General features: G+C 44.1%; 1 pseudogene; it reads left to right on the forward strand.

The window, feature by feature from the left end:
• Positions 1-19905: 19905 nt before the first annotated feature.
• Positions 19906-20017, forward strand: LOC138288646 (small nucleolar RNA SNORA17; annotated as a pseudogene).
• Positions 20018-72089: the final 52072 nt, after the last annotated feature.

Below are 72089 nucleotides of genomic sequence, written 5' to 3' on the forward strand. Positions count from 1 at the left end.
CAATCCAGGATCTGTGTGCCCAGTTGGAGCCGGACCTGATGTCAGCCATCTGCCATCCCACAGGAATCCCCCTTCTAGTGCAGGTCCTGTATGTACTCCATTTCATGGCCAGTGGGTCTTTTCAAACAACAGTGGCCATGGCATCAGGGATGTCCCAGCCAATGTTCTCTAACATGTTGTCCAGAGTGTTGTCTGCCATGCTGAAACACATGCGCAGCTACATCGTTTTCCCTCAGGTGGAGGATTTGCCCACAGTGAAAGGTGACTTCTATGCCCTGGGACATATCCCCAACATCATTGGTGCCATTGATGGTACACATGTGGCCTTTGTACCCCCCGCAGAAATGAACAGGTGTACAGAAACCGGAAGAGCTACCATTCTATGAATGTGCAGATGGTGTGTTTGGCAGACCAGTACATCTCCCATATGAATGCCAATTATCCTGGCTCTGTGCATGACGCTTACATTTTGAGGAATAGCAGCATCCCTTATGTGATGGGCCAAATCCAGAGGCACCTTGTGTGGCTAATAGGTGAGGCCAAGGTCCCAATACAGTTGACATAGGTGTCTGGGTAAGGGTCTGTCCCTAAGGGTTAGTGTGTGTCTAACAGTTGTCCTTCGACATTTGCAGGTGACTCTGGTTACCCAAACCTGTCATGGCTACTAACCCCAGTGAGAAATCCCAGGACAAGGGCAGAGAAACGCTACAATGAACCACATAGGCGAACTAGGAGGGTGATCGAACGCACCTTCCGCCTCCTGAAGGCCAGATTCCGGTGCCTCCATCTGACAGGTGGCTCCCTATACTACTCACCGAAGAAGGTTTGCCAGATAATCGTGGCTGCTGTATGCTGCACAACCTGGCTTTGCGACGCCAGGTGCCTTTTCTGTAGGAGGATGGGCCAGATATTGGTCTTGTGGCAGCTGTGGAGCCTGTGGACAGTAAAGAAGAGGAGGCAGAAGAAGAGTATATCAACAACCGAAACAACATCATCATGCAATACTTCCAGTGAGACACCGGTAAGAAGATGCCAAAGCTTCCCACGTCTCATTCTATTGTTGGAACTAGCATAAGTGTGTAATTTTCATTTAGTGTATGGACCCTGACTTGTCACTTTGACTTTCCATTTCACAGATCTGGGTCCCACTTTGTGCCCTCTGCTATGTTTACTACTGGCCTACAGCTGTGTTACATTGGTTTGTGAACAAGTAAATTGACATTGCTATATTCCATAGTTATTGCAATTACACATTTGTGAAAGCACAGTCTGACTCCAGATTGTTTTGTGATTGAAGTGTGTTTATTCCTGTGCTAATAAGTGGGGGGGGTTGTAAAATGGGATGGGGGGATGGTGGATGAATGTCCATTGCAGAGTCCAGTCTATTTGTTTCACAGGTGCATTGTCCAAAGGGGCATTGGAAGTGGAGCAATGTCAGTTTAAGGATGGGTAGGGTGACATAGTGGGACAGAAGGGTGACAGTCAGGAAGGGTCTCATTTCCTGGTGGGGGTCTTGGCAATGTTCTCTGTCTTGTTCCTGGATCTCAGGGACCGTTTGTGGGGTGGTTCTCCATCTGCAGTGGGTGGGGTGCTGGTGTCCTGTTGTTCCTGTGGCGGTGCCTCCTGTCCACTAGCGCCGGTAGAGGTGGAGGGCTGTTCATCATCCAGGCTAGTGTTAGGTGCCCCTTGTTGTGCCACTGTGTCCCTCCTGGTGTTGACAAGGTCTGCCAGCACCCCTGCAATGGTGACCAGGGTGGTGTTAATGGACTTCAAGCCCTCCCTGATCCCAGGGTAGTGTTCCTCCTGCAGCCACTGGGTCTCCTGAAACTAGGCCAGTACAGTTGCCATTGTTTCCTGGGAATGATGGTAAGCTCCCATGATGTTGGAGAGTGCCTCGTGGAGAGTAGGTTCCCTGGGCCTGTCCTCCCCCTGTAGCACAGCTGTCCCCCCAGTTTCCCTGTTATCCTGTGCCTCTATCCCCTGAACCGTGTGCCCATTGCCACTGCCCCCAGCTCCCTGATTTTCTTGGGTTGGTGGGTTTTCCTGGGTTCCCTGTAGTGGTGGACACTCTGCTGATTGACATGTCCTGGGGACAGAGGGATGGGCCCACTGGGTGGGTGCCGTGCTGGTGTTTGCTGAGGGGGGAGGCTCTGTGGTGGCTTGTGACAGTGTCAGGGGAACCGACTGTCCTGAGGTCCCAGATGGGCCGGGCTGGTCATCTTGATCCAGTTGTACAGAGCTGCTGTCATCACTGTGGGCCTCTTCTGTGGGGGGACTGGATATGTCTAGCACCTCCTGTCCGGTGACGTTGGGTAGGGGTCCTGTTGGGGTGTAAATGCATAATTATTGTATCTGTGTGTGCCATTGTGTGCAATGGGTGGTTGACCCTCTACTCCAGTGCTTGCATTATTGGCTTGGTCCTTGTGTGATTGTGGGGCATGAGTGAGTCTCTATAGTGGACATGCTTTGGTGATTGGTGTCCATGCATTGGTGTTACATGCAGGGCTTGGTTTTGGGATGTGTGGGTTGTGTTGGTGGGGTATCTGTGGGTTGTTGGGGTGATGGGTGTGAGGGTGAGGGTGGGAGTATGTGATGGCATGCAGGTGGGGTTGGGGGATAAGGTAGTAAAGATTTGCCTTACCAGAGTCCAGTCCTCCTGCTACTCCTGCGAGGCCCTCAGGATGCAGTATTGCCAAGACTTGCTCCTCCCATGTTGTTAGTTGTGGGGGAGGAGGTGGGGGTCCACTGCCAGTCCTCTGTACAGCAATCTGGTGTCTGGAGACCATGGAACGCACCTTCCCCCGCAGGTCATTCCACCCCTTTCTGATGTCATCCCTAGTTCTTGGATGCTGTCCCACTGCGTTGACCCTGTTGACAATTCTGCGCCATAGCTCCATCAACCTTGCAATGGATGTCTGCTGCACCTGTGATCCAAATAGCTGTGACCCTACCCAGATGATTTCCTCCACCATGACCCTGAGCTCCTCCTCAGAAAACCTGGGGTGTCGTTGAGGTGCCACGATGTGGTGTCGGTGATGTGTGTGGTGGTGTCTGTTGTGATGTGTGTTGGTGTGTGTTGTTTGAGGTGCGTGGATGTTGTGTAAGTGATGTTGTTGTTTGTCTGTGGATGCTGGTGTTGTTTTAGGTAGTGTCTCTCTCTGGTGTGCTTTCAAAATTCTGGTAGTAAGGGTTTGTGGGTGATGTGGGTGTGTGCTTTATATTGGATTGGGTGTGTGGGTGTGGTGTCTGTATGTGTATCAGGTGTGTGTATTTCGAATTGTTCAATGTGGTTGTGTTTTGTATAGGTGTGTGTATTTTGAGCGCGGCCATGTGTACCGCCAATGAATTACTGCAGTTGAAGTCCGCCGCATTGATTCGTGGGTCGTGATACTGTGGGCGTATTCCTGTTGCCGTGACGGTGTCAGTTTTGTTATCACCAGTTTATCACTGACCTTTGGTGTGGCGGACTTGTGTGGGTGTCTGTATTGTGTCGGATTCCGGGCTGTGGGTCGTAATACCTGTAGCGGAATTCCATGGCAGCAGCGGTATGTTGGCGGTCTTCTGCACGGCGGTAAGAGGGATTTACCACCATGGTTGTAATGAGGGCCTATATGTGGTGATTATACAGTGCTCACGTTCCTTGCCTCGTGTCGCCTGTACAGTGATCTTTGGCCCATTAATAGTCTTCAGTAAAGAAATATCCTAACACAAACCCACATATCACCACCTCCTGCCTCCCTGCAGCTGGAGAAAATAGTCTGGTCCAGGTATTCAGATCCTGGTATTCAGCCTGCTATTACCCCCTTGTCTTACAGGATAGTAATCAGGATTTTGGAGAAAACAGAGTGTTGTGCTTGAACTGCCACTACATCATGTGCGGTGGTACCGCACTTTCCCCCCCAGATTTAGGCCCATATTTATACCTTTTCAGCGCCTCATTTGCTCCATTTCTTGACGCAAAAGAGGCGCAAACTTACAAAATACAAATACAATGTTTCGCTTTTGCATCAAAAAAATTACACAAGTGCAGTGCTAAAAAAGTATGAATATGGGCCTTAATTTGTGCAAGAAAAATGATGCACGTTCCGAGTTTTGCAACTCACATTGAGTTGAAACATGCAGTGTTTACCCCTTGCCCTCCGTTCTGAACGCAGAAGCAATATTGCAAAGGTAAAAACTGCACTCAATGTTATCAGTATTTATTTGTCATACATAATACCTCCAGAAATACCAACCACTGGTAATGAAGACCTCAAAGTTCAAAACAAACAAGACGCGAGTCGTAGCCCCCTACGATACGCCTACAAGCACCTCCCAATCAATGCAACAATACCACACAGAGGCATGTCAGAGTGGAAGAATTTAATTGTGAATACACTATTTTGGAAAGGTTTGGATAATGAGTGAGAATTTGCATACGTAATATTTGGTTTTCTTCTGATCTTGTAAACTGGACTTTGAAAAAAAATACTTTAAAAGGAGAAACAGAATTGTAGATGATTAATTCTAAGCTACTGGAAGATTTATTGATTGAAGTTTCGCCAAGCAACAAAAAATTCCAGTACTGTGTATATTGACCGCAGGAGAAATGTGACCAATTGAAAGAGTGGATTAGATTTGAGTTTAAATTTTGGCTAAGGACAGCGGGATAGGTCGTGCAGAGGTGCTCAACTGCAAGTCTGCACTCGCACAAGCTGTACCAACCTGTGCTGATACAAAGTGCGGGCCTGCACATTTTGCATCCAGAGCAGCATGCAGGCGCCCCACTAGCCTCATTAATTGTAATCCATTGGTCAGAGGAATAAAACTCTGAATTCAACTTTCTGTCTTTGACAGTATTTTTTATTAAAAGGAATCATATTCAGTTTGAGCCCACTTCCTGCAGATAGATGAGGTGTGGATGCATATACATTTAAAAAAATATATATTTATTGAGTTTTAGATATAAACAACTATTAATAAAGAAAAGATAATATTTTGGGGTTAACCTAAAGTAAGATCGCTAAGTCTTTGGTTCCGGTGTTTAGTTCATGGGAAACGAGGAAAGGCCAGGCTCGAAAGCACAAACACCATCATCATCATTTCTCCTCAAGGGAAAAAAAAACAAGTGACACCAAAAAAATAGGGGGGGGGGTCACCGCTGGTACTTCTCACATTGGACATCCCTCACTAGGCAGTGAGTATTTTGATCATACAAGTAATATCCCTTATGCATTGCATGCCCTAATAAAGAGGTGAAGAGTTGAACACCGGGGTGGGGAGAGTTCATCTACAGCCTCCCAGGTTTGGGCTCTCTGTGGCTGCCACAACGGATGGCTGGCACTGGTGCTCACACCATCTACTTGTCAGGTTCCTCAGTGGACAGACTTCTATTCGCAGTGTTGGAATCATGGGAAAATCCATTAGTCCAGGTTTTCACTGTCCTTGTCTGACACAGGTAGGGGCAAACCCTTCTGGTAGGCACGATGCCACTGACAATGTAACATCTAAGCAGATGGTGCCCTCCAGAAGGAGCCCCAAGAGGAAATAAAGACCGGTGTGGTGATCGGAGACTCCTGGGAGGCTCATGAGAAGTGGTACAGATGGTAAAAGACCAGGACTGCAGCAAGGCTCAGAAGACACAGATAAGGCTAGTGGAAATGCCAGAACCAGACTAGAAAGGTTCAGAAGGGAAGCAGCAAGAGCAAGCATCACCAGCAGGAGCAAGGAGATACCAGCAGGAGTGATGATACACCAGCAGGAGCGAGGAGACACCAGCAGGAGTGAGGATACACCAGCAGGAGCAATGAGTATTGCAACGCAAAGGAGAAGACAGTTCTCCTTGTATACCCAAAAACAGGAACTGACATACAGGAAAAAGTGAGGCCGCCATGATGGATTGTGAAATGCTGGCAGGAAAACATGATAGAGCCTCTATGATCGATTAGTTAAATAAGAACCCTTCTTCCGGAATTCTGGGAAGAAAAAACTATAGAGAGCAAGAATATGGCCCCTAAGGAGAGGAATGCCTGCAGCCCAGCCAACAAGTGAGGCAAAAATGTCCCTTTGAGCCCCCTTGCAGGACTCTCCAGGCAAGTGTTTAAGGGGTCCCGCTGTATAATGCGTGATGCCAGTGAGGCAATAGAGCGAGCTGCAGGTCATGCTGCGATCCATGATGTGACACTACTGAGGATTCCCAAAAGAATGTCAGACAGTCTTCTTATCTCTTGGTATGTTTGTGTTTTTCCAATCCTTTGTGGTTATGCCAATGAAGTGACTTTATTTCAATCTCTGCCTAAAGGTTTGCTTAATACCTTTCCATTGTTGCATGCAGGGGCCTCTTGGGGATTTCCAGTTTGTGACTACGCTCCTTTTCACTAGCGTGAGGTTTAGGTTGATCAATCTGTTTCCCATTTTGCCATTTTTAGGGCAGAGGAACTGCTCTATTAGGCATCTCGTGGGGTTAAATAGGTGTAAGGCCTGTAGTTTCTCAAGGTGGGATGTTACTTCTTCCCAGAAGGGCACTGCCTTGTCACAAGTCCAGACCCTGTCATGGAAGCCTGCATTTACTGCACCACATCTAGGGTATGTGGTGTTGTATGATGGTGGATTAAACCTAGCCTCCTGGGTGTGAGGTAAACTCTAAGTAGGAAATGGGATGGCTGGAGTCTGAATCTGGTGTTTCAGGAGGTTCAAGTGTGGTATTTTAATGCTGAGGCCCTTTCATATCAGTGATGTCTTGTCCTGTGTGTATTTGTCTCTAAGGGTGTGAAGATACCCATAAAGATCCTTGTGGAGGGCCCTATACAGTAAAATAACTGCTTTCTACCCGTTGCCCAGTGTTAATAATGTTGTCAATGTGAAGCTGGTTGGAGGTTCAGCGGTTGCTATTGGACCAGTTTTCCATATGCCAGGAAGAGTCCAGGGAGAGGTGGGAGTTTCCATATGTTTCCATGACATCCCCATACAATTACAGTTTTATTTATTGAGTTTTATTGAGGTTCCCTACTGTTGTTAGTCCATATTGTTCCCAGACTGTCTGACAGGAGAATGGACTCATGAGCAGGACAGGAGGGGGATTCTCAGTGAGTATCCCTGGAGGATGCGTCATCCCTGGCAACTCTCCCCCCAGCCAAAATGAATAGCTACTTGGAATGGTAAGTCCTTTTGTTTGTGGAGCACCAGAAATAGTAAAAGTTTATCGAGCAGTCTGGGCACCTGTTCAGCCATGCATTCTTCATCTTTTCCTGGGATATAACTGTCAGCCACATGATGGCTCACTGCAAATGAGCCACTGAGGTGTACTAGGAAACTTTAGGAATCCCCAGTCTCCTCCATGGTGGTAGGAAGCTGCAGCATGCACAGGGAGACTCTCCTTCTGCCAGAGTGCCATATCAGTGAGGTTACTAGAGAATTAAGTTCCTGAAAGTGTTTGATGGGTATTTGCATGGTAGGTTTGCATACTTATGTAGCAGTCTGGAGAGGGCTACCATCTTTATGATGGCTATACTGCAAATTACACCCAGTAGTAAGTTCTTCACAAACACCATACTGTTCTTGAGTGACCTCATTGATTTCCCAAAATGGACTTAATACCATCCTGTGGCTCGTGAAGAACCTGACTGCCTGAGAATTTGAAAGAGGAGGGTTCCCAACAGAGTTTTCCGTCTCAGAGATCAGGCAGAATGATCATGTAATCTGGTCTGATTAGAAATAAACATGATCTCATCCAGTTGACCTGAAGTCCTGACATGCACGCACGAGGCAAACTCCAGGTCAAGTTCCCACAGTAAATCAGGATGTTGTCCGCATACAGCGACATTGTGTGGTAAGTCCCCCTTCCGGTATGCCCAAGCTGCTGCCCTTATCACAGAATCTAAATGCCAAAGGTTTGATTCCTAAAGCATATAATAGAGGGTGTGGATCTGCTCAAAGAAAGTCAACCTTGTCTAGTGTATACGATTTGTGTTACTCTGAATGCAGAATCAGTGAGTCTAATTTTTCTTATCACTACAAACTGGTAAATCTACTTAAAAGTGTCATAGGCAGTGCTTAATTTGAGCCGGTGGTTTCCGGTGCGGGCACCAGCACTTATTTTTGAGGGCCGGTCCTTATTTTTATGCATCAGGCATTTACTGTGAACAAAAGACACATATGGGAAAGACGGAAGAAGAGAAAAACAAAAGAGCATCACAAAGGGAAAAAGTAGACAGCTGCAAGAGTGAGTTGAAGGGGCAGGGAGTGGCTGTAAATGGAATAAAGAGGCCCAAGATGGCTTTATGATTTCTCTGACTCAGTTTTCTGCGCTCGCACATTTAATTGGAGTAGCTTGGGCACCAGCACGTTTCTAGTTGCAAATTAAGCATTGGTCAAAGGCCTTGTGAAGGTTTGTGGATAATATTGCAGGGCTGGAATTCTCATCCACGTTCGAATGCAGAATGTGAAAGAGACACTGATATAAGAGATTTCCTGTGGCCCGGCACAAAGCTTCTTTGGTTTGGATGGACTAGGTCTGGAAGTACCTCTAGGATGCTGTTGGCAATGGCTTCGAAAATGATTTTGCAATTGACATTCAATAATGATATGGGTCGACAGTCTCCAGCCTCACCTGTGCATTGGCTTAGTTTGGGGAGCGGACCCATTAGTGTCTCTCTTAGTGAGGTTGGTAGCTGCCCCAAAATGAAATGCCTCAGAATCTAGGTCCAGTAGCCTAAAGGGCGAGCCTCATTAACTATACCGTATAGATTTCAGCATGCAGCCCGCCTTAACCTGTGGTCTTGCTCATAGATAAGAATGTTATCTCTGTGCTGAGATATTCGTCAACAGCTTCAGGAGATGGGTTCAGAGCGCAGGCATTTATAAGTTCATAATAGCAATGGAAGGCTTTTGTTATCCTGAGCTGGGTGAGGGTGAAGAGTCCCCCAGCATTCCTGAGTAATGTCATGGGGGTACCCTTCTGGTCACTGCGAATGAGCCAAGCGAGGAGCCTTCCAGACTTGTCTCCTTCTACATGATGTGTGACCAAATAGGTTTTGTAATTATGCCATTGTAGTTAATGAGTGAGTTTGGAGGTCTGTAGGCATATAAGACGCTGTACTTCGAACCATCTAGATGTCAAATAAGGGTAGCCTGGGGTAGCAGAACAGGTGCATAAAGTTACAACATTTTTATCTGTCAAGCTTCACGTACTTTTTGTGAATACTATGATTACTTTGTATAGTTCACAAAGTTTTCTGCATGGAGATTTGCTCTTTAAAACAGACCTTCTGTGCACTCAGTATGTGGTTTTGTGAAAATGTTGAAGATGAAAAGCTGAAGCTGTGGGATTCCGTAGAGAGTTCAAGGTACATGCAACAGGGTATGGTGGAGGGAGAGGGATTCTGAGAGTGTAAGTTTAAAGTTCTTCAGAACACATTTAAGGCTTCTGATGTCAAAGGTGGAACACAAGGCTTATCATGAGATGCTATCTGGCATAAGAGGGTAGGTGAAGATCACTTTTGCTACCGCTGACATTTTGGCAAATAGATGATCATTCCACTGACAGCTAAAGGGTGAACACTGTTTTTCCAAAAATGTACTAAATTGTGAGTTATCCTGTAGAAGATATACTGAATTGGAGAAACATCTGATGCCATATTTGTAATGGAGTATGAAGTCCATATTTATGCTGGATCTTTGGAATATTAAACTAAATTGATGATTTCCGGTTTGGCTAATACAGATGACATAACGTTTTGCATGACATGACCTATAAAATAAATAAATATTTATAATATTCTACACAGTAATTGCGCATATTTCTCAAGGAGAGCACCCCTTAATTCTCACCATTCCATATTATACCATTGTGACTGGTAGGTACGAATCCCTTTATGAAAGAGCTTTCTTAAAACAAACCCTTTCCAGTGTTGTCAGCCCACCTGGTTGGACATCACTTTCTACTAGATAGACACAGGCCGGAAAATTCCTTTTCAAAATACATTCCTCCTTTATCGCTCCTGTTGGTATTCCCTCGAACACAACTATAGACATTCATCGGGCCATCCTTGCACACACTCCAAAACACAGCACAGAAATAAACGAACTCTATTCCTTAAATAATAGAAATATGAACGAGACTCCATGATGCATAGAACTTGATGTCATGCATCAACTAAACCAACTACACCTTTTGGGCATGAATGTTAAACAGAAGCGAAAAATATGACTGCTAAGTCTGTGGATGTGCAGCAAGTAGCAGACCACCATCCATGCTAAGCAGCCCTGCCCATGTCCCCCCCATAAAGGGCTGTTCGTTCTCACTTTCTCTCCCTTTTGTGTTACTTGTTGACCACCCAAACAACTAAATAGTGACACTATTTCAGCTGTATGTGTGCGAAATCGTACTTTTTTTAAAAAAAAAGTTGCAAATGTTGATGTGAAATTGCACAGAATTTCACAAAATATATTTCCCTGCAGCTTGTGTGAACATAAAAAGGAAGGAAAATACTTTGCATTCGAAAATTGAAGGAAACGCTGACCAGAAACCGGTTCGAATCATTAGCTGCTTGAAGTGTGAGCAAAATGTGTGCGAACTTTCACACCCTCGAAATGTGGCAAAATATATGAATTATGCGTGTGTTTTATACATTTTGCAAAAGCCTAACCGTAACTCACTCTTCACTCTTTCTATTCAACAAGTGAATTTCAATTCCTGGTGATGTGACTAATCACTGTAGGCTAGGGCAAAAATTGGGGTCTGGACGTGGGTGGACAGAGCTCATCTTATCTGTTTTTAGAGACTTTACCATTGACCAAGGCAGATGGAGGTTGAAAGGTGCTTGTTGTGTCAACGTGTGCCCCACCAGTTCATCTATTGTCATTTAGCATAACAGAGCCTGTTTATTTTTTGATGCGCCCCTTGCTGTGCCTTCTTTATATGTGGAAATGGCCTAGAAGGGGATCGTGTATGTAATGGCCAGTGGTCATCATTACCACCTCAATCCTTAACAAGTTGCTAATTAATAAAATGAAAGCATTAACAGCAAAAGATAAACTTTTTTTAATGCAGCAAGCTACACTACATTTGTACCATTTTTAGAAATGCAACTACAGCCTTCCACAAATCTGTTATAAAATGTTCTCATTTTGAGACATTTCCAAGTTCAACTACAAATTGGCATGTGGAAATCATTGACCTGACTGACATCGAAAAATATTCTATTCGCATTTCTGTGTGACTCCCACAATTCGTTAGATGGTCACTTGCTGATAAAACATGCTCCTATCAAAAACCTGATGCATCCCTTCAGAAACCTTAGTGATTCGTAACCTTCATACTTCTATGGACTCCCATGTAGACATTACTGGGATAAGGGGACCCCTATTGAATGATTATTGGAATCCAGGGCCCCACCCATTCATTAATGATAGCAGAGGACCTGGATTCCGCAATTTCAGTTATATGAACCTCGAAACATTACACAGAAATACAGAAACAAACATTCATTAAACAATTACATAAATGATGAAATATTTTATTTAGTACACACACATATATGCAAAAAACAAATTTACATTTTAATTGAAAGGTTGGAGCTTTATAAATTCGACCGAGGCCACTCATCCTCAATACTATGGGCCCAATTTATATTGGGGGGTCACAATATGCTTACCGCCAAGATAATGATCCACCTGCTCAATTTAGATGTATACAGATCATAGGCGCATCATGACAGAGACTGCTCCGTGATTTAACCCCTCCGATGGCCCTGTGGAGTGAGGGCAGTCAGAGGCAGAGTGGTAATTCTGTCCACCTGAATTAGACGGGTGGGATTAGAGGACAGTTTTCACTGCTTGTCACTGTCAGAAAAACACTGGTGCTGAGGGCCAGTGAAAACATTGCCTTTTTTACTCTCAAAAAGAAAATCCTATTTGGGGACTTTAAATCCGGTTTTGTAATTTTCTTTTTAAAAATAAAAAAATCAAAAGGTTTAGTGTAAGGCTCCCTCATTTTGACAGAGCCCTGCACCAAACAGTGAAATGCATTGCCATGATCCATTGTAATAGCAGTTCCTGGCAATTCTTTGATAAATGACTGCCAGATTGGCTGTCATTTATAAATCTGGCAGGCGGTCCCTTTACTAGGGCAATGGAGTAATTTATTTCATTGCCCAGCTGGAACTTCTGCCCGTTTGCCAAAAACATAAATTGGGCTCTACATTCTGTTTAATGCCCCTGGCCTGCCCCCACAAATCAATCTGCATTCACCAACTTATTTTTTAGCCACCAGATTAATTTTTAGCCTCCAATTCCACATTCTTTCACATGTACAGAACGTTTCAAAATTTCAATTTTACATTTTGCTTCTTTATTTAAAAACAACTTATTAATCTGTTGATATCATTTAATTTTCTAAGTAGTCTCACTGTTAAGAACCACTGCTGTACACCATGTAACATGTTTAATGTATCATAAATAATTGCTTTTCACTTCAAAAGCCAACTCGGATACTACTTTCCTGATGCCAACTTCATTATTTTCAAATATAAACGATAATGTTTAGAGCATAGAGTTTTTATAATATTTGCATTCATCAGTGTTATGTTTAATAACATATCAGGGAAGTACACTTGTCCTATATGTATATATTAAAATGAGTTAATGTTTGTAATTGCTTGGTTTATGCTTAAATGTAGACTAGCTTATTGTCTAAAGCAGGTGTCTCCAACAAGTAGCTCATGAGCTACCAGTAGCTCTCCAGCTACTAAGAGAAGCCCTCCTGTGTGCAGGCCAGCCTATTAATATAAAAACGTTTGCTTGGTTGAATTATTACATGTATACCAACATTAAAAAACGTATACATTACAAAAACAACAAGTTGTGGCTGTGTAAGAGTGGTGCGCACTTCCAGGATGTAAGCTAAAGGTTGTATCCAAAGTATTAATCCGTCAAGTCTCAATTGAATGCTGAAGAAGAGTGCCCAAGCGGTTTTAGCACCCAGCCACAGGGTGCATGATCTGTTGCCTCGAAAGGTCCACAGTTAATTGCAGAAAGAAGAAAAACCACAGCACATCGCAGATTCTTAGAAGTATCAATTTATTCTTCTGTGGTATGTCAGAGAAGACGTACACCCTAGAGTTGACCCAGTATAACAACTGGGAAAGGAGTCAACAGGCCAATACAATTCCCATGTTCAGATAAAACAACAGCCTCTTTGACATGTGTTTCGTCAGTAATTACTTTTTCAAGGCTGTGAACATATTGATATGAAGATGGAATGTATCAATCACTTGTATTGCATTGATTTTTGTACAATATAGTGCCTGATGTGAAAGGAAATAAATATTAAGTTGTGTGTGAAAGGAGAGGCCCATATCCGATAGATATGTGTGCCATGTTCCAGACCACGAACATAAAAGTGCCCAATCCAAGACAAAACTAAAATTAATAAGGGAACAATGAATGACACAAGGGTCTGTGACATCAGTGTACAGGTGCCAACGTATAAGATGTGTAGTGGCATGCATAGGGCAATGGTAATGTAACCAAGGTTCTGGTGTAGATGGCAATATGAGCAGCATGCCAGAGAAACCCCCAAAATTCAAAATTAAATTAAATCAAAATTAAAAGTCGTAAGGTAAAGAAGTAACAAGGAAAGCGCATAAACAAATAAATAGAGGAGTCAGACATACCTCCAATGTGTAGAAATATTAATCTATGCTATCAAGCTCCAATATAAAATTGTCAAGTAGAGTACATGGAAAAAAGGGTCCAAAGACCATGATAAGCCTAAAAAAAAAAAAGAGATAAGAAAATGAGCTCTAATGAGGGATGTTAAAATGTTGCAAAATGTGTGTGCTCAAATGAGACATAATCTACGAGCAAAGGTCAAAAAGATGAATCATGTCGATTTAATTCTCAGGTGTGGCATTCTGCCTGACACCCGTGAAAAATAGATAGGGCTACAACAATAGAAATGGATATCATATAAGTTAAGTGAAAGAGTACGGAGTCATAAGTAAAAAGTAAATTGTCCCCGATGATTGAGCAAGAAACTGAATCAAGCATGCTTGGGATAAAGTAGCATACGGAAGACCAATAAAACATATATCTGCACAACTGTACTGAAACAGGGAGCCGCCGTGTGAGGACATTAATAGGTAAATTTTAAACGGCCCACTCGTAAACGCAGAGACCAGGTAAGAAAAAAAGGGGAGACCCGTCATGAAGGCATGTCCCCGAAAAGGTATAACCGGTAGTCAAAGATAATGTGAAGTAAATAAATCTTACCTCCGGATATAAGGATATTTTCTTTTTTAAGTTCTATCGGCGTCGCATGGTATGTAACGGCTTATTGCCTGACGGAGGACTACTATTTATATGCTCAGAAAAGAAATGAAATGGAAAGCGGACTCTCGGAAAAGGCACTGTATGTCTGCCATATTGGAAAGAAACGTACCAACCTTGTGTGTTGGAAAAAGAGAAATAGTACATGCAGCAAGATTGAGAAAAGTTAGAAACTAGAGACAGCTCAAGAGACAGAGGGGGTCATTCTGACCGCCGGGGCCAGGATCGGCGGGAGCACCGCCAACAGGCTGGCGGTGCTCCGCAGGGCATTCTGACCGCGGCGGTATGGCCGCGGTCAGAACAGGAAAACCGGCGGTCTCCCGCCGGTTTTCCGCTGCCCTGCAGAATCCTCCATGGCGGCGCAGCTTGCTGCGCCGCAATGGGGATTCCGACACCCCATACCGCCATCCTGTTCCTGGCGGTTTCGCCCGCCAGGAACAGGATGGCGGTATGGGGTGTCGTGGGGCCCCTGGGGGCCCCTGCAGTGCCCATGCCAATGGCATGGGCACTGCAGGGGCCCCCGTAAGAGGGCCCCACAAAGAATTTCAGTGTCTGCTTAGCAGACACTGAAATTCGCGACGGGTGCAAATGCACCCGTCGCACCTTACCCACTCCGCCGGCTCCATTCGGAGCCGGCTTCCTCGTGGGAAGGGGTTTCCCGCTGGGCTGGCGGGCGGCCTTCTGGCGGTCGCCCGCCAGCCCAGCGGGAAAGCCAGAATGGCCTCCGCGGTCTTTCGACCGCAGAGCGGCCATATGGCGATCCCCGCCAGGCGGGCGGCGACCGCCGCCCGCCGGCCTCGGAATGAGGCCCAGAGTGACACAAATAAGGCACAAGTTTACAGGCTTCAGTGTATGATTCAATTATGCCATTGGTGTATAACGTGAGGACATGGTTACACATGATAATACACAAATCAGACATGAGAAAATTAGTTCCACAAAAAATTATTTTACAATGGCATACAGAGATTAACAATAAGCAAAATTTGACTTGTACATAGAGGGAGAAAACCATCTGCCCATAATCAGTAAGACAATTCTGTTGGTTGATGTCACTAAAAAGCAATAGACTATAGAAAAACATGCAGGTAGTTGTTTTATCTGAACATGAGAATTGTATTGGCCTGTTGACACCTTTCCCAGTTGTTATACTGGGTCAACTTTAGGGTGTACGTCTTCTCTGACATACCAGAAAAGAATAAATTGATACTTCTACGAATCTGCGATGTGCCATGGCTATTCTTCTTTCTGCATTTAAAAAACGTATGTTCGAGATCAAAATGTGTGTATGTTCAGAACTCAATCTGATGTTTGGAGAAAAATTGGTGAATTTTCAAAATGTATTTAAAGCTATGATTGGGTTGGAGAGGTGTATTATTCATATCACCAGGGGATTGAAGCTCTGGCTTTTGAGTATTCCAAATTGATAAAGCATCGTTTTTTTTTTTTTTTTTTTTACATTAGTGCTGGAATCCCTGCCTTACGCACTGGTGTGATCACTGCTGATAATCTTGGGTGGGGTGGTCACTATTACAACAATAATATTAGTAGCTCAGGGTGATTTTCACTTGAACATAAGTAGTTCTTAATATAGAAAAGGTTGGAGACCTCCTGTTTTTAAACAGTCACTGCTTTCAGTTCACTGACAATCAGTAGAGGTACATGTGTGTTTGGCTTACTTAATGATACACTCACTGTATTCATACTTTGGCAGTTGTGTACCATGCAAAGACTGTATCTCTGATTTGACTCCAACATAGACGTGTTCCATGTAGCATGATAGATAATACATAAGTGTGACATCACTCCCCGTGACATCATTGCACGAATTACTATTGATTATGAATTAGGGCTAGTGACCTGCTGTGCACACAATTGACGTCTAAATACACCAAGGGATGCAGGACTCTGGATTAAATCATTGTGATTTATTAAAAAGATGTTATGAGTCGTCACACCTCGAGATAGTGCACGCAGATATTTTTCAAAGTAGCTCGGTTGGTTTGCCAAAAGATTCTTCCTACACCTGGCTTGTTACCTCGTTGATACAATTTGCATATTAAGGCCTTACGAGCAATTTTGATTGTTTTGCCTTCTACTTTATACGTTTATTTTTTTCAAGACTTTGCAACATTTTAACTTTTATTAAGTTCACACAGATGTAGAAATCATACATACAGAACCGGAGTTCAGTCTTTTCAGGCCAGCTCCAATCACAACCAATCTGTTGTCAAATTCGTTGATGAACCTCTTTGTTGGTGCAAGGGTTTTTGATGCCCTATGTGAGGTACCATTTTGTAGTCCCGACCCTCATTAGACATAGAGGTCACGTAAAGTGGCAAAGTGTCTACTATTGCTACAAGTGCCCTAAGCAGCTGCCTGGTATTGCCTTGTCCTAGCCCCAGCCATTCCTGGGTTCTCTCTGCTCCCAACCTGCAAACCTGACTGAGCAGTATTCCCCTTCCTTTGTACTGTGTGTGAATTTTAACAATCCGCCCACACCAAGTACATGGACATTTTGAGGTTTACAGCATGCTCTCGAGTGCCCGTGTTGATTTATAGCCTTCTCAAATCACTCCCTGTTCCGCATGCCGCTGGCATTGGCTCGTCTGCGGCCAGCATCTGAATCCCAAACGCACATGAAATATTAGTATTAGCGTCAGCCTCCTTGATGGCAAAAGGACGCGAAGTGTAATAATCGCAAACATTGAAATAATTTTCATTTTAATCTTTTGCTAAGGAGATACAATTAGGGAGTTTGAAAGGCGCCGTCACACTCACATAACCTTGTTATCGACAGCGGAACAAGAAGCAAAGGACTGCCCTTTAGGGAATTGATGGCATCCTTGCGCTTCAAAGAGAAAAAAAACACAAGAGAAAGGGGGTGTCGGGAACACGGTGGACTTCAAGAAGAGGATGTTCGTTTAATCTGCGGAAAGATAAAGGGCGCTGCTGCCCCTGCAGTGTGGGATGTCGCAGTGCGAAATTAATCTCGGCGCCAAAAATAAATGTTTTTCGCCTCCGAGACATTTGCCTCACATCGGTCCCCAAAGGCACTGGTGAGTTTGCACGGAGCTAGAGAGCTCGCTACCCATTTCCCGTTCTCTCAGTGAATTACGTTGAATCCTTCAGCCGAGTGTGTAGGTGTTCCAAGAGTAGAGGACGTTTATATATTTCTGCGAAGCAAATTAAATAGGGCTTGGATTTGAATAATTAGTGTTACACCTTTCCAAGACAATAGTACCATCAGTCCGGCTTAGCTGGTACACTAATGGATTGAATGTATGTTTGCACAGGAATTTCTGGAAATGTGTAATTAGGAGTCACACCTGCAGCTTTAAATAACAAGACTCGTGGTCGTTGGTTAATGCCTGTGCAATAATGGATAACCTACTTTCTGGTTGTTGGGTTATAGTCAATCAGTTTCAAGAGATTTATATTTTGTTGATTGGATTGTGCTGTGGCTTATACTGTCAGCAGCCAATGAGGTGAGACGTTCAGCTAGCAACATCAGTTACTAGAGGCCAGGATGACACACCATTATTTGTGTCAGAAAGGAAGGCTCAAAATTTGACAAATAACACGTCATAATGATTTTGGGGGCAAAAATGGACTGCAATTGCAATTTTCAATTATCCTCTGTGCACTTTACTTTCTCTTTTAATATGGATCCTAGGAGTTACTGGTCCTGGCACTTTCTGGTCCAGTCCAGTCTTCAAAGACTGTAACTAGAACTAGTATGTCACTGGCATTTGGGAAAAATCTGCCAGTTCAAAATTCAATAGACTGACAAATGCAAGGTCCTATATGAACTCACCTGCTTCTCCATCTTAAGAAGTAGTTTGAAACAATCAGAAACAGCCTCCATAACTATAAAGAAGCCCAAAAGCGCTAGAACTGTGATAGTGTGAAATAGGCCAAATATAAGCCTATCCTTAACGAAAACGTAAAATGTGTCTTACCTTTTAAGGCTTTTCCCAGATTCCTGTATAGGAATTTAAAGGAGCATCCTTCTCAGAAGCGACTGAGGTATGCAAATTAACAAATAATCCACTCTCAAGGATTCTCCGAGCTATGGTATGAAACAGTGCTTAATTTGAGCAGGTGGTTTCTGGTGCTGGGCACCAGCACTTATTTTTGAGGGCCGGCCCATATTGTTCTGCCTCAATCATTTACTGTGAGCAAAAGACACACATGGGAAAGATGGAGGAATCGAAAAATGAAAAAGCGTCACAAAGGGAGAAAGGTGCAAGAGTGAGCTGAGAGGGCAGGGAGTGGCTGTAAATGGATTAAAGAGGTCCCACATGGCTTCAAGATTACACTGCCTCAGTATTCTGTGCTCGCACATTTGATTGCAGCAGCCGCAGTTTTCAGAGGAGAGCTTTGGGCACGGGCACATTTTTATTTACAAAGTAAGCACTGGTATGAAATCTACAAAAGATTATTTTTGCAGAACCCAGTATCCTTTTTTGTCAGGCTTCTCTCATCCTCTGCAGAAAATGTTGTAAATTACATGATGAAGTGGAAGTCCAGTAATCTTACGGACATGGTGTAGGAATTAGATTACTGATCTTGACCATCAAATGGTATCATGGTACTCAATCTGTGGCACAGACCAGGAGATGTGTTGAAAAATGGCCATTGACCGTGTGGTTAGGCACACTCAATCAGGCGATCCCATTATCTATAGGTGAGACGTGATTTCCATCTCCTTCATAAGGTGTAATCTAGGTCATTCCTTAACAGACAGTCAACAGGCATGGCCGGACTCACAGCTACCTTTAAGGAACCTGGGAATCCCCCATTCAACGAGAAATAGAGCCACTGCATAGTAGCTCACCTGGTTGTCTGCTTTCACATCCCATTGGACTACATCAGGGACTACATACTGTGAGTACACTAGATGACATGTAACAGAACTCCTACTGGCTTCTGTGTCCCTCAGGGCCTCCACCCTCTACCCGTTGATGGTGACCCATTGCCTATACTTTTTGGTATTGTCAGGCATGTGAGCCTTTGGCACCAACCCCTTGACACCCAGGCACACCAGGGTAGCCTCTGCACTACCCAAAAAACTAACCGAGCCAACCTCCTCCCTGAGCACTGCATGAGACATTCTTGGGGAGTGCTGGTTCCTTCACTGACATATGGGAACTCCCCCCCCTATTAACCTGTAGGGTGTCCTGGTCAAGCTGGTCTTGCCCTTGGGAACGGTCGCTGTGTGTCGGGGATGAGACCAGCTCCTCCTGCACCCAGCCCACAGGGAGAGCGCTAGCACTCCCCCCATGAGCCTAATGGCAGGGATGGGAGGGGAATCACTTTCCCTTCCACCGTCGACCCCTCCAGTGATGTCAGATGACATCAGCTCTCAAATCGAGCACTGACATGCAAAAACATTTCTCTTCCTACCAGGAGGTAGGGTGGGAGAGGCATCAAAGGAAAGGACTTTCCTTTCTTTTGATGTCTCTCTCAGCATTTCTGTTTGCGATCAGGCAGCAGAAATGCCCACTAGACACCATTTTTTAAAAATATGAATAAGGGGAGTGGCCCCTTGGGCAAGGGTCGCTCCCTGCGGGGACAATTTTTTAAAATGCCTTTTCTGCCCCCCAAGAGTGCAGATCAGCCTACTGTGATTAGGCCGATCTGCCCCTGGGGGAGGCAGAAACTAATAGGCACCAGGGATTTTTATTTTTTTACCTGGGCCTGTCCTCCCCGTCGCACAGCAGCCCTCCCAGTTCCCCTGTTTTCCTGGGCTCTGTCCCCTGAACCGTGTGCCCACTACCACTGCCCCAGGTCCCTGTTGTTGTTGGGTTGGTGGGTTAGCCTGGGTTTCCTGTAGTGGTGGACACACTGCTGCTTGACGTGTCCTGGGGACAGATGTATGGGCCCGCTGGGTGGGTGCTGTGCTGGTGTTTTTTCAGAGGGGGAAAGCTCTGTAGTGGCCTGTGCTAGTGTGAGGGGAACCGACTGTCCCAAGGTCCCAGATGGGCCGAGCTGGTCATCTTGATCCAGTTGGACAGAGCTGCTGTCATCACTGTGGGCCTCTTCTGTGGGTGGAGTGGGCATGTCTGGACCCTCCTGTCCGGTGACGTTGGGTAGGGGTCATGCAGGGGTGTAAAAGCATGATTATTGCATCTGTGTGTGGCATGGTGTGCAATGGGTGGGTGACCCTGTACCCCAGGGCTTGCATTCTTGAGTGGGAACTTGTGTGATAATGGTTTAGGGGTTTGTATGGGTATGTGCAAAGGACATGCTTTGGTGATGGGTGTCCATGCTTTGGTGTTACATGCAGGGCTTGGGTTTGGGATGTGTGGTTTGTGATAATGGGACATATGTGAGGAGTTGGAGTGATGGGGTGATGGCGAGGGTGGGGGTATGTGATAGCATGCAGGTGGGTGGGGGATGAAGTAGTGAAAGATTTGACTTACCAGAGTCCATTCCTCCAGCTACTCCTGTGAGGCCCTCAGGATGCAGTATAGCCAAGACCTACTTCTCCCATGTTGTGAATTCTGGGGGAGGAGGTGGTGGTCCGCCGCCAGTCCTCTGAACCGCAATCTGGTGTCTTGAGACCACGGAACGCACCTTCCCCCGTAGGTCGTTCCACCTCTTCCTGATGTCATCCCTAGTTCTTGGGTGTTGTCCCACTGCGTTGACCCTGTCCACGATTCTTCGCCATAGCTCCATCTTCCTAGCTATGGTGGTGTGCTGCACCTGTGATCCGAATAGCTGTGGCTCTACCCGGATGATTTCCTCCACTATGACCCTGAGCTCCTCCTCAGAAAACCTGGGGTGTCTTTGCGGTGCCATGGAGTGGTGTGGGTGATGTGTGGAGTAGTGTGTGTTGTGTTGTGTGGGGTGATATTTAGAGGTGTGTTGTGTGAGGTGTGTGGATGTTGTGTGAGTGATGGTGTTGAGTGCCTGAGGATGCTATTGTTCTTTCTGGTGGTGTCTCTGTCTGGCCTTCTGTCATAATTGTTGTCGTAAGGGTTTGTGGGTGATGTGGGTGTGTGTTTTATATTGTATTGGATGTGTGTGAGTGGTGTGTGTATGTGTATCAGGTGTGTGACAGTCAGTCAGTCAAAGAACTTTATTCGGCAATTGCCATAAAAGTACAAATTAAAATCAATTTCCAAATGAACAAGCAGAGAGAAGAAAAGTAAAACACATCTTACATATGTTACCAAAAAAAGAGGGCAGAATAATCTAATCCAAGTTCCTCTTTCACAGATATTCCAATGTTCTTATCAAAACGATTACTAGTTTCATACAATACAATACTAAAAACTGTTTAAATACCCTAAAGTATGATAAAAACCTTTCTTCCTCTGGAATAAAACTACCCTAAACCACATATATAAGGTATCACATTTTGAACATAAAAATAAGATTTAAAAATCAGCATAAATGGGATTAATAAATTACAGCATATTAATACTGGTTCCTAATAGCAATAGATGATCTAATAAAATGTAAAACCTGAAAACAAATTTTGTCATTTAGTAATTTTTGAAAATATATCAAAGCTTCCTTATAGTGGATCGGTCTTAATGTGCGTAAAATAGGTAAAATGAAAGGATTTCTAGGGGAGGCATAAAGAGAGCAAAAGAGAAAAAAAAGAGAAGTGCTTTGCTTTGAGCTGGCATCACAAGGGCAGGATGGTAAATATTTTTGCCAGATACACTGCTTGGGAAAGGCCACCTTAAAATGAATCAAATTTAGTCTAAAAAAAGTTAAAAGAGAATATATTTTTGGGCATGAAAACCAAGTCAAATAAGGTTCAATATGTAAGGCCGTAGTAATCTGGGTATAAGAATCTAAAAATTTCAAGTTAAAACAGCTATGAAGTCTTATGTGCAAAGTATGCTCAGAGTGACGTGCTTTCATCAGGGGCCTTGCAGTTGTAGTTAGCAGTTGTGGTTCTTCATACATATGCCTAAACCCCAGCTTAACAAAGGATGATCGCAAGTACGAAAGCCAGGGGACCCTGTTCGAGTTAGCCAACTGTGTGCATTCAGTAATACATTCCTGCACAAGACTTGCTGCTGGGTTCATCCAATATCTGATCCACAGCAAAAGGGAGGCAATAGAGACCGTGTCCTCTAAAAAGCATTGGCCCACCTCCTCGTGGATAATGATGTTTGCTATGCACTTAGGTACCATCAATAATCTGCGCATAAATTTATTCTCAGTACGTTGGAGAGTGGGTATTTTAATGTGGCCCCCGACTCCGGCCCCATATAGGGCTGCTGAGACACACTTGGAGTTATATAGCGTCATAATATGTGAAGACGGTCTATGGCCCAGTTTATGGGTAAAACGGAAGATCGCTTCCGTATTCCTTGCCATTTGCTGAGTCTTAAATTTAAGGTGAGTATTCCAAAGCATAGAAGAGCTTATCTGCATACCTAGATAATAGAAATAGTAAATGTTTTGGATTTTGTGTTTCAGGGGCCACATGTCATAACAAATGTCTTAGAATAATTAACTTTTAGATCTAAGTCCAACATAAAGTCCAAAAAAAGATCCAACAGGCCTTGTAAACCGTTTGCAGTGTGTGCAATAAGTACAGAATCATCTGCGTATAGTAAAACTGGGAGCAATCTCTGACCCATCTTTGGCACATCCTTCCCATTTTTTATGAAAAAATCATAAAGCCCATTAATATATATAAAAAAAAGAAAGGGGGCCAAAATACATCCCTGTCGCACTCCCCTAAAAGAGGAAATGAAGACGGTTCTCTGTCCCGAAGGGCCAAACTGAACTGACACCTTTAAATCCATATGAAGATATGATATCTTTATGAGATCCAGAAGAGTCGCATCGCATCCCAGGGTTTCCATGATTTGCCACAACTTCTCCAAGCCATATGAATTGGCTCCCTTTTGGCAATTACATATTTGTTAAGAATGAGATGCAAGTTTAATACTTGCTCAACTGTACCCAAACCGGGTTGAAAACCAAATTGAATTGGGGATAAAATCTGTGTCTGTAGCACCCAATCCTCCAGGCATGATAAAATCACACTACCCAGAATCTTAGCTGTGGAGTCAATCAAAGATATTGGTCTGTAACAGGGAGGGTCTTGCCTATTATCCTTTTTAAAAATAGGGATAATAATTGCCAGTTTCCAAGAAGGGGGTATATCAGTTTTAATAGCACTTCTTAAAACGTTTGTTACTAGAGGGCCACAAAGATTAGGCATAGATTTAAAAATATCAATGGGGACACCATCAGGGCAGGGGGCCTTCTCTTGTTTTGAGCGATTTATGGCTCCAAGGATCTCCTGTAGATCAAATGAAATATCTAAGGTGTTTATGTTGGGATCTATATTAGTCCGATTATTGATGTTATCCTCCATGATCTGAGGATCGTTATCTGGATCAAATACTTTCCTAAAGTGGTTTAACCACACTTCTTCTACAATAAAACAATCATCAACCTTAGTATTACTGTCTGTGAAATAAGAATGATTGACCACCTTCCAGAATTTTGAGGAATCCTTCAGGTGTGTGTATTTGGAATTGTCCAATGTGAATGTGTTTTGTAAGAGTGTTTGTCTTTTGAGCGCGGCGGTGTGTACCGCCAATGGAATACCGCGGTTGAAAGACCGCCGCGTGGATTCGTGGGTCGTGATAGTGTGGGTGTATTCCAGTTGGCGTGACGGTGTCAGTTTTGTTTTCGCCAGTTTATCACTGACCTATGGTGTGGCGGACTTGTGTGGGTGTCTGGATTTTGGCGGATTCCGAGCTGTGGGTCATAATGGCAGTGGCGGTATTCTGCGGCGAAGTGTTGGCGGTCTTCTGCACAGCGGTAAGCGGCTTTTACCGCCAATGTTGTAATGACCCCCATAATAATGTGCTTTATATGTCCTAACAGTGAAATACAGCTAAATTCGGTTTTCACTGTTGCAAGGCCTATCCCTCTCATAGGTTAACATTGGGACTGCCTTTAAATATGATTAAAGTGTAGATTCCCTTTCGGAGCGGATAGACATGGAGTTTGGGGTCTCTGAGCTCACAATTTAAAAATACATCTTTCAGTAGAGTTGATTTTAAGATTGTGTTTGAAAATGCCACTTTTAGAAAGTGAGCATTTTCTTGCTTAAACCATTCTGTGACTCGGCCTGTTTGTGGATTCCCTGTCTGGGTCAGTTTGACAGTTGGGCCGTTTACATCTCTCTCTAGACAGTGACACAAAGGGAGCTTGGGTGTAGCCTGCATATCCTGATGAGCCATCTGTGCTAGGAGGGGGGGGGAGTGGTCACTCACACCTGAAAAGGCTGTGCCTGCCCTCACACGATGCAGTCTCCAACCCCCTGGTGTGTGTTTGGGGCCTGGCTTGGGCAAGGCAGGATTTCACAATCAAGAGAGACTTTCCTTTGAAGAAAGCCTATTTCAAAGGCCAAAATGGGTATAAAAAGGGCACCCAAAACCACAGAATATAAATAACTTCTGCACATCAAGAGGGACCTCTGCCTGGAAAAGAGCTGAAGAGCTGAGGAGGTGTGCTGCCCTGCCTGTGACTGTGATTTGAGGAGATATCCTGCAGTTGCTGATTCTGCTGTGCAAGAGGACAAAGACTGCACTTTGTTGTACATTCCTGCTTGTGAAGAAATCTCCAAGGGCTTGTCCTGAGCTTGCCTCTTGTTGTTGAAGTCTCACGGCCATCAAAGACTTCCCCTGCCAGCACCTGGACTCTCTGCTGAAGACTCCTGCCTTGCCAAGTGGTGCCCTATCCAGTTCCTGGGGCACTGACAGGTGAAGCTGGCAGACCAAGATTGAAAACCCACGCACAGACCGCCGTGCAGGGAAATTTGTCATTTTGGTCTTGTATCGTTTAGATAAATATTTTCTATTTTTCTAAACCTGTGTTGTGTCATTTTGTAGTGTTTTCACTATATTACTGTGTATGTTGGTACAAATACATTACACCTAGACTCTGAAGTTAAGCCTGCCTTCTTGTGCCAAGCTACCAAGGGGGTGAGCGGTGGTTAACTGAGGGTGATTCTCCTTTACCCTGACTAGAGTGAGGGTCCTTGCTTGGACAGGGGTTAACCTAACTGCCAGCCAAAGACCCCATTTCTAACATTGGTGACCAGCGATTGAGATTGGACTTGTATTTGTACTTGACATGCAGTGATTAAGTGTATACTACTGTTTTCAGTTCAGACCACTACGTGACCACATACTACTTGTCTTGTGAGTTTTTTGCTTTTTCTATGTGGGGCTCTTTTTGTTCAGCTTCCATATTTTTTGCTGATCCCTTGATTGACTTTTCTTGAATTCATTGGGAACTTGTTTCTGCCTTTGGAACTTTGCACTTTGTTGAATTTTCATCAAGTCCCAATCTGGAGATGCATCAGCTTGATCTGTTTAAGACCTAGGGAAACTAGAGAACTATACAGTGGCTCAGTTGAGGAAGATCTGGAAAGATTTTGCCTGTCCCATTCAGGAGCTGCAAAAGGCGCTGAGGGCCTGGTGACAGCCAAAGAAGCTGAGGGGCACACAGAGGAGGATGAGGAGGAGGAGGATGAGGAGGAGGAGGTGCAATCCATTCACAATGGTATAGTCGGTGGGCCTGTTATGTCCAGGGAGAGAGTCTCCAAGGCAGGGAGCAGTGTGTCCTCCAGGGGTCTGACACCTGAGCGTTACAGGACAGACAGGCAGAAGGGGCTCAGCAGCTGGAGTTAGAAAAGTGTAGGATGCAAAGGGAAATGGAACAGAGAAGGATGGCCATTGAGAAAAAGAAGTGACTGATGGCGCATGAGCTTAGCTTGTGAGAGATAGATCAGAGGAGCCAGTCCAGCAGAGCAATAGCACAGTGCAGCCTGAGAGAAGGGTACACATTCCTAAAGACCTAGTAAAGGATTACAAGAGGGAGGATGACATATGCTTGTGGTTCAAGGGGTATGAGTCTTCTCTCCATATGAATCTGGTCCCTGAAGCTCATTGGGGGGGTGGGTCTGTGGAAGCACTTTGAGGTAGAGGGGAGGGACACTCTGACATCCTTAGGGGAGTCTCAGGGGCTCAGCTACTCTATCATGAAGGATGCCCTACTCACAAGATATGGTCTCACCCCTGAGCAGTATAAGGAAAGGTTAATGTCCTGTAAGAGGAAGGAATCCCAAACATGGTTGGAGTGTTTCGATTCATTCTGCAGGTCACTGGATGGTTGGGTGAAGGGCGGTAAGGTAACAACGTATGAGGGGCTTTACAATTTGATTGCTTGGGAGCACTTGTACAGTTTATGTTTTCCAGAGCTGCGCCAGCATCTAATTGACAGCAAGATGACTGACCCCAGGAAGCTTGCACAGGAAGCGGACTGCTGGGAGAGCACCAGGGTCCAAAAGAGGTATGGGGGAGACCACGCCAAGGGTAAGTATGGTCCCTCTCAGCAGAAAGGGGGGGGTGTAAGGGTAAACAGGGGGAGTTCTCTAAAGGGCCCCAATCTGATTCCCAGGCGAAAGATTCCCAGTCCCCCAGTGTGAAGAAGCCATGGTTCTCTAAAGGGAAACCTGTGGCAGGGGGTCCCCCACGTAAGTGTTATGCATGTGACCAAATGTACCAAGAATACACAGGCACCCACAGGTGCACATTCCCAGGGTTTGGCTAGTGTAGCGCTTGTAGAGGAGTTGGTTCCAGGTGGGTGGGAGCTAGCTGAAATGACCCTTGTCTCACTAGGGGACAGTGAGATGGTTCAGAGAACCCTTCTGCCTGAGATCACTAAGAAGTACAGGCAGTGGGTGATCATCAATGGACAGAGGGTGGAGGCTTGAGAGACACAGGAGCCAGTGTGACTGCAGTGAGGAGTCACCTGGTGTCTGAAGAGCAGATTGATCACTGTGTACTTCACCAAGTAGTTGCAGTGGACAACTCAGAGCACCTGTGTAGAGTGGCACAGGTTCCCTTTGAATAGGGGGTTCTCAAGTTCTTTGAAGGTAGCTGTGAGTCCAACCATGTCTGTAGATTGTTTGCTTGGCAATGACCTGGAGGATTCCCCTTGGAAGGAGGTGGAACACAGGTCACACTTGGAGATGTTGGGTCTGCCTGGGTGGGTATGCATATCTAACAGGTCAATGGAAGCCCGTCAGGGTGGTCAAGAGCCCCTGGAGCCTGAAACAGTGGCCCAGGGGACCACCAACAAGAGGAAGGGCAGGGGGTGCGGGAAACCGACCCCAGAAGTTCCCACGGTCTGGGAGGAGGTGGAGACTGAGGGTGATGCTCCAGAGCCTACCGGGTAACAGGTGGCTGAACTGGGAGAGGTCCCTGAGCTGTCACAGTGGCAGCAGGAAGTGGGGCCCGCCAGGGAAGCATTCTGTGAGGCACAGAGGACATGCCCTACTCTGGAGGGTTTGCGGCAGCAAGCTGCAGACGAGGCGACTGTCAAGGAGCCAGGATCTTACCTGATCTACTGGGAGGACCGCCTCCTGCATAGTGAGCCTAAGGTTCCTGAGCCTGGGTCTGCCCGTGTGCTGGTGGTACCCCAATGCTTCAGGGCCTTCCTACTGCGGTTGGCTCAAGATGTGCCTTCAGCAGGACATTTGGGGCAGGACAAGACCTTTGAACAGCTTGTCACCCACTTCTACTGGCCCCTAATGCATAGGCACTCAGATGCTCATTGGAGGTCTTGCCAAACTTGTCAGGCAAGTGGCAAGAGTGTGGGGAAATGTAAGGCTCCCCTCCAACCTTTTCCTGTTGTTAGTACCCCCTTTGAAAGGGTTAGTATTGACATTGTGGGGCCTCTGGATCCCAAGACAGACATGGGCAACAGGTTCATCCTGGTCTTCATGGACCATGCCACCCGGTACCCAGAAGCCATTCCTCTGAGGTCAATCTCTGCCCCTGTGGTGGGTCGTGCATTGATGGCGGTTTTTACCCGCATGGGGTTCCCCAAGGAAGTGGTGTTTGACAGGGGTACCAACTTCATTTCTACAAATATGAAGTCTCTGTGGAAGGTGTGTGGGGTGACCTAGAAGTTCACCAAACCTTACCACCCACAAAGCAATGGTCTGGTTGAGAGGTTCAACTGCACCTTGAAAGGCATGATCATGGGCCTGTCAGAGTCCTTGATGCAGAAGTGGGACGTCCTCTTGCCATGCCTTCTGTTCACTTAGAGGGAGGTGCCTCAAAAGGGACTTGGGTTTAGTCCCTTTAAACTGATATATGGCCACCCTGTGAGGGGACCTTTAAGTCTGGTGAAGGAGGCTTTGGAAAAAGCTCCTAGTAAACCTCCCCAGGATGCACTTACCTACATGCTGGCTCTGAGAAACCAGACTGCCCACTTCAGGGGGCTCGCACAGGGGAACCTAGAAGCAAGCCAGGAGGATATGAAATGCTGGTATGACCAGAACGCCAGTCTGGTCGAGTTTCAACCTGGTCAAAAGGTGTGGGTGATGGCACCAGTGGAGCCCTAGGGTGCTCCAAGACAAGTGGACTGGGCCATTTGAGGTGGTGGAGTGCAAGAGTGAAGTCACCTACCTGGTGGACTTGCAGACTCCCAGGAACCCTTTAAGGGTCCTGCATGTTAACCGAGTCAAGCCACACTTTGAGCAGACTAAACTGTCCGTGCTCCTTGCAACAGATGACAGGGTGGAGGAAGAGAGTGAGCCTCGTCCTGACCTCCTGTCTGCAGGAGAGAAAGATGGGTCTGTGGAGGGAGTGATCCTTTCCCCCTCCCTGACTGCAGAGCAGCAGAGCGACTGTCGCCAGGTGTTGGGACAGTTTGCCTCACTGTTTTCCTTGATCCCAGGGCTCACACACTTGTGCACACATGATGTGGACACTGGGATAGGACACCCAGTAAACAAAAAATGTACAGGGTGACTGACAGGGTCATGGCTAGCATTAACGATAAGGTATCCAAAATGTTAACCTAGGGGTTATTGAGCATTCCAGCAGTCCTTGGGCCAGCCCTGTGGTATTGGTCCCAAAAACCACTGCAACTGGTGCCACTCCAGAACTCTGTTCTCTGTAGACTACCGGGGACTCAATGCAGGCAGTAAGACTGACGCACACCCCATCCCCCAAGCTGATGAGCTCATAGATCGGTTGGGAGCTGCCACCTACATCAGCACATTTGATTTAACGTCTGGGTATTGGCAGATTGCCTTGACTGAGGGGGCCAAGGAGAGGTATGCATTTTCTACCCCCATATGGGCACTTTCAGATCAAGGTGATGCCATTTGGGATGACAAATGCCCCTGCCACCTTTCAGAGGTTGGTCAACCAGGTGTTGGCTGGGCTGGATGAGTTCAGTGCTGCCTACCTGGATGACATTGCTGTCTTTTGTTCCACATGGTAGGAACATCTGCCAAATAGTGCAGGGTTCTGTGGTATACTTGGGACACCAGGTAGGGAGCGGCTAGGTGGCACCCCTACAGCCAAAAATTTACACCATTCTGGCTTGGGAGCCTCCCAAAACTGAGGTGAGACCCTTTGTAGGCCTCACTGGATACTACAGGAGGTTAGTCAAGGGGTATGGTACCATTGTTACCCCCTTGACTGAGTTGACTTCTAAGAAGCAACCAAGGAAGGTGATCTGGACAGAGGTTTGCAAGACCGCTCTTGATGCCCTGAAGGCAGCCATGTGCACAGCACCTGTGCTGAAGGCACCTGACTACTCCAAGGAGTTTGTTGTGCAAACAGACGCTTCAGAGCATGGTATTGGAGCAGTACTCTCACAGCTTAATGAAGAGGGCCTAGATCAACCTGTAGCCTTCATTAGCAGGAGGTTACTTCCCAGGGAACGTAGGTGGCGTGCCATAGAATGCAAAGCGTTTGCTGTGGTCTGGGCGCTGAAGAAGCTAAGGCCCTACTTGTTTGGGACTCACTTCCGTGTTCAGACCAACCAAAGGCCCCTCAGATGGTTAATACAGATGAGGGGTGAGAGTCCAAAACTGTTGAGGTGGTCTATTTCCCTACAGGGGATGGACTTTACGGTGGAACACCGCCTTGGCACAGAAAACGCCAATGCTGATGGTCTGTCCAGATTCTTCTGCCTTAGTGATGAGAACTCCGATGAGGTTGGGTAGTTGCTCCCCACTTTCAGCTGGTGGGGACACGTGTTAGACTTGGCATCCTTGCCGTGGTCTCCCCTAACTTTTTGCCTCTTTTCCCTAGGTTCTTAATGTGTGCTGGATTCTGTTTTTGCTGTTTTTATTACTCTGGGCACTTTACCACTGCTATCCAGTGCTAAAGTGGGAGGGCTCCTATATAAAATGTGTATGTAATTGGATTTCCATGATTGGCCTATTTGATTTACTGGTAAGTCCCTAGTACAGTGCACTAGAGGTGCCCAGGGCCTGCAAATCAAATGCTACTAATCTGCCTGCAGCACTGGGTGTGCCACCCACAATAGTAGCCCTGTAAACATGGCTCAGACCTGCCACTGCAGTGTCTGTGTGTGCAGTTTTAAACTGGCAATTCGATTTGGCAAGTGTACCCACTTGCCAGGCCTAAACCTTCCCTTTTCTTACATGTAAGACACCTCTAAGGTAGGCCCTAGGTAGCCCCATGGACAGGGTGTAGTGTATGTTTAAGGTAGGACATATACTAATGTGTTTTATATGTCCAAACAGTGAAATACTGCTAAATTTGGTTTTCACTGTTGCAAGGCCTACCTCTCTCATCACTGTTGCAAGGCCTACCTCTCTCATAGGTTAACATGGGGGCTGCCATTAAATATGATTAAAGTGTAGATTCCCTCTGGGAGCGGACAGACATGGAGTTTGGGGTCTCTGAGCTCACAATTTAAAAATACATCTTTTAGTAGAGTTGATTTTAAGATTGTGTGTTTGAAAATGCCATTTTTGGAAAGTAAGCATTTTCTTGCTTAAACCATTCTGTGACTCTCCCTGTTTGTGGATTCCCTGTCTGGGTCAGTTTGACAGTTGGGCTGTTTACACCTCTCTCTAGACAGTGACACAAAGGGAGCTGGGGTGTAGTCTGTGTATCCTGATGAGCCATCTGTGATAGGAGGGTTGGAAGGAGTGGTCACTCACACCTGAAAGGGCTGTGCTGCCCTCACACAATGCAGTCTCCAACCTCCTGGTTTGAGTCTGGGGTCTGGCCTGGGCAAGGCAGGATTTCACAAACAAGAGAGACTTTCCTTTGAAGTAAGCCTACTTCAAAGGCCACAATTGGTATAAGAAGGGCACCCAAAACCACAGACTTTAGATCACGTCTGGACATCAAGAGGAACCTCTGCCTGGAGAAGGGCTGAAGAGCTGAGGAGACATGCTGCCCTGCCTGTGACTGTGCTTTGAGGAGCTATCCTGCAGTTGCTAGTTGTGCATTCCTGCTTGTGAAAAAAATCTCCAAGGGCTTGTCCTGAGCTTGCCTCCTGTTGTTGAAGTCTCAGGGCCATCAAAGACTTCCCCTGCCAGCAGCTGGACTCTCTGCTGAGGCTCCTGCCCTGCCAAGTGGTGCCCCATTCAGTTCCTGGGGTCTTGACAGGTAAAGCTGGCAGACCAAGATTGAAAACCCACGCACAGACTGCTGTGCGGGGATATTTGCGACAGAACCTCCGAGATGCGGCTGAAGAAATGACGTGTTGCCCACTTCGTAGCTGAAATCGATGCCCCGCCTGCAGCGCAGCTGGAAGATCAACGTACACAGATGGGGAAACGATGCACCACACCACTAACAGAGACTGGTAACCTCGCATCCCACACAGTGCGGTTTTGCTGATACCGTGCAGCAGGATTTTCAACGCAAACCTTGCTGGGCCTGGAAAAAAAGACACAACACTTGCCCAGACCCGAGTGCTGCCCGGATCAACGCATCCCTCTCCTGTGGAGAGGAAAAACCATGCAAGCCGACTCGGCCAGAGAAGGAGAAATGACGCACGGTCTCACTTGCGGGTCAGAAATCAACACATTGCTAACCTTTAACGACGCACACTCACCCGTGCGTATTATTTTGAATCTACCCAGGTACTTTTCAACGCTAACAGTGTTGTTACTGTTTTCTAAAGGATTTAAGACTCTTTTGCTTTTAAAATTAATAAATTGACTTGTGTATGTTGGATTTTTGTTGTTTTGGTCTTGTTTTGTTTAGTTAAATGTTTTCTAGTTTTCTAAACCTGTGTTGTGTCATTTTGTAGTGTTTTCACTAAACTACTGTGTATGTTGGTACAATACTTTACACCTAGACTCTGAAGTTAAGCCTGCCTGCTTGTGCCATGCTACCAATGGGGGTGAGCGGTGGTTAACTGAGGGTGATTCTGCTTTACCCTGACTAGATTAAAGGTCCTTGCTTGGACGGGGGTGACCTGACTGCCAACCAAAGACTCAATTTCTAACATCAGGTCTCGGTTTTGTGCACAAGTCAATTACTTCAATCCAATCATGCTCAACATCTTCCAATTTCTCAATTTCAATATTTACATTGGGAAGTGAGGTAGCCGGGTTCAGCACTGTACATCTTTTCAATGACACATTTGGTGACCCTAGAATACTCATTTTGTACCTGGTCAACCTCGCGCCAGTCAAATATTGGGTTTTCGTCCTTGTAAGTAGAATCGCAATAGAGTGAGGGACCATCATAGACAGGGGATGTCCCATCACAATGCCTTCACACTGTGTAAGGATTTGACCAACCGCTGCAACTGCATGCAAACAACCTGGTAAGGCTGCTGCAACTAGGTCCAAAGTAGCTGAAAAATAATCAACTGGGAGGTTTACACCTACATGGACCTTTATCAAGACAGACAAAGAACATGCATCATTCTCATGACAAAACAATGTGAAAGGTTTTGTGTCGTCAGGCATACCCAAACCTCGAGCCTTGCACAGACTCTCTCTCAATTCAGTGAATGCTTGCATTCCAGCCTGGTCTACCACTATGGGATCAGTGACTGCCTTATGACTCAGCATCTGCAATGGTCTTAAAATGACTGAAACATTTGGAATCCATTGGCGACAGTAGCCTACCATCCCTAAAAACATTCTGACATCTCTCTGTGTGCTCGGGGGATTTATCTGCAATATGACTATAATCCTTTCTCTGGGTATCTTTCTTGACCCTTTCTTAATCTGATGACCCCAAGTATTTCACTACTTTTTGACAGTATTGCCATTTCAGCAGAGACAATTTATGACATTCTTTCCCAAATGGTTCAACAAGGCAATCGTGTCATACTTGCACTCGTCCCTTGTCTCGGACCCGACCAGCAAGTCATCAATGTACTGTACGAAGGTCGATTGGAAAGACAATTCCAATGACTCCAAATTATTTTTCAAAATCTGATTGAAGATGGAAAGTGACTCTGAAATCCCTTGAGGAATTCTTCACAAACAATAAACGTGATCCAAAAATCTGAAACAAAAGAGAAAGTGGCTGTCCTCATGAAGAGGCACAAAAAAGAAGGCTTGTGACAAATCAATGACAGTGAACCATTCAGCATCACATGGAATCTGGAACATTATCAAAGCTGGATTAGGCACCACAGGACAACATTTGACCAAAATCTCATTTATTTTTCTAAAATCCTGGACAATTCAAACTTTCCCAGAGGGCTTTTGCAAACCCATTATCAGTGAATTACATGGACTGCTCAATACTTCCTTCAAAACCCCTTGCTTTACAAAGTCTGCAATTATTTGGGCGACGTTCATAAGGACATCTTGCAGCATGTGGTACTGCGGAAGTTGAGGTGAAGACTGCATTTGGCTTTACAGTAACTTTAACTGGCTCAAATCCCTTTATCAGACCTACTTCTTTTCCTGTCAAATCCCACACTTTCTCCTTAACTGTTCCCCACAAATCAGGATGAAGCTCCTTTACTGTGAACATCGGGAAAAATTCAATCAGAGGATACTCCTCATTTGTAGTTTCATCTTCTATCTCTGGTGATTGGTCATCTTCATCATCACTATTCTTCTGAATCCCAATTCCATCATTTGAACAAGTAATGGAGCATTTGGTCTTACACAGCAAGTCTCTTCCCAGTAGGGACACCAGACTTGAATCGCAGACTACAAATTTGTGCAATCCCTGAAAGTTACCAATTTTATCCTGAACCGGTTCTGTAATCGGGTTAGCCAAATACTTATCGGGCACTCCTACAGTCTGAACTGTTCTCCCTGAAAGGAGCAAGTTTAGAACTTCTGCACTCCTCACTGTTGAGCGTGTAGCTCCTGTGTCAACCAAAAATGAAACTCTGTGACCCATAACCTTTCCCTTCACATAGGGACCTCCCTGATCTACTTCTACGGAAGTTGCAAGCACATATGGCTCCTCATCTGAACTGTCGCTCATCCAATCATCGTTTATTTCATTCTCTCTGTGTAACGGGAATTGGTGTACTGTGTTATTACCTTGGTTAAGCCTCTGACCTGTGACCTGTTGAGAAAGCATCATCTGTTGCTGTTCCATTGGGTCTTGAGGTATTTGAATTTGCTGTCTAGGTACCATGGGAACCTGCTGCTATATTGGCTGCAACTATGTCATTTGTACACATGGCATTTGCACCTGCTGCATAGGTTGAAAATTCTGCATTTGGTTCACATTATTTTGAAAATTTGGATTAGGACCTCTCACGCTCGGTCCTCTCATGTTCTGGAATGAATTGATGTAATTACTTTGCTGAACAACACTTTTGCGCACCATCATCGGACACTCCAGTTTCCTAAGTCCAACAGCTTCATGAACGTGACATGACAATAACTTCTTCAGTCCCTGAACATCATTCTGTACCCCTACAGTACCCGAATCTGGACCACGATTCATATTTCCTCTGTGACCTCTACCTCTCATCTGGGTCGGAAACATCATATTTCCGTGCTACGACTGTGACAACTGTTGTGGAAAATTCCCTTGCATACCCGTTTGAACAGCTTTAATCTGCATCACCATTGCCTTCTCTTTCAGCTTTCTCTGCTTCAACTCAATCTCATCAGTACAGAACCTTGCATACCGCAACACCTCATCAATCGGCTTTGCTTGCCAGCAAATCAAATGACTCTTAATCATCTGGCTAATTTCTGGTCTCAATCCTTCCACAAATCGGAACACAAAACGAATCATGTCTTTCGCCTCAATTGTCTTTGTACCCCTGTAATGCTTGAACGCCTGTAAAAACCTCTCATAATACGCATGTATCGATTCATTTGCTTCCTGAGCTGTCCTGTCAATCCTCTGCCAAGCAATGTTTTTGGTCGAAATTCTCATTTTAAAAAAATTCAATCACCTTATAGTAATATTTCATTACCTCAGGAGATGGTGCACCTGTACTCTTGTCTCTCTCTGGTTCACTTGTTGGCCAATCTACACTCCTTTTACATTAGATCCACAGATCAGCTGCAACCACTATCTCTAGTAATGTGTTCAAGTCTTCCCACAGGCACTTCACAAGTTTCACAAACCTGCCTGTCTGCTGGTACCACTCTACTGGCTTCTCTCTCAATTTCGAATAGTCAATTGAAGGGACATGAATACAATTCCTTCCTGGAATCTCTCTTATTGGTAGAATCTTCACTGGATTTTGACCCCGTTGCACATTTGCATTCAGCTCCACAGAATCCCTTTTTCTCTTGTCTCTTTTCTTAACACATCTGCCCCCCCATTTGTCTAATGCTCCCAAAGTCTGGGAACTTTGAAGCAATTCATTCAGGTGTCCCTTCATTCCGGCAGATCTCATGTGTTCAAAATCTTTAGTCTCAAAATCTAGTATGTAACTCCTTTTCAAATGCTTTGTTTTCTGTATTTCTATGCCTTTCTTCTCTGCCAAGTCTGCTAGCTTCTGATGCACATTGTTCACTTCCCTCATAATCTTTGGGCACAAATATCTCAACTCAGATTCTGTGTAGGATTCTATCCTGTTCACACCCATAGTTCCCTCAATGAGTTCACCCGCTTCCATGTTTAGCCTAGCATAATTCAAACACTCCTGTCCCTTAGGAGCACTTTGCGGGGTATTTAGCTTGTCTAACCATTCAGTCAACTGCTGAGCTGTCAATCCTTCCAACAAAATGTTACTGGCTTGTACTGGTGGCAACTGGTGTACAACGTCATTCGGGGTCTGCGGTGTCAATAATTTCAAACTCTGGCTAACATTTGACCCTACCATAGTATCTGGAAGTACTACAAATGGACTGAGATCCAATAATGATCTTGATCTGTTAAAAGTCTGTCCCACAGGAGAGACTACTTGAGCATTTTCATAATGTCCTCCCCTCATTATGTTTTGGGACATGGTACCCTGTTCACCTACAGTAGGTTTCTTCTGTGCAAATAGGGGCACGGCTGAACCAACAGTAATAGGTAGCGATGTAGCATCTGGGGTTGGTCTGGCACTTATGCCCTGTGAGAGCATAACTCCCATGTTCTGATTCATCATTGAAGACATATATGACTGTGTCCCTGTTACTGGAGTGAGTCTCGGCATGACTTGTGGCTGTACCTGGGGCAGTAAAAGTGGAGTAGGTTCAGTCTGAACCAACATCGGTCTTGGGTAAACCTGTTCCATAGGCATCATTAAATTTGAAGTTGTTTCCATAATGGGCACATCCGGGTAAATTCTCTGAACCTGTGGTGGTTGCACCTAGCTTTGTACTACAGGAGTAGTAAGTGCATTAAGACCACTCTGCATTGCATTCTGTATCAGGCTAGCATTAACCTGCATCAGACTCACTATCCCATTACCCTGCGTCAGAGCTGTAGGATCAGCACTGGTGCTCGGACCACTCTCATGTGCTGCATATGGTTGTGGGGGTGATTTCTCAATAACTGTAAAATAAACTCATCATTATCTGATTATTCCTCCACTGTTGAAGACTTCCTAGTCTCCCTACTTTCAGACGGACTTCTGTTAGTCTTTCAAGTAGCTTTCTTTCCTTCCTTCTCATTGTCCTGCGTAATTGCCAGACAACTGAATTCCTTGCAAAGTCCCCATCCTCCCAACTCTCTGATCACTGTCCCACATAGCCTCTGATAAAGTAATTTCTGTTTTTCTCATCCTCCTCTCAAATTTCTGTTGCTGTTGCTGTCTGGCTACTAGCTCCCAAAAATCGCTAATGCCTCAAACTGGGCTAGTCTCGGAAGGGGCTTCAATTCAGAGCCCCATCCTTAAATGCTCCAAAACCCTCAAATTGAACGTCCCATTTGTAGGAAATGCTAAGTTCCCATCCTTTTCTGTCACTTTGCACCATTGCTTTAGGCAAAGACATGGCGCAACACCTTTCTCTTCCATTACAATGTAAGCTGATGTGCCTTCTGATGGTGTAGCCTCACCTATACTCATTGTAATAGACATGTCTCCCCTTAAAGCATTCTTTAAAGCTTTGAAGAATTTCATCTTTTCAACCTTTTGTTATTCAAATCCAAATCGGGAAGTTACTTTTAGTCCCAAAATTCCCTTCACCTACTTTCTCAACCAATTGCCTCTCATGGACGGCTTCCAATTTGTGCGTGACCCTTCTCAACAACCAACCAATCCCAGCACGGCTTCAATGAGGTCACACTCACACGTACTGCGGTTGACAAAGTCTTGCGGTTTGTCCTCCCAAACATCCATTCACACAAAACTAATGCAAAAATTGCGAGCACTAGTCAAAACCCTAAAACCAAATCTGCTGGTTAACTACAGGAAAGGTAACACAATCGCTTCAGAAACTTTATGGATTTTTCAATGAATGCTCTTGCTCTAACAGCTACTCCTTCTTTCTCAATCTCCCAGATTCGCAAGCAAAACTCAACCTGCAAATTTTACTCTCAACTAATCAGTGAGTCTGTCCTGGTACACATAGGTCTCACCAGATCTCAGTCGAAAATGTATTTGACTCACACTCTGACTTGTCGACCACACTCGATCAATCTACTAAACCAGACAAATTAGAACATCACACCCAAGTGTCTCATACACTTTTCAATATACTCCGGAGTCTTAGACCTCGCAGGGTCGGAATATCAACAACCACGTGGACAATTTTGAGCACAAAGTGCCACACATGTGAAGTTCAATGACCTCCCTACTCTCACACTGCAGAGTACGCACATTTCTTCTACAACTTAATTTGGAGTACGCAAACTCCCTAAATCCTCACAAACATCACAATTCACTTGCAATTTGCATAAGCTGTGCAAGCGCAACCTACTTCATTCACACTGTCACTTGAACGCCGAATACATCCTCAAACAACCATTAGCAAGATTAGAGATTCTGGGAAAATAATTTCTGGACTTAGGGGGACATTTTCTCTCCAATTAACATCACTGAAAAATAAAATCCAAATCTCAGTAATAATGAACTCTTGGAAGGCCAAATCATCAAGCTATATCTGGGGACACCTACAACGGGCTTTTAGGGAGACAGACCATCTGTCTCTGCTATTTTCTCTGTACCGGACATCTATGGTGAGCTCTTCACCTTTCGGGTGCCTTGGACGAGGTCACCTCATCCAAGGCACGGGAACTGGGGGGAGCGCTAGCGCTCCCCCCTTTGCTCCCCACCCACCCCCCCAAGGCAGGGATGGAAGGGGAAGCCCTTCCCCTTCCCCTTCCACACCCCAACCCCCTCACCCCCCTGTGACGTCAGCGCGCGAGCGCGCGCTGATTTGTCACAGGGCCTCCCCATCTTCAGCGCGATTGAAAGAGAAATGCTCAGCATTTCTCTTTCGATCACGTGGGGGAAGCCCGGAGAGGCTTCAAAGGGAAGGAAATGTATTTCCTTCCCTTTGAAGTCTCTCTGAGAGTTTCAAAAGCCGGATTGCTTGCAATCAGGCTTTTGAAACACCCACTAGACACCAGGGATTTTTTTATTTTTTTTAAAACTGGCATATAGGAGTGACCCGTTGGGCAAGGGTCGCTCCCACTGGGGGGCATTTTTTTGGAAGGCCTTTTCTGCCACCCCATCTTGGATTCCCCTAGGTCTCTAGTTTTAAAAAATGCACAGGTTTGGTAGGTTTCCCTAGGTGCCGGCTGAGCTAGAGGCCAAAATCTACAGGTAGGCACTTTGCATAAAACACCTCTGTTTTCTTTAAAAAAATGTGATGTGTCCATGTTGCGTTTTGAGGCGTTTCCTGTAGTGGGCGCTAGGCCTACACACACACAAGTGAGGTATCATTTTTATCGGGAGACTTGGTGGAACATAGATTAGCAAAACAAGTGTTATTGCCCCTTGTCTTTCTCTACATTTTTTTCTTCCACATATAAGAGAGTGTGTAAAAAAGACATCTATTTGAGAAATGCCCTGTACTTCACATGCTAGTATGGTCACCCCGGAATTCAGAGATGTGCAAATAACCACTGCTCCTCAACACCTTATCTTGTGTCCATTTTGGAAATACAAAGGTTTTCTTGATAGCTATTTTTCACTCTTTATATTTCAGCAAATGAATTGCTGTATACCCGGTATAGAATGAAAACGCAGTGCAGGGTGCAGCTCATTTATTGGCACTGGGTACCTAGGGTTCTTGATGAACCTACAAGCCCTATATATCCCCGCACCCAGAGGAGTCCAGCAGACGTAACGGTATATTGCTTTCGAAAATCTGACATTGCAGGAAAAAGTTACAGAGTAAAACGTAGAGAAAAATTGCTATTTTTTTACCTCAATTTCATTATTTTTCTTTTTCAGTTGTTATTTTCTGTAGGAAACCCTTGTAGGATCCACACAAATGTCCCCTTGCTGAATTCAGAATTGTTTCTACTTTTCAGAAATGTTTAGGTTTCTGGGATCTGGCATTGGTTTAATGCCCATTTCTGTCACTGACTGGAAGGAGGCTGAAAGCACGAAATTTTTTAAAAATGGGCTATGTCCCAGTAAAATGCCAAATTTGTGTTGAAAAATTGGGTTTTCCGATTCAAGTCTGCCTGTTCCTGAAAGCTTGGAAGCAGGTGATTTTAGCACCGCAAACCCTTTGTTGATGCCATTTTCAGGAAAAAAAACACAAGCCTTCTTCTGCAACCACTTTTTCCCATTTTTTTGAAAAAAACGAAATTTTCACTGTATTTTGGCTAATTTCTTGGCCTCCTTCAGGGGAACCCACAAAGGGGGTTATTCCGACCCTGGCGGTAATTACCGCCAGGGCCGGGGTCCGCGGGAGCACCGCCAACAGGCTGGCGGTGCTCCTTTGGGCATTCTGACCGCGGCGGTACAGCCGCGGTCAGAAACGGAAAGTCGGCGGTGTACCGCCGACTTTCCGCTGCCCATGGGAATCCTCCATGGCGGCGCAGCTTGCTGCGCCGCCTTGGGGGATTCCGACCCCCTCACCGCCATCCTGTCCCTGGCGATTTCGACCGCCAGGAACAGGATGGCGATGAGGGGTGTCGTGGGGCCCCTGGGGGCCCCTGCAGTGCCCATGCCAATGGCATGGGCACTGCAGGGTCCCCCGTAAGAGGGCCCCACTTTGAATTTCAGTGTCTGCTCAGCAGACACTGAAATTCGCGACGGGTGCTACTGCACCCGTCTCACACCTTCCACTCCGCCGGCTCCATTCGGAGCCGGCTTCATCGTGGAAGGGTGATTCCCACTGGGCTGGCGGGCGGCCTTATGGCGGTCGCCCGCCAGCCCAGTGGGAAACCCAGAATGACCGCCGTGGTCTTCTGACCGCGGTACGGTCTTCTGGCGGTCCCAGCCAGGCCGGCGGCTACCGCCGCCGGCTGGGGTCAGAATGACCCCCAAAGTCTGGGTACCTCTAGAATCCCTAGGATGTTGGAAAAAAAGACTAAAATTTGGCTTGGCTAGCTTGTTTGGACAAAAAGTTATGAGGGCCTAAGCACAAACTGCCCCAAATAGCCAAAAAAAGGCCTGGCACCGGAGGGGGAAAAGGCCTGGCAGCGAAGGGGTTAAGGAGACAAACCATTACCTTTCTGCTCTTACTCTGTACCGAACTTCTATGGTGAGCTCTTAAGAAGACTAACTATCACCTTTGCTACCATCACCGTGAGCACGCCAGACCTTAATAAGTAAACTTGCAAGGGGAGGCGGATAGGTCGATTAACCTTTTGACTCGCAATTAAGATGATCCCACCATAAATCCAGTACATGCTGATCAATAATCATTAATCAATCAGTAACATCAATAATCAATAACTTTAATAATCAATTGGAGTCAGTAAGTGTCACACACCGTGTCATTTCAGTCATGAATAACTATACCTTTTAGTAAAGTTAAAATATTTATTTCCCTATATTAACAATGCTAATGTTGTGTAAATTAATCTCAAAATCAAATGATACACATAAAGAAACAACACTGGCAGTCCAAAGCGACAGAAGAAACATAATCTAATCAAAGCTTGAACTTTAATACATTCTAAGGTCACGGTTCAAATTAATACCAAGAACAATTGCGCAAATGATATCACATACATTTAGATTCAGCAGAGAATTTCATCAAGCATTACTCCCTATTAGCGAGTAAGGAACCTTAACTAACACCAGATTAGCATCAGCATGTTGGGCTTTATGGAAAACAAACTAGTAACACAAATGTGGAGACCAACTAACAATGGCTCTATCAGAACACTGCGGTTAGTACCTAGAAAGAAAAGCAAATACACATAACATACATGGGTACAATAATACCTCTCCTCCATTGGATCAGCAAGCTAAGACAGTCTTTGTCATCAGGACAATAGTTCATTCACCAAGGCATCAGGATTCAGCATCATAGTTCAGAAAACGCAAAGTCTTTAAGCAACTTGAAAGAATAGACGTAAACCCTCAAGAAGAATAGAGAGAATGGCATCTGCACAATGGCAAACAGGCAAAGGTATGCTTTGCTTCTTTTCAGTGCAGTCCTGTTAAGTTAAAATCACTAAAACTACTTCCCAAATACCTATTGATCAAGGGATCACATGTTCACACTCTGTCAAATTAAACTAAAACTCCAAATCTATGGATTCTAGCACTACTCCGTTCACATGTCACTGATTGTTTTTTCCTGCAATGTTCTCATCGCCCGGCTTGTCAGGTAACAATATTGTTGCAGCTTCTACTCCAGTCAGTATCTCCATTGTTCTCCTCCCGAGAAAGTCAGTCTTACACATATTACACACATAGGGGGTCATTATGACCCCGGCAGTCAGCGGTAATATGGAGGTAAGTACTGCCAACAGGCTGGCAGTACTTTCTTCCATATTATGACATTGGCTTTTTGGCTGAAGCCAAACCGCCAATGTACCACACCGACTGCCACAGCGGTAATGCCTGTCAGGCTGTGGACTTCAAGCTCCAGCCCGGCGGCCGTCACTTGTCCACCCGTGGGATTATGACCCCGCCTACCGCCATGGTTTTCGTGGCTTCCTTACCACCATGAAAACCATGTCAGTCGGCACTATCAGTGACAGGGAATTCATTCCCTGTCACTGATAGGGGTCTTCCCCACCCTTCTCCCCCTCCACAGGTTCCCCTCCAACCCCCCACCTCTCCAGACCCATCCCTTCATATACGCCCCTCCCTTCACACACGCACACATGCATACACACACCCATCGCCACATTCATCCATTCACACACACATCCACATGCACTTATATACATACACGTGGACACTCATTCACACTACTCAACGTACACACACTCACACCCCCAAACATGCACACACATACAACGCGCAACACACACCCGCATACACGCACGCACAGACATACACACACAATACCCCCATCCCCTTCCCCTTCCCCTGTCAGAGCAGCCACTTACCTGAATCCAAGGGGTCTTCCGGCAGGGAACGGAATGGGGTGCTACTGCCAGCAGCAGCATCCGAGAGCAGAGCACCGCCAGGCCGTATCATTCTCATAATATGGCTGGCGGTGGTCTACTGGCGTGGCTCTGCTGCTGGCAGCAGAGCCACCTTACCGCCATCTGCCTGCATTGCAACAGCCGGATTTCCGCCATCCTTCTGGTGGAAATCTGGTTGTTGTCATAATTTGGCGGATGGCTGGTAGTCGTGGCGACGGTCTTTTGGCAACAGTCGCTGCGGCTGTAGTCAGTTTTTACCTCCGGGATCAAAATGACACCCATAATGTTACATTTAGCAAGAACAGCATCTTCTAGCAATCGGTTGTCATGAGAAAAGATTCTCAGCTACGACCACATTTTCACAACACAATGGAAAATCACAGTTTAACTCTCTAAGAAAGCCATTTATTAAATGTTGAGAAATACAGCTTGACATGAGGCCTGACAACTAGGCCAAGACTTTTGCAAAGTTAAGGCCTACAGTTAATAAAACTGATACATAATGCATAACCCTTAATATGACCAATTACTACATTAGTCAAGCATATGCTCAATATTTCATATTATTACCATTAATAAGTACACTTCGTGAACATTGGTGGCCACTCATCGTGATCACATTTTCAAATGTGTGCATTATTTTTCTCTGTTATTACACATTCTACACAAATCCCTTACTCAGAATAGATATTACCTATTCATAATTTTTATTAAAACTCCTGCCCTAGCAGCCTTCAAGTCCAGCTCCTTCTGACTCATTTCAGAAGCTAACAACATTTTCATCTCATCCAGGGCTAGTTTTCTTTCCCCTAAGTGCCTCTCAGACTCAGCCTTTTCTCTGACAAGGGTCTTTCTGCCTCAGTCTTTTTCTCATCAGCAGCCAGTTTTAGCTTGACTGCTGCAGCCCCAGTTCTATTTCAGCTCTACTGGCCTCCCAATTCTCAGGTTGCAGGAGGACACCCTGCTCCCTGTGATGAATCCAGCAGGGGACCTCATTCCTGTGGGCTCTACTCTCTCCCGTGAATCTGAGGTCATGGTCAAGATATTCTCTCTTTCCTTCTCCGCTTTAGCCTCCCCTTCTGCATCATCATCATCCTCCTGCTCCTTTGACGTAGCTTGCAAATTATAATGTTTCGAGCCACAGTGAAACATTGGTGTTGCTGAGATCTCCTTGCATTCTTTCAAGAAATCATAGCTGCAAAGTATGAGACAGGTAACGACTTTGGAAAATGTAAAAAAATGCATAATTAAAAAATGAGGGGAAATTAAAAATCAATTTTGATATTAGATTATACCAAAAGATTTTTATTTTTTCACCAATCCCTGAGTGGCACTACACAACCACAAGTACTGGATCCCACCACTGCACACCAATGTAAGAAATTGGATTATGTGTGAGGATCGACAATCACTTCTTTGTGTATAAATTTGCTACTAGATTACAGAGCCCATGCTCTAGCCACTTTTGCTCTGACAAAGAAGAGTTGGCCCCTGCCACCCAATCGCACATATATACAAGCTCAATATATTCTTGACCACCATGTTTAGCCAATAAAGTCTCTCACATTTCTTCCATGCTATGATTTAGTTGCCTCATGGAGGAATGTGCTGAAGCAGGTGACAGTCCATGGTGAAGTGGCCACAAAGGGCAAAGTTTAGGGGAAATTGACCCACCCCCTAGAATGCCAAGCTTGTCTTCTCTTATACTATCCTCTGGGAAACAGACAGGATTTTGCTGAAAAGGAACATTCCAAAGCCAGATGCTTTATCATCTCATGCTACTTGGGAGAAACATTCTGCCACGACCAAGTGACAGTCAGCCGTACAGTGAAGGGCTTAAATAAACACTTAGGGGCATATTTATAAGCCTCTAGCACCACCTTGATCTACATTAACGTCATTTATTCTGACGTTAATGTGGGCCAACGTGGCCAAAATCCCTGCGCCGTATTTACTGGGTGGCGCAATGCATGCATTGCACCACCCTGTAACCCTTTGCGCTACATTATGGCAGTACCAGGCATAATGTATGCAAAGGGGTCTTTCCCCCATTAGGGGAGCAGGAAAAATGCCGTAAGGAAATATAACGCCTCCTAAAGAGCAGGCATTAAAAGGGGCCTTCCATTCTTTAGAATGGGCCCCTATGTACTCTGCAGGAGTAGCGCCAATATTTTGGAGCTACTCGTGCAGAGTACATCAATACAGTCATGAAAGATAACGCTATTACCTCCTACCCTGCACCATGGTGTGGTACTTTAAATATGGGGCACACATGGTGGCGGTAGAGGGTTGCTAAGGGGTGCAGGGACAGTGGCGCTGCACTCAATGCAGAAACACTTTCCATAAATCTGCCCCTTGATGTGCTCGATACCCACCATAGCAACTTAAACTGTAGCTATAATATGGGGTTGAAGCTGCAAACATACAGGCAATCACCATTTCTTGATCTGGAGTAGGCCTGGGCAGATTTTCAAAGATGTTGGTGTAACCATATTAATCTCAGTAATTCTGCATTACTCTTTGATGCAAAATTACTGGAATAACTGATAATAACATGATTATGCCCACTCACACAATTTAGAATAATTTCAGGGAATTAAGTCCTATTGCAAAGCTGCTCGTGCTCACTATTCATGTTCTGTTGCATTTAGTGTTATTTCTTAAGGCATAATGCATTCTTGCATCCATTTTGTATTGAAGGGGGCATTTTTGCTCTAAGAAAATAGTGTTAACTGCAGAATTACTCTTCTCGCATAATTCTACACAATCTTGTAGCATTTATGGGTAATTTTGTGTGACACAGATTTATGTGAGTTGTGCTACTATACAACAGGTATTAGAGCTATTGAGGGTGTGGGTCTGTACACGAAGGAAAAGCGTTTTGCTGCAAGTTGTTTCTGCAGGCCATACCATGAACAAAGTGAACACAAGTAAATAAGCTGAGGAAGCTCTCACTGATATGCTTGCATGTGACAGGGAACATAACACAGTACAGCACCTCGGGAATTAAGTACTATGAAAGAACCAATATTATCAGTGTGCATTTCTCCTTGTTCCCTGATAACAATGGGCTGCATTTCAATGCTATATGATGCCTCTTTATCATTTTATTCATAAGGGATATGTGTTTCCTTATGCATGACATTTTTTATGCATGTCTAGGTGACATGTTTTTTAAAGATAAGGAAGAACATCTGGGGAAACTAGAGAGTAATTCAAAGGAGGCCGGAAAGAAAAGAAAATGGGTGGGAGGAAGGCAGACGATTGGACAGGACCAGAGGGAAAATTCAAAGAAAGATGGAGATGGAAAGTTGGAGAGAGACAGTACATGAGGAAAGTGGGGAGGAATAGGAAATAAAATAGGGAGATGAAAGCAGTGGAGGAGAAGGAAATGACCCAGAGAAATAGGCTCTAGCTGCAGAGTGCAGTAGGTATCATTAGTGCAGCAGGAGAAGTAGTACAAAGGTCTTCAGCTGTGGGGGCCTAGCTGCACTTTCTGGGTAAATGGGCTAGGTCAAGGTTGTACTGAGAGAAGATTACTATACAAAATAATGTGAAGGAAAGGGAAATGACTGGGCTACAGGTAGATTGAGGGACCAGTGACTGGTTGTTCAGTGGTGTTTCCTCCGAATAAGAGGGTGCTGTGGGGTCTTCTACAAATGTGATTACAAATGAACAGTAGGCAAACCAAATGTCAAAATAGGTTTGATGCTCATGGCAAGACAAATGAGACCTAAAACCACCTTTGGCTAGCGTGGGCCTCAGACTTAGAACACTTAGAGCAATTACAGCAAGAAAAGGGTCATAAAAATTAAATTCCTTTGTATTAGGAAATAGATTATTTGTTGAAGGGGGAGAGAACCCACTTCAAGGAACCATTTCAAGCCCTGTCAGGGTGAACCACAAACATCACTAAATAAACCTGTACTTAACGCTCTGGTAGTTGGCTGTGTACCTGTAGCTCAAACAGAAGCCCATCCAAATGACCCTTGGAGTCACTTCTGGGGTCTTGTCTTCACTGCAAGCAGGTTGAGCTTTCCTTCTTCAGAGAGCAGAGCAGTCCTTCATCTGAATCTTCTGAGGTCCAGGAGTGTTCTGATTTCAGGTTCTGAGGGTGCCTCTTTTATATCCCAACCTGTGGGTGGGAAACACCCCTCTGCCTTTGTCTAACCATAAAACTGTTTCTGGTAAGTTCTTCTCTTTCCCCTGGATTTGGATCCAGTCTGTCTACTGAAACAAAGGATAAGTAGACCCAGTGTGTGTTTCACTTGCCAGTTAAATGGTAGGCACCTTCTGAAGTCAGGAAGGGGTTGGGTACAGCCTTCACACTACATTTTGAAGCTCAGGAAGTGGCTGGTCACAGGTCCTAGGCAACCCTGCTCAGGGGATGTTCACCCTTCCCCACTCCCAACACTCCCAAGGCCGCTTCATCCCCTGTCTGGCGCAAAACATACATCACCCAACAGGAGAACAAATAACCCTGTCATGTGACCCTAGACACTGGCAGGGAAGGTGTGTTTGGTTTATGCAGAAAAATTCCAACTTTCTAACAGTGTAAAATAATAAGGGGAACCCTGTAACCCATGGAATAGGGTAAATCAATTAAAAAACAAACAAAAGGTCCCCACGGGGAAATGTCAGCCTTGACTTCCACGGCAAAATATTGAATGAGTTATCAGCCACAGTTTTTTGTGTACATATTTGTAAATATTGACAGATTAACATTTTCACCCATTCACTTTTACACTGTGTCGTCACCTCGTAGGAGCACCTCATTTTAGGAATGCCATATTTATCTCGGAAAATACCAGAGGAATTTGTTTTTGGCGTGTATTTTTGCTAAGAAGAAGGCTTTATATATATTAAAGAATACAACAAATTTGAGAAAATTAACAAAGAAACTAAGGAAAAATGTCTCAAGTAATTCATTTGGATGTACTCTTGCTTTTAGGTGGGTGAATTATGCTGTGGAATCAACCTCCTAAAAAAACTGGTACTTGGCAAACGTCAGCGTGTATAAGCTCAAACTGAATCTTACACCTGGCCTGTGAGGGGTAAACAAATGTGAAAGGAAGGCCTACATTTGAAAATGTCCTTTGAAAATATGTACCTCATATCTACTTCATAAAATAAAGAACACAAGTCCATCTCATTCCATCTAAGGCGAATGTCAAATCCCAGTGTGATGGAAGATATCTTAACAGATGGATACTATGTCACAACAAACAATACTTATGTAAATTATCCAAGAATGTAGCTAATCAGTAAGTTAATAATACTACATCCCTTAAACCCAGGGTGCTCAATGATGATTAAAACATGACAACGCACCAGGCAAATGAAGATTAAACATTAAAGGCTGACACTTCCCCCGCAAGGACCTTTTATTAGTTTTGTGAACTTTCTAAAAGTGACATTTTCCAAACAGTAATTTGAAATACAACTTCACCATTGAAGGAAATTGCAAATTGCATTTCAAATGACTGGCAGAAATATTTCTCTAGCTGTTACCAAATTGAAGTTATCACTTATTAAATGTAATAAGGTAATCCAGCTTTAATCTATGAGAGGCCAGCCTTGCCACAGTGAAAAATGACTGCCAGGTCATATAAAGTGCAAATACTCATGTCCTACTTTATAAATACCATGCACCTTGCTTATGAGCATTTAGGGCCTACCTTAGGGGTGACGTATACATGTTAAAAAGGTTAGGCCTGGCAAAAGGTTTATTTAACAGGTCAAAATGTTAGGTTCAAAATTGATCTACAGGCTTCAGTGGCAGGGCTGAGAAATATTTTACAGTGCTACTTTAATGGGTAGCATAATGAGTGCTGAAGCTCACTTTTAGTACTCAATGTTAGGCCCCAGGTACATGTAGTAACATTTATTAGGGATGTATAAGCAAATTAAGTACCAATTAGAGGTATACCAATTTTACCATGTTTAGAAGGGACAGCACAAGCACTGCTCCACTGGTTAGCAGGAGTAAGGCACAGAGTCGTAAAAACCAACAAAACGTATAGGCTGGTGAAGGCAAAAGTCTGAGAGAATATTACACAAAAGATACAAATTTCCAACATTTTCCATTGTAATTTTGGGGCTTTTATTTTGGCATGGATTCAGCTTCACGAAGTAGTGGGGCTCAGTCCTTTACAGGTTAAAACATTCCAGGCAAGCTGAAGTTACAAGTGAATGTATGGTCTTAGGTGCACGGATACACAGCTTGTCTGTAAAATGAAGTAAAAGGTTAAAGTGCATGCCTTTGTGAGGGAGAGGGTAGATATTAGTATAAGGCAACAGTAAGTGACGAATTGTATCATGGGATGGAGAGATTTTTTTTTGTTGCGTACCTCCTTGGACCGAAAACAAGAATCCTGGGACCATTTTGGTCTATCACTCCTCATCAGCCAGGCTAGCTTGAACCCAGTGGCACAGTGGGCAAGGGACCCACATCTGCGCACACCCTGGCCACTTAGGACACACAAAGCAAAACCAATATAAAATGAAATAAAATGATGGGCGGAGTGTGGAAACTTTATAAAAACACTGACCCCTAGTCACAGATCTGGGTTTAATCCATCGTTATTTTGCTTGACACCTCACCCCAGTTTAGACCAAGCCATATGCAAATCATTCTTGTCCTTGCTCCGCATAGGAACAGTCCAGCCCAAGCTGGCAAGCCAGGTCCTCCTTAGACCAGAAACAAGCATCCTGGGACCGGATTCGGGGTATCACCCCTCATCAGCTAGGCTAGCTTGAATCTAGTGGTACAGCGAGCAAGAGACCTATGTCCGGGCATAACCTTGCACTTAGGGCGCACATAGAAAAGCCAAAATAAGATAATGGACAGAGTATTGAAACCTTTCAAATACTCGTCCCCAGACACAGATCTGGGTTCATCCATCATTATTTTGCTCACCACATCACCCTAGTTTGGACCCAACCAAATGCAAGTCAGCTTCACCCTGCTTCACCCTGAACAGTCCAGCCCGAACTGCCAAGCCATGTCTTCCCTTGACCGGAACCAAGCATCCTGCGACTAGTTTCTGGGTATCACCCCTCATCAGCCTGACTAGCTTGAAACCAGTGGCACAGCGAGCAAACGGTCCACGTCTGAGAATACCCTGGCCATTTATGTCTGGGTGCAATCTGGGGTGGTGGCATGGTGAGCAAAAGAACAATGTATTCAACCCAAATCTGTGCCTGGGGGAGAGTGTCTGAAAAGTTTCAGCACTCTGTCCATCATTCTTTTGTGTAGCTAAAGTCGCAGTAAGTGGCCAGGGTTTGCCCAGACATGGATCCCTTGCTCACTGTGCCACTGGCTTCAAGCTAGCCTGGCTGATCAGGGGTGATACCCCAACACTGATCCCAGGATGCTTGTTTCCAGTCCAGGGAGGACCTGCCGTGGCAGTTTGGGCTGGACTGTTCGCATGGGGAACAGGGTCAAGACTGATTTGCATTTGGCTTGGTCCATACTGGGGTGGCATGGTAAGCAAAAGAATGATGGATTCAACTCAGATCTGTGACTGGGGCGAGTACTTGAAAGGTTTCAACACCCCGTCCATCATTCTTTTGTGTAGCTAACATCACAGTAAGTGGCCAGGGTATGACCAGATGTGGATCCCTTGCTCACTGTGTCACTGGATTCAAGCCAACCTGTCTGATAAGGAGTGATACTCGGAAACTGGTCCCAGAGTGCTTGTTTCTGGTCCAGGGAAGACCTTGCCTGGCAGTTCAAGCTGGACTGTTCCCATGGGGAGGAAGGTCAAGAATGATTTACATAAGGTTTGATCCAAATTGGGGCGGCATGGCTAGCAAAAGAACAATGGATTCAACCCAGGTCTGTGACTTGGGGTGAGTGTTTGAAAAGTTCCAGCCCTTCGTCCATCATCATTTTGTGTAGACTTGGCTTTTCATCATTAAGTAAGTAGATGCACAAATACCACTGAGGTAAGTAATAGAAACACCTGTTAGTTCCAATGTCATAGAATGGCACAGTTACTTCAACCACTTTATAGAAAGCTGTTCTTTGCTCAGGTGTGTTTATAAGGAACATAAATAAAAGCATTATTCCAAACTGAGGAGTTAAATTTATTTTGTTTGGAATGCCTTGCAGTGTGTATATGTACATAAAGTTCTCTGATGTGATTGTGTTCATTGCCAATATGTGTGCCCTAAAGAATGTGTAGCTTTTTCCAAGCTAATAACCTGACATCATGAATGTTGTTGAAGAAGAGTTCAACAAATACACAATGTGCAATACTCAACAAAGAAAAATCTGTGATATGACATTCTGGCTTTCTCATAAGTAGGAACGGCCAACATTGTATAATTTTCCTTGAATCTCATCACTGTACCACCATCACCTGCAAATGCAGGTTTTCAGTTGCCTTCATTTCATAAACAAATCAGACATAGCCTCACATGTCTGTAAAGTCTCTTGAAATGCCTACTAGTGGCGCCCGGTAATTTTAGTAGGGAGGGGGGCGGGCAGCACACTCACACTCATTTATTCACATACACACGCAAATCCATTCACAACACTCATCAACATTCAAACATACACGCATGCACCACACATTCGTTTAAAAAACACACACACTCACCTTCTCACACACACACACACACACACATACACCTTCAGCCTCAGAGGTACCAGGAGGGTTGGAAATGCTGCTTTCCCTCACTGGCTGACTTTAGGTCAGCCAGTGAGGGAAGGCAGCAGTCCCAACTTCGTCACAGACTGGGATGGGGTCAGTGAGACTGCTGACACCTCCCCACTCTGTGACGAGGTGTCACTGATTGACACTTGCCCTGGGCTCTTCAGGGCTTAAACTTAAAGTGCCCAGGTCGAAGTCAATGGGTGACGCTTCCCCAAGTCACCGACGGGAAGGGCCTCGAGGCACCTTTGCTGAGCTGAGGAGGTCACGCCCATAGGAGCTGTGATCTCTTCAGCCCAGCGAAGTTCAGCTCAGGCAGCCAGGAGTCTGCACAAATTGTGCATGTCTCTCGCCTGACTGCCTGATCTGAACATGAAGAGTGTCTGTCAGGCTGACCTTTGCTCAGCCTGACAGACACTCTTCATGAGGGGCAAAAGGTGGGGTGGCCCCTCCACCCTAAAGGACAGGCCGCGGCTGATGCTTACACTACTATTTTAAAGTTTTCAGTTGAGTATAGTGTTTCATTTTATGTCTGTATAAATATATTTAGCTCTCCAGCAGTCAGGTGCAAGTGTGCATTGTCTGTTTAAATAAACGTGAGCAAAACATCACAGGTAGCACCTTCTTTTCCCTGCAAGCAAAATAAACATGGATGAATACAGATAAAATTACCAAAAAATAAATATGGATAAATGCAGTGGGCAATGACATTAAAATAAATACCATAAAACCTGGAGCCCTATTTATATTCAAAGACTAGGCAACCTTGCTAGACCATTCTTTTAACAAACGTATCCAGTTCTCACCTGTTTCCCTGTGGAGAGAAATACCTACTTTCAACTGGAGATCCTATTTGTAAGAACCGCCCAGTATCACAGCAATCAGAAACAGCCTGCTCAGTGAGACTGTGATGGGTAACAGCATGTCATTGTAATGTGGATTATGTACAACCACGGAGTCCCTCGTCCTTGTCACAGTCCTAACAAAATGAGGTCAGAAGAGCTGCTACCGAGGCTTTAACTATCCACGTGTGCAGCTGCCCATCAATTATGTGGCACTGTTGACTCCTGTTGTACCATTCCTCTTAACACATTACTCTGGAAGGGCAGGAAGTGAAGCAGATGTTTGATAAGCCAACAGCTCGATGTTAAAATGCTGACACCGTAAACCTATATTTCGAGGGGCACAATAACAAAAAACTAAGGCTAATCACTAAAGTAAACAACTGTCGGGACCCAAAATGCACGAGCAGATGCATAAACCTCCAATCCCAAAAGAAGAGGAAGCCTGAATGTATGTACAAACAAACAAGAAGGAACAAAGTTTATCACCAATTCATGCATTAAAACTATGAATAGTCCTGAGCGAAGCTAATGGCGCAGATTATACTAGCTTATACCAAGTGACATTTGTGAAAAACAAAGGAAAACACAAGAAACCAAAATAGAATTCAGACAAAACAAGAAACGAGATACATACTCTCATAAGAGCCCTGACCTTAGGACAGACAAAGGTGAAACCTACAATCAACCTCTTCTTACCACCTACCTGACATTGTAGAAGATGAGACAAGTCTCCTCATGCCATTAGGAAACAAGCATTGGCAAAGCCAATAGGACCCACCTCTGCAAGACCTATCAGCTTTGCCAATGTATTTTAGCCATGTTGTTCACCAGCTTGACTGCTGTTCAGCATAGCTAAAAGTTAGTGGCATAGAGCAGACTGGTGTGTCGGAGAGTGGAATGACGAAGAGTCCAGTAGAGTGGAGTGACAGTAGAGCGAACTGGTATAGAGTGCATTAGCGTAGTGTGTTGCAAAGTATAGTGGCACAGAGTGCAGTGGCTTTGAGAGCAGTGGCGTTGAAATCAGTGGTGCAATATGCAGAGTCGTAAAATGTAGTGCCATTGATTAGAGTGGTGCATAGTAGAATGGAGTGGTGCAGAGTGAAGTAGTGCAGAGTGAATTGGTGTAGAGTAGGGTGGCATAGAGTAGGTTGCCATAGAATGGTGCAGAGTGGAGTGGCATAGAGTTAAGTGATGCATAGGGCAGTGGTGCAGAGTAGAGTTGAATGACATAGAGTGCAGTGGCATAGAGTCCAGAGTAGAGTTGAGTGGCAAAGAGTGCAGTGGCATAGAGTGGTGCAGAGTGGAGTAACATAGGGCCAGATGTATCAAAGGGATTTCCCCATTCTGTGTCAATGGGAAAATGTTTTTGTACATATGGCCCATAGAGTGGTGCACAGTAGAGTACAGCGCAATAGAGTGCAGGGGCATAGAGTAGAGTAGTGCAGAGTAGAGTGGCATGGAGTTCAGTGGAGGAGAGTGCAGTGGTGTAGAGTGGAGCAGGGTAGCGTAGAGACCAGTGGGGTTGAGTCCAGTGATACAGAGTAGAGTGCAATGGCATGGAGTGCAGTGACAGAGTGCAGGTGTGAAGAGTGCATTGGCTTAGAGTGCAGTGGTTAAGAGTAGAGTGGCATAGAGTGCAGTGGCATTGAGCAGAATGGCGCAGAATGGACTAGACTGGCATAGAGTAGATTGTTTCAGAGTAGAGTGAAGATGCATAGAGTGGAGTGGTGCGGCATAGAGTGAAGTTGTGTAGAGTGACATAGAGTGTAATGGTGTAGAGTAAAGTGTTGAGTGCAGTGGCACAGAGTGCAGTGGTGCAGAGTAGATTAGAGTTGCATTCAGTAGATTGGCACAGAGTACAGGGGCATAGAGTTGAGTGTTACAGAGCAAAGAGCACTGGTGTAGAGTATATTGGCGTAGGGTGCAGTGGTGAAGAGAGCAATGGTACAGATTGCAGTGGCTTGGAGTGGTGTGTAGTAGAGTGGTGGAAAGTAGAATGCAGTGGTGTGTAGTGGTGCAGAGTACAATGAAGTGGAGTAGAGTAGAGCATTCATAGTGTAATAGCACACTGCCATTACAGACAACACATTTTCAAATGAAATTACTATTATATTTGCACAGACATACAGCCTTACTAATAAAACAATGCAGTGCACAGATGGAAATATGTCGAAATTTCATCACCTAATTTAATGATTCTTTCTGATTATATCAAATTATTTGTTTCCAACAAACTTCAGATATAACAGAAAATGTGCTTCATTTGTGTGTTCATAATTCTGATATATTCTGAAATATTTACACAGTTCATTTAAATGTTGTCATGTGCTAAAAAAAAAAAAAACTCTTTGCACCCCCAGTTTCGAGCAAGATTGTCACATAGAACCTCTCACTTTGAATTCAGAACAAGAAAAGTAAACAAGCGACCTTGGAAGACAGCTCATGACATTTGACCTTAGGTCTTTGAATGCACAGCAAATGTGATGAGATAAGACAAGATTTAAAGGCCTGTTAACAGTGAATTTGTGAAAGGATACAGAAAACAGAGTTTAGGCAACAGGAGGGATGAATTGAACCTGGAGAGCCTAAAGAAAATAATGCCAGAAAATGGAAAGTGTGAGATACAGAAAACAAAGCCAATGGTAATCAACAAGCAGAATGCATTCCTAGGTCAACTTTCTGAAAGTCCCCACGATGTCTTTAGCAAACTAGCTGCACTGTTTGGTAGGCTGCCACCTAATGACACCCCAACATCTATAAATTATGGAAAATTCCACAAAACTAACAGTGAAGAAAAGTATGCACTGTATGCGTAGAGAGGCCAGGGATGTGGAACAATAAGTAAGTAGATTTGTAGTTGTGCAAGACAGCAATGTTTGCAAAGATTGAATAAGTTATTCACATCAGAGTTTACTTAAGTTTCTGAACATTACATTGCAAAATGAGCATCTGATCGCATTTTGTAATCTAGTCAAAAACGCATTTTGAATAACTAATGACTTGATTAACTTAAAGGAAAATTGTAATAAAATCAGGGTAGGGATAATACATTTTACATATCTTTTGCCTAGTGGAGGGTGTTGTTCACTTCCTCATTTCTGTTTTACATCATGTTGACATTCAGAACTGAAAACAAGGCTTCAATAGTTTCCAAAGAAAACAGGAATAAGTCCAAAGTCGGATGCGTATGTCTTACAATTTCCAGAAAGAGGTAAAAAGGTGTTGTGACATTCAGAATGTTTTTCACAGATCTAAGTTCGATCTATGCTGCAAAAAGTGATATTATGCAGTAGAGCATAAAAGTGTTTTACACAAGTATAACGTGCACAAAAAATGCCTCATACGTAGATATGTAATTTCCTAATACGCAGTACCAAGGACATTTCAGAGCAGTGGTCAAGAATTGCGATTCTAGTTTTGTGCATGCACAAAATGCCTAACATGTGAGTCATTTAAACAAAATATGACAATGAGGTCACTCTTCTTCTGTCAGTGCATGCTGGTATACCCAAATAGCTCTGCCGCAATTTTCCCAGAAGTGACAGTATCATGCACCAGATCACATAATTGTTACAAAAAGTCCTTAGGAATGGACAGTTTTTAGGATGAGCATAGCAGTGCGAAAGCACTGCTTTTCTGATGTGTTGGTATGTATCTGGGCTTTTAACCACACCCACTGCACCCCCATCACTATAACTCGTTCATGGGCTTGCCTTTCAAAAATCCTTCGTTATCATTGATAAATGCTTTACATTTGTCCTTTTTTCAGGCGGTTTTGGCCTTGGCCATCGACCCTGTTACATGAATAATTGCACGTTTGCTGATACGTTTAAATGCGAGCTAACTTTTTTTTTCCTTTTGTGTCTCTCCTTCATGCTCACACTCACAGTGGCTTTGGAACTTTGAATCAGCTCGCTTACATCAAATGTTTTACTCGTTGTTTTAAGTTTGTGTGGCAAGAAAAGTCCAGTTAGGAATTCATAACGCTAATAGCTCTAACTCGAGCAAATGTGAGGCCCATTGCATTGAAAATTATTGTTGCCATTTGTACCCCAATTCAAGTGTAGGATTACAGTATGTATGTATGCCACCAGCAATGCATATATCACGCATGAGTAGTACCTACTTGTACATGCATTAGTTCCAGGTTGCGCAGTTCTGTAAACAAGTCATGTTTTGCATAAGTTACTCTTTTTTTACCCATACCTTTGTGAATGAGCCTCATGAAGATGAAATTTACAATGATGTAATGGGAGTTGTCATGCTGTTGGAACACAGTGACAGAAATAATATTATATATATATATATATATATATATATATATATATATATATATATATATATATATATAGATAGATAGATACATACTTATATCTATACATATATATTTGGGTACTGTAAAGGATTTGTTCATTATTTTGCATTAGATTGTTTTTCTCCTTACTGTACTTGATTGAAATGTGAGTCCTTATGAAAACATTTATCAAAATGATGAAAACGGCAAGCCAGCATATTTACACACAATAAAGAATACTAATACATTGAAGCTAATCTGCATGGTTTCATCGCCACCGTCATCATGGTAAAACTCGACATCTATAAAACAGAGTGCTCTGGAGACCCTGGTTACATCAGTGCTTTAATTTGAGCTGGTGGTTTCCGGAACGGGGCACCTGCACTTTTTTTGAGCAGTGAAACTTATTTTTCTGCCTCAAGCATTTACTGCGAACAAAAGAATCATATATGAAAGATGGAGGAAGAGAACAGCGAAAAAGTTTCACAAAGGGAGAAAGCAGAAAGTTTCACGAGTGAGCGGAAGTGACAGGAATTGGCTGTAAATGGATGAAAAATGTCTTAGATGGCGTCAGGATTATCCTGCCTCAGACTTTCATGCTCGCACATATAATTGCAGGAGCCGCATGTTTCAGAGGAGAGCTTTGGGCGCCTATACGTTTTTATTTACAAATTAAGCACTGGGTTACTCACCTGTCCCATTTCCCTTTACTTGATGGTGACTTACATATCCAGTTTTATAGGTGATGCTTGGCAGTGCTGATAAGCACTTTCTAATATTTATCAAATACGACAACCGAGGCAGAGGGAGATAAAGTCAACTATCAAAGATCATACCATTTCGTAGAGATGGGAACCGAGATCTGACCTCTGGTGTCGGTTTACCACAGCATTAACTTAATTACTACACCACATTGAGACAACAGCATAGATGCATTGGATAGTAGGAGCAGCGGGTACTGAGGCAAGGAATTTTAAGTAACAAGGAAGAGGGGAACAGTAGCGGTGGTCTCGTGGTTCAAAGTCAAGACGCCCAGACCCCGCTTCTCTTTCTGTGAAGATGTATTTATGTTTTTCCTGCATCCACAATAAAGAAATGCAAAACCTCAAAACTCACGGTGAGCCTGAATTGCACTCAGATGTCTTGGTCTATAGGCAGCAGCAGTCGTGGCACAGTGCTAACAAAGTAAAACGTGTATAGAACATTACATCTGGATTTTTATTATTTCCATGTTTCTTGCCAAACACAGTGTTGAATATAATGTGTGGGAGCCAACTTTTGTCGTTGCATACAATGGGCGTTTTCACCTTCTTAGCGGCTAGTCATCCTACTTGGTTACGCCTTTACCAGATGACAGGCATCTTGTTCACTGGAGGACCCACCCCAATCAGCAGTTTTGAAAACAGGCACTGCCGCTTTTCATAACCATCCAATCATGCTGGGTGTTGATAAGGCATACATCTCTTTGATTCGGGTTACCAGTAGCACATGAGCCCACTGGCTGCTCACAAAATAGATTGTTACAATTCTAGTTTCTGGGGCAAAGAAGAATGCCGCACTGTTTATCTTGCTCGCTGGCTTAGGTGCGTCTCTGTATGAAACAAGATACTCTACCGTGCCAAAACTTTTTGGAAACCTGTTATTTTGTCTTTTGTGTCTTTAACTCCAACTGGATGTTGGTATGAGGACTGCTTTGAACCCTGGCAGACGCTTAGGCATACCTGCACCCTTGGGAGTAGGCTATAGTACAGAGGTTGTGTGAGTGGGATATGTCATGCTACAAGCTGCAGTCCCCTCGGATCCACTGCCCACTCGATCATGGCAGATGCAGTCCGGGTGCCAACATAAGCCATTGGTGTGCTGGGTTTGCAGAGATCATACATCATTGCACATAGTGCATCTTGGACATGGGTGACCACTGCACACTTGGGCCTGTAGCTCAGTCTTTTTGTTCAGGGACACACCAACGAATCCCAACATTTACCTTTAGAAAATACTAGACTCTTTAGAAAAGACTAGACTCATATTGTGTTCCTGTTAGGAAGGTGGTGGTAGAAGCTTGTCTTCCAGTGGCACCTACAGATTTCGAGGGGAGCATTGCATGACTATTCTTTGTGCTACGTACCTTGACCACTATATTGGAAGCTTGGGTAGCCAAATCTACAGGAGAGATGAGTATATAATAATATTAGATCAAAATGATATTGCTTGCTCAGACGTTGGAAACAGGAGTTGATTGTGACACAACCTTAATTTTAATAATACTGTCATGGCTGTTGCCAGCAGCGCTCTTTCAAGTACTCGCCAATCGTTAATTAATATTGACATGTATTTGTCGTTCAACCTGTTACTAATTTAATATTTATCCCGATAGATAAGATAGTGGTTGCATCTTTCATATCCTGTGCAAGGGTTATGTCTTTAATCCAGAATGTCTTAATCCAGAATGTATGTGGGAAGAAATGCTCTATGAATGGGGTTCTGTAGGTTTGAGGGGAGTTGGGTGGAGGACTTTATCATGGCAATAGGATAAAAGGCATAATAGCTACCTAATCAACTGACTTGTGTAGAGCAGTGGCCTCACATATATACCCATGCCTCTATCATTCCAGCACAATTGACAAAATGGTTGTCTGGCCTGACTGGGCTCTCTTTTTCTTTTGCGCATAGTGACAGGAAACAAAACATGGAGGCGGAAGGAGAAATGAAACAGGGTTATTTTTTATGACCGGTTTCACTGTTTCTTTATCTGACAACTGTTTCACTCAAATCCACAGCTCTTGAGGTTGTGTATAAAAAAGTTGCTGAAATTGACCAGTTTGCAACTTTGTATCACTAGTCCTTAAGGACCCCGAAAGGAGTTCGTGTCTTTATTCAAACTCGGTATCAGTGGACATGAGGAAAAAAAAACACACAAGGACAAAAAAATTAAGAACAAACAAAAAAAGAGCAAAAAGAGAGCAGTGCATACACAGAGGTAATAGTGAATGCGAAAGCAAACGTAAAATATGTAAGTCGAGTGTGAAAGAAAATAGTACATGATTTAGCTGAACAATTTTTGTTGATAAGCCTCGGTATAATGATAGCCGTTATATTTTAGCCAAGGTTCAACGCATTTCAGAAGCAATGTGTTAGTGAGGAAGGATAGGAGGCAAGCGTTTGATACTGGCGTGCAATGTGGAAACCATTCCGCCATCTATTAAGGGATGAAATCTTCTCCTGTGTATTGCATCCTCCATTACAAAGGGCTGACAAAAAGTAGAAATTATAACATTTTGGGAAATCAATTGATTTCCAGAACTGAAACAATGTGGATTTCCTTTAAATCAATAATATAGGAAACAAAACCCTGCGAAATGCAAGGAAGTTTGGTGCATGTCTGAAAGAACGGTGACAGCAAATCCGTGTTTATAATCTTCAACAAATAGAAATTCCAAATGGAAAAAATAATTACTCATTTATTTCCTTTATCTTCAGACTCCCTCTCGACAGCTGTTCCTTTTATTAATGATCCTTTCTTTGAAAAGAGAGCAAAAGAGCACTCACTCTTAGGGCTTGATTTAGAATTTGGTGGACAGGATAACTGTGTCACAAATATGCCAAGCTTCACTGTCTGGCAATCCCTCGTTCTGCCCATTCTATTCTGAGAAGGGTGGACCGTCACTTAACTGTCTGTGGTGCCCCCACTCACTCCAGCGTCCAAAACGTACTTCGCAGGCCCAACATAATAGGGGCTGTGAGAGTATTGGCACCATGCCGTCCGCCCTATTTAGATCAGTCATCGTCTGCCACAAACAGAAAAATCACCCACACACCCTGGGAAGAAATTCCTATGCAGCAGGAGTCATTCGTTTTTTGGGTAGTCAGAAATATAAACCCATACTTTGGAAAGTTGTTTCTGAACATTTTGGTTTGCAGCTGCCTAAAAGACGGCAGCCATGCATCAAGCTTTCGGTGACTCTTGTGAACGCACAGAGATCACCACCAGGCAGGCAGCAAAATCAAAATATGGCAGCCTTTTGTCCCTCAGCATGTTGAACGCTTATCATCTGCTCCTGAGATAGAAAGAGTAAAGACCGCCAAGGATTAAATAAGCCCTTGGTGTCAGTCGTGAAATGCCTCTTGAACTAACTGTTCTAGAGTGAAATAGAAAGTTCAGCATAATCATAGGATGAGGAAGATGGTGCGGATGGAAACCAGGCACACTTGGCCAAAGTTCCCTTCTGCTGTGCCTTAACGTAGAAGAGAGATAAATACTGAAGTAGAAGCTCTTCAGCTTGGTCTGAGAGGAAAGGCTAGTTTGTTCAGTATGTCTGTACATTCAGAGATTTCTGATGCACTAATTATAAGTACATGAGTTACATCAGGAAGTATACTGATGTGGTATTAATTCTATGCTGTAGTAACCTCAAAGTATATTAAACACCATGTACACAAGGAGCCAATGAACAACTTATGAGTTTCAAGCTCACGCTACATGAGACAAAAAATAACCGTGTTCCTAAAGCCTATAATTAAAGACACCATTCTCCAGTGTTTCCCCAAACCCGTTTTTAGGTCGAGCGTAGCAGCGTGCAAGCTCTGCTTTTCTGACGTGTTGGTATGTATTTGGGCTTCTAACCACGCCCACTGCACGCCCATCACTACCACACGTTCGTGGGCTTGCCCTTCAAAAATATTTTATGTTCCTTGGTAAATGCTCTATGTTTGTCCCTCCTTGGGTCGGTTTGGTTACCACTTTGGACATCTCCCCTGTTACTTGGCTAATTGCACTTTTGCTGATACGTTTGACTACTAGCGAACTTCTTTTTCCTTTTGTGTGTCTCTTTCATGCTGATGCTTATGGCGGCCATTGCGCTGTGAATTGGCTTGCTTATGTTAAACTGTATTATTTTTGGTTTAAAATGTATGTGGCAAAAAAAGTCCAGTTAGGCATTTACAATGCAAATAGCTCTAACTCGAGCAAATACGAGACCCAATGCATTGCAAATGCTTGTTCATGATTTGGGTCTCCCAGCTTTAGGATCCTTTGCAATATGACACTCCTAAACAATGCCACAGGGTCTGAGTTTCTCCCCAGAAATGTGCACTTTACATTGATTTCATCCAGGTGCTTAACAGGGCCATGAATGGTAGCAAAGAAAATGCACCAGTAGTATGGAAGTTAAATGTCAGGTGTGTGTTGCAACATGCATTTGCACTACTCGTATATGACCAACGTGTATAGGATCACAGAGCACCACTGCTCTCAGGCTTGTCTGCAATTTTAAAACCACTGCGGTGGCACATGGGCAAAAAATGAATTTTGCCACGTATGAAAACCTACTAACATATATCAAGTAAGTCACACTTAAATGTGCATTTCAAGCTCAGAAGGTTAGGTGCTTAAATTATTAGAGAAGGACATGCTACATATTAAGTATATATATGTCCCTAATTTGAACAGTTGCAAAACACTATCTGCCACAGTGTAAGTAAAGCTACATTTTCCATGAGTAGGTTTAGCTAGATATAAAAGCCTATTTTTGTAGGTTTGCTTGGGAAAAAACAGAAAATGTAATTCCTAGATATTTTCCACTTGAAATTAAAAATCAAATCCATTGGTAAAAGTTAAGTTTTGATAAGTGTAACAGAAAAGGATACTAAAAATTGTAGTCTGTGCTGCCTGTGGGAAAACTGCTGTAAAACTGTCTTGGTAGGGAGCCCTGAGACAGAGACTAGAATACACATCCCACACTAGCTGTTAGCAACCACCTCCTGAAGAACAATGCAAGTTCCACTGGGAACAGGGAGGCTGACGTGGTATCAATAGTGGCCAATTACTAGAGATCAATCACCTGGGAAGATGACAGGAACTGATAGCAACATATAGGGCATTATTAACAGCTATTCCTGTTAGAGTAGATATCCAAAATAGGGGGTTCAGGAACTAAAACCACTCTTGCCTAGAGTAAGTCTAGACTATCTGTCTGTGGTCTCAAAAGTAAGGAATACAAGTTCCCGCACAGTGGGGTTCATCTACTGCCATAGGGGAGTGGACAGAAAGTAGGACAAGGAGTCAGCAGATGGAAGATGGCTATGGCTATTTAAGATGAGGGTCTCTGGAAACATCTGCAGTAAGTTGAGAAAGAAAATGCTGAAGAAGGTAGATTTTTCATGGAAAGACTGGTAGCAGGGAGTTTTCCAGTCACTGGCTAGTGACAAAATAGAACTGTTATCTTTCCACCGGCTCCTCAGAACATTCCTGAACATGGAAGAACCTTCTGAACAATCAAGAATATGGGAGACTCTACCTAAATTCTGAGGTAAGAAAAGACCCAAGGATTCCAGATGGCACCCAGATACTGCAACTTCTCTCCAAGGTTCAAGTGTTTTTCCTCTTGTTGCTGCTTCGGTGATACAAAAGGAATAAGGGTGCTTCGCTTTGAAGAAGGCCCAGCTGGCCACTGTCAGGAAGCATAGATGGAAGACACTGCTTACTATCTATGAATCAGCAGAGCTGCAACAATACCCCAAACCTGTTTGTGCTAAGTCCATCTCACGGAATGAAAGACTGACAGTCCTTACAGAGTGTCGGTGCTGTCTGAAGAGAGGCTTTGCATGCAGGGAGAGCTCACTACTTCAGAGGGCCTCAAGAACGAATTACATTTCCCAGCAAGCCATAAAATCCCAGGTAGCTTTAAATACACAGAGGACATTTTTGATTTCTTGGTATGACTTTTCTCATGGCCCACAGTCTTTACTAGATAATCTTGAAACTATGTTGCTGCAGCCAGGAGCTTTATATGCAGATCTGGGTTTCCTTTGTACAGAACTGTTTGATCCCAATAGCTTTGTTTAAAGGATATCAGGAATACATGTAAGTGTTTTGAAAGTTCCATCATGTTGTTAAAATTAACTTTGAACTATCTGAATGTTTTATTCACATTTGTCTAAGACTGTAGGATTATCGCTATCAGATGTGGCTTTCCTGTCATGGAACAGGAAGTACTCTTAAGTCAGAACCATGTTGTAAATGTTAAGCATTTATGATCATTCGTAAGGTATTCAGGGTTCTAGTACTAATTGTAAGAGTACCCAAGTTAAGAATCACAATGTTTGTAAATTACTTCACAGTTGCTCATGAGTACAGTATAAATTATAACTCATCATCCATAAACTAAACCTCATCATCCACAAAAATATGCACTGGCAAAACTTAAGGTAGTTATCAAATTTAAAGAGAGAGCAATGATGAACACACATTTATTTAAGATACTCATGTCACATATGTTTAGTTTTAGGAATGTCAAGTTCCACATCAAAGTACAAGGAGCCAGCTACAAAGAGATATCCCTAAGGTTCATCCTTTCACTATTAAATTGCAGTGGAGGACGTTTTGTAACCAGTTACCGAAGATATTACTTAGAGTCATTGGACAATGCCTTGCAAACCTCAGTGCCCAGCATAAGTGACAAGTCAGATTTCATGGAAGCCATTGCCTGTTTTCTCCCTCAGCTCAATCCCCTTTTCCTGTGTTTACCACTGGGTCTTGGGGTGTGTGAGTGTTTGTGGATGGGGTCGGGGGTATGGGAGTGTTTGTCGATGGGGGTGTGTGAGTGTTTGTGGATGAGAAAGGGAAGGGGGTTAAGTGCATGAGTGCATGTGTGCGAGTGTGAGCAATTGCGTGTGTGTGAGTGAATTTGAGTGGATGGAGGGGGTGAGTGTGTGTATGCGGTGCGGGGGAAGGGGGTGTGAATGTATGTATGCGCTGGGGAGGGGGGAAGTGAATGCGTGCGTGAGTGCAGTGTTTGTGTATGTAAGTTAGTGTTAATGGGGGTGTATGACATGAGTGCATGAGTAAGTGGGGTTTGTGTTTGTGTGTGGGAGTATGTGGGTACATGTGTGCAGGTATGTGGATGTGTGTGTGGGAGTATCCCGGCGACAGGAATGCAGATTCCTGTCACCAGAATACAAGACCGCCAGCTTTTTCTGGCAGTGCGACTGCCAGAAAAATGATGACGGTCTTCCGCGTCGTAATACCGCTAGCAGTATTACACGTCTGCCGGAGGCGCTCCCCTCCAGCCTGGCGGACCACGGAAAAGCAACGGGACGGGCGGAGTATCATAGGTTTGGCCTAGGCCAAACCAACAAACTCATAATTTGGCGGTCTTCAATGCCGACCCGTCTTAAGACCACCAGACTCGTAATGAGGGCCTAGGTTGTGAAGAACACCTAAGACCTTGGCAAGGAGGCACATCAACCTAATTGTGAAGCAACCTCAACAACTGTGGAATCTTGCTTGGCCCTCTCTGAGGTTTTCGCGTCAAAACTGAAGACTTCAGCCGGAACTCTATGACTATGCATTCAACTTCAACCCTTGCTGAATCAGCATCCGACCTTGCTCCAATGGAAACATTTAAAAAGCAGAAAAGGTTAAATCTTTGCAGCCTGAATTTGCAGCTATATCCCAGTCACCCACAAACAGTGACCTTCAATTCGAATTTTGTAATTTATTGTAGTTTTCTGCCCTAAAACTTTAACAGTCCATTTCTCCGGAACCTCTGAACAATTTTATTCATTTCTCTGTCTTTTATCTCATTCAAGTTTTTTCTTCATTTTCCTAAGTTTATTTGAGAATTTTTTGCTGTGTTGTGTTCTTAACTTTAATGTTGTCTTGTACAGATTGAACCTAATATTTATTTCTCTAGGAACAAGCCTGCAGCTTGACACCGGGTACAACGGGTTAAGCAGTGTGTTTCTTAGAACTGTGTTGTGACCTAACCAGATTGTGCTTATTAAGTTGATAAGTGTACCCTCCCTCAAATGAATAGCTAAATTCTAATATAACCTCTAATTCTACTACAACCCTTCCATGAAATGGCTATCATTGAGCGCGGTTTCCTATCTACCAGTGTGTGGGTTTTACAATAGTTAGTGTTATTTGATAAAGCACAATACAAGTAATGTAATTCAAGATCACAAAAAAACTGATTATTTTGTTCTATTAGATAAGATGAGAACTACCAGGTTGTGCAGTCTTGGATGTCAGTTAATTATGTAATAAACAAAGGAATGTATCAATGGCTTTAGCAGCAGCAAACACTCCCTAAGCTAACCCTTTCCAGGACAGTATTAAAAGATTGCAGCAAGACTGTTCACCTCACTAACAAAACCTTGAGGCTTCCATTTGAATTTTAGGGCAATGCTAAAAACATTTTAAATAAGCAATGAATGTGTACTATTCAGTTTCACTAGCTGAGGCAAATAAAACATATGACTACTTTTCAGAATCTTGAACAAAGCTTCGAATTAGCTCCATATAATAATCACATAGCAAAGATTGCACTCCATCAAACCAGTATCAGTTATTTCCTGGTGCGTTTCCTGGCTTTAATTGCCCTTCCACTCTCTGTCTAGTCTCGCTACACTTTGTGGACCTTGCAGTTGGGTGTTCTTCATTTCTCCAGCTACATCACAATTGCCTTCAATTCTTGGCTTGAGAGCTAAAATGCTGAGATCTCAGTGCATTATGGTTACTGTAATTATTCCTATGGCAAAATATTTCCTGGCACCCTCCTTTAATACGTGTCTTTACACCTGTCTATATAAATAATCGCAACTCGGTTTCACGAGTCATTTCTACAAAAAATAATTCTAGCCCTTCAGGAATCCAAAACGCACCAACTAGTATATTCATAAAACTCCAAAGGTAATCCAGATATTAAGAAGGGGTCATTGGTTCCCACTGGGTCTTCGCTTCCTGACAAGAAGCAAATCTGTAGTAGTTAAGTCCTTTCGCCCTCGGGACCGAACACAGACCACTAAACACATTAACACGTTTCACTCTGACCATGCCTCTCTTATTTATACAGGTCTCCCAAATAATTTTAATTTTAATGTTGTGAGGTTTTTAGAAAATTAGCCCTGTAATTGTAAAGTTCTGCATTGTTATTAAGTAATGATCTAATTCCTGTGGGCTTTTTTCATTATTTTCAACAGTTCTTAGCTGCTCTACATATATAGGAATTTTCAATAAGACCGTAAATTGCATGGCTTTCCATCAGATCAAAGACTTCAATTCTTGGGAGGAAACAATGAATGATAGGAGGGAATACTTCCATTATAATGCATTTAAAAAATGAACCAAACAAAATATCGGTTTATTATAGAATGCATTACATCTCTCTCTACTGCTGTATTACACACACTCCAATGCATGAAGAAACCACCCAAAAAAGCTATTGGTTCGGCAAGAGTTATTTCAGCTAAATGTAGGTAACCTCAGTAAGAGCCGTCAACTTGTTTCTGGCCTAGTTTTTCCAATCTGCCTAGATGACCTTGAAAAACCAGATTAATTCGCTTCATTTTTGGTTGAGCAACAGACTCCAACCATTAGCTTTTTTCCTTGTGACTTTAACTTCGAGATTTGCCACTCGTTACATGTTTTATGCTTTTAAGCAGAAGGACTTCTCGGCCTAGGAAGGGTCAGATGATGTCAAATTTGAATCTTATGAAATTACTGCTCTCATGCAATCCACCAATCAAAACGGAGGAAAATGCATTGGTAGACCGTGAACGCGCCTGAATGAGAGTGTCTACGAGATGGAAGCAGTTTCGAATAAAATGACACTTGCGTTCGTTTGGGTGCTTTCCTACAGCAAATCAGCTCTAACATATTTTCCTTGAATATGAGTAGAGGTACCAAAGGTGGCTGTAGCTGATGTATCCTTTAGTGTTTACTGTGTAGAATTCCCTTCTTGTTGACAACTCAACAATCCGAAACAAGCATTGGCAAAACCAATAAGTCTTGCCTGTTCTAGATCTTTGGCATTGTAAGTGCTTTTAACCACTTTGCATAGCAGCGCAGCTGCTGACCAACATAGCTGAAAGTAAAGAAAATGAAAACGTTATGACACTGTGAACATTGGCCACGTCATAGCGCTTTCATTTTTCATACTCTCCACCACGTTGCACAGAAGTCGCGCCGCTAAGCAATATGGCTAAAAAACATTGACAAAGACAATAGATCTTGCATATGTGAGACCTATTGGCATTTGCCAATGCTTATTTTAATGGCCATGTGCCCGTCAGAGCTAGCCCTCAGTTCACGACTGAATGGAATTCCGTCTGGTACATGGCTGCACACTACTGCCTCTTCAAGGTTTACAAGTTACACTATGGTACATATGTTAAAAAACAAGCCTTAGCAAAGTCAATACTTTGTGGCTAAGCCAGAGGAACTGGCTTTACCAATGTTTCTTAGCCAAGTTGCAGAGCAGCGCATTTGCTGTGCAGCCTCCAAATCATCTGACCCTGCTTGCAACTGACGAGGTAGCAAATGGGTTAGATTGCAAAGAACAATGTTAGAAGACAGCTGGGGAGAAGAGGAGACGGCCTTCAGATGCATCCATATGGAGTGCTTGTTCACATAGTAAAGCAAGCAACACCAACCAGAAAGCAACTGCGGGGGAAGCACTGATGTATTCCATGACAAAGCACAGGCCAGTGGCTCAATCAGTTCAAAGCACCAAATGCTGGAAAATTACACAGGTGGCCAGGTTTGAGTTTCAGTATGGGCTCTACATTGTGTGATTCTGAGCAAATCACCTAATCACCCCATGAAAAAATAATAATAAAAATGAATGCAATGTTGTCTAATGTCTTCGTGCCTAATTGAAAAAATAAAGTAAAACAACATGAAAGTAGCATAACTGGAGCCCATGTTAAGCGCTCGAATACCTTTGAGTTCCCACAGGAGGGGAAAGAAACACAAGGGGGATTCAGAGGGGGAGAAAATAAATAGGGGCATATTTATACTCCATCTGCGCAGAATGTGCATCAAAAAATTTTAAGCATATTCGGCGCAAACCGTGCACCATATTTAAACTTTGACGCCCGCGGACGTCAAAATCCCACCGTGTGTGTCATTTTCTGGATGCGGGAAACCTCCTTGCGTTAATGATATGCAAGGTAGGCGTTCCCGTCCAAAAAATGACACAAACACCCGTGCGCCGTATTTATGCTACCGCGCAAAAATCCCGCACGGCCGGGGGCGGAGTCGGAAAATGACACACAGCCCGATTTGCGTAAAAAATTAACGCCTGGGTCAGGGCAGGCGTTAAAATGGGGCAAACACACCTGTATTTAATGAAACCACACAGAAGCAACAGCAGAGCAGCAAAAGGAAGACATTGAGGTGCTTCTTATCCAGCGTGCACGCAGACGCAGACGCAGAGCACAGGAACAACAACAGCAGCTTCCACAACACCAGCAGGGACCCCAAAGGCAACGCAGAAGGCAGGAGAGGATATTCCGCACCAGGACAACCCTTCATGGCCTCAGGGAACATGATATCATCCAGAGGTACAGGTTGAACTGGCAAGCCATTCAGCAGCTGCTGCGCAACATTGAGCCACAGTTGGCACCCAGCTTGCAGACACCCCACACCATCCCACCAGAAACCAAGCTGCTAGCTGTAGTACACATGTTGGCAAGTGGCTCCTTTCAAACCACTGGCGCCCTGGTTGCTGGGATCTCACAGCCATCATTCTCCGCCTTCCTGCCCAAGGTACTGGATGCCATCATCAGACTCACACCCCACCACATCTGCTTCCCAAATACACAGCAGAAGCAGCAGGAGAACAAACAGGGGTTTTACCTCATTAATGGTTTTCCACACGTCCTTGGTGCCATTGACTGCACACATGTACGCCTTGTGCCACCTGCTGCAACTGAGCATCTATACCGCAACAGGAAGCACACACACTCTATCAATGTGCAGACCATTGTGGATCACCAGGGATCGATCACCAACATCGTGGCAAAGTATCCTGGGAGTGTTCATGATTCATTCATCTTCCGTCACGGTACCATCAATCAACACTTCCAGGTGGACGATATGGAAATGGACTACTTGTTGGTAAGTACAGAAACCTACTTATATACACACTGCACAGCAACCCTCTAGGACAAACAACACATACACCACGACAGCGACATGTGAACAGAAACACACTGAGGTTGTGACACCGCTAGGCATGTTTGATATCCTCACCCAATGGGAGACACACCTAGGGGCAAAGTACCGTTCCAAATAAAAACTGATGCCACTCCACAGACACAAGAGGAAAATGTAAACAACACAATGACAAACACATGGTGCCAACTGGCACTACATCTGTGAAGATAAAACTCCAATAACACATCAATAACACCCAAACAAACACCCTTCCAGCCAATACGTACTGTTTAAGGGGTGTGGAATGTAATTTACTGCAGGTCAAACACTGTGACTCACATAGCATTATGATGACTACAATAAAGGTCACATGCAATCATTGAGGCCATTCCAATATCTCACATCACTCCTGCACTCACATTGCCTACTACCAAGAGGCAAGTGGACTGTGCAAAGAACACAACTTGATGGTACTATATGGAAGGTGCACTTTTCCTACACATACGCATTGTGACAAATTAACAAACACACAACAGATGTACTGCCATACGGACCTTCAAAAACTCAAACCGACAACCTCACAACCAAGATAGCCAGCTGAACTAGACCATGTGCAGTAGTCTATGTAGATGTTACAACCTGAGTCAACTTGCCAAGGGCAGAGACATAGGTCTGCAGTGAACTTGTCACACATGTGAAATTAGTGTACAGTCAAATGTTAAGACGTCAATGATCTCAACGTACGGAGAAGTTTGGCTAATTGTCACCTTGCAAAATGTAAGCGTCTCACTAATGTTTAAATTAATCTATTGCATATGTCAAAAGGTATGCAAACGTGTTACCACCACTGTCAAATTGATTCTGTGTATGGAACTATAATCTCACCCCCAGTGAAGACACAGGGACACCTGTATCACAAGTCACAATGCTAGGGAGTGACCAACTCCCAAATAAAATGCTGACAACCGGTCTGCAGCCAAACACCCGTTCAGCCAAGGAAACAAACCAGTGCTGATGGTACATCCTAGAAGCCTAGTTATCAACACAATAACACAAACACAAATGAGTCACAGACAACACAAGATAACTACTGCCATGCAAGGTGATATTGATGGGGCAAGCTACATCAACATGATCTCAATCATTTTCTGATCAGGAGTATGGGATCCAGCCATGGATTATGACACCATTTGGCAACCCAAGCACTGCAGCAGAGCGTGCCTACAATGAGGCACATAGGAGGACACTCACCATAGTCGAGAGGACCTTTGGCATCCTGAAGTCGAGATTCAGGTGCTTCGACATCACTTGTGGCAGCCTCCTAAACTCACCAGAAATGGTTGGTAAGATCATTTTAACCTGTGCCATCCTGCACAACATTTGTGTACGAAGGAACATTCCCCTATTAGAACCAGAGCCACAAATGCCTGAAGAGGAGGAAGAGGAGGATGCTGGCCATCATCATGAGGGGGACCAACCCAACACAGCTGCAGGATTCCGATTCTGCAGGATATGACAACATATTGTCAACAATTTCTTTTGAATCAACTCACTATCACCACTGTATTAACATATGTAAATAAACACCTATAATAATCACCATATCATGGTCTGGGTAATCATTTTTGCTCACCTTTATCTCTAACTATCAGAATAAGAGTGTAGCCTCATGGAGCATTGCTGACATACCGATCAGGACACAGAAATTTCCAAAGCAATTGTGATGCGTATTATTCAACAGTCACATTCACACACACTGTAAATGACATACATCCTTTACATTTCACCTTTGACGGGCAATAGCAGAGGACCACACCTACTTCACACATACATGTTGGCAACATCATTCTTTGCAGCATATGGCACACAACTAAGACACCATCAGTAAATGATGGAACAAAATGCATCATACATGAGGCAGGGGATGTTCAATTGCAACAGTAACATTAATGTATGGCCACACCCTTGACAGCAGTAACTGTTACATCACCTATCTTTGCAAGGACCATGTGTAACAAGAATTCCATATTAGCAGAACATAGAGAGCACAAGTGCCACGCCTATGACAAGCATTGCGCACATGACATTCCATGTACATGTCAGCCCATGTCCTAAGTCCTGGCACACCCATGTTCCCAGTCTCACCCCACCCGTCTTAAGAGGTCCCTGGAATGGTAATATGTGTACCCAGATATTCCCTCCTCTACACACACACAGACTAACAATATTAATCCAGTGTGCTTCACCATTTAGTATGGTATGCCATAGTCATTGTACATCTGTCTGCATGGACGTCAGGTTAAATAAAGCACTGGCTTGTAGTCTCTAAGCACTGTTCTCACCTGCAGATTGCTTCCC

Source organism: Pleurodeles waltl, chromosome 4_1 (assembly GCF_031143425.1).
Source record: "Pleurodeles waltl isolate 20211129_DDA chromosome 4_1, aPleWal1.hap1.20221129, whole genome shotgun sequence".
Lineage (NCBI taxonomy): Eukaryota > Metazoa > Chordata > Amphibia > Caudata > Salamandridae > Pleurodeles > Pleurodeles waltl.